This window comes from Heterodontus francisci, chromosome 5, assembly GCF_036365525.1.
Source record: "Heterodontus francisci isolate sHetFra1 chromosome 5, sHetFra1.hap1, whole genome shotgun sequence".
Lineage (NCBI taxonomy): Eukaryota > Metazoa > Chordata > Chondrichthyes > Heterodontiformes > Heterodontidae > Heterodontus > Heterodontus francisci.
Genome location: NC_090375.1, coordinates 76,445,867 through 76,517,955, shown reverse-complemented (window position 1 = coordinate 76,517,955; position 72,089 = coordinate 76,445,867). Strand labels below are relative to the sequence as shown.

Genomic DNA, 72,089 nt, shown 5'->3' with positions numbered 1-72,089 from the left:
TGAAGGTAGCAGTTCAGGTCGATAAGGTGGATAAGAAGGCATATAGAATCCTTTCTTTTATTAGCTGAGGAATAGAAAATAAGAGCAGGGAGGTTATGATGGAACTGTATAATGCATTGGTTGGGCCACAACTTGAGTACTGTGTGCAGTTCTGGTCACCTCATTACTGAAAGGATGTAATTGCACTAGAGAGGGTACAGAGGAGATTTACAAGGATGTTGCCAGGACTGGAACAATGCAGCTATGAGGAAAGATTGGTTAGGCTGGGGTTGTTCTCCTTGGAACAGTGAAGGATGAGGGGAGATCTGATTGAAATGTACAAAATTTTGAGGGGGCTGGATAGAGTGGAGGTGAAGGGTCTATTCACCTGAGCAGAGAGGGCAGTGATGAGGGGGCATAGATTTAAAGTGATTTGTAGAAAAATTAGAGGGGAGATGAGGAAAAACCTTTTTACCCAGAGGGTGGTTATGGTCTAGAACTCACTGACTGAAAGAGTAGTTGAGGCAAAGACCCTCAACTCATTCAAAAGGAGTCTCGAACTGCACCTCAAGTGCTGCAGGGCTAGGGACCAAATGCTGGAAGGTGGGATTAGAATAGGTGGATCTTTTTTGGCCAGCACAAACATGATGGGCCAAGTGGCCTCTCTGTGCCTTAAACTTTCTATTATTCTATATGTTTTTATATTTCTAGCTAGCTTTCTCTTATACTCTAATTCCTCACTCCTTTTATTTTAGTCATTCTTTTCTGGTTTCTAAAATCTGTCCAATCTTCTGACCTACCACGAATCTTTGGTGTACTGTACACTTTTTCAATTTGATACTATCCTTAATTTGCTTAGTTTTTTTTTATTCTTTCGTGTGATCCGCGCTTCGCTGACTAGGCCAGCATTTATTGCCCATTCCTAATTTCCCTTGAGAAGGTGGTGGTGAGCTGCCTTCTTGAACTGCTGCAGTCCATGTGGGGTAGGTACACCAAGTACTGTTAGGACAGGAGTCCAGGATTTTGACCCAGCAACAGTGAAGGAAGGGCAATATAGTTCCAAGTCAGGATGGTGTGTGGCTTGGAGAGGAAATTGCAGATGGTGATGTTCCCATGCATCTGCTGCCTTTGTCCTTCTAGGTGGTAGAGGTTGCGGGTTTGTAAGGTGCTGTCTAAGGAGCCTTGGTGCATTGCTGCTGTGCATCTTGTAGATGGTACACACTGCTGTCACTGTGCATCAGTGGTGGAGAGAGTGAATGTTTGTGGATGGAGTGTCAATCAAATGGGCTGCTTTGTTCTGGATGGTGTCGAGCTTCTTGAGTGTTATTGGAGCTGCACCCATCCAGGCAAGTGGAGAGTATCCCATCACACTCCTGACTTGTGCCTTGTAGATGGTGGACAGGCTTTGGGGAGTCAGGAGGTTAGTTATCTGCCACAGGATTCCTAGCCTCTGACCTGCTCTTGCAGCCACAGTATTTATATGGCTACTACAGTTCAGTTTCTGGCCAATGGTTACCCCCAGGATGTTGATAAGGAGGGATTCAGCAATCATAATGCCATTGAATGTCAAGGAGAGATGGTTAGATTCTCTCTTCTTGGAGATGGTTACTGCCTGGCACTTTTGTGGCACTAATGTTACTTGCCACTTATCAGCTCAAGCCTGGATATTGTCCAGGTCCTGCTGCATTTCTACACGGACTGCTTCAGTATCTGAGGAGTTGCGAATGGTGCTGAACATTGTGCAATCATCAACGAACCTTCCCACTTCTGACCTTATGGAAGGAAGGTCATTGATGAAGCAGCTGAAGATGGTTGGGCCGAGAACACTACCCTGAGGAACTCCTGCAGTTGAGATGATTGGTCTCCAACAACCACAACTGTCTTCCTTTGTGCTAGGTATGACTCCGACCAGCAGAGAGTTTTCCCCCTGATTCCCACTGACTCCAATTTTGCTAGGGCTCCTTGATGCCATACTCGGTCAAATGCTGCCTTGATGTCAAGAGCAGTCACTCTCACCTCACCTCTTGAGTTCAGCTCTTTTGTCCATGTTTGACCTAAGGCTGTAATGAGGTCAGGAGCTGAGTGGCCCCAAACTGACCGTCATTGAGCAGGTTATTGCTAAGCAAGTGCCGCTTGACAGCACTGTTAACGACAACTTACATCACTTTACTGATGATTGAGAGTAGACTGATGGAGTGGTAATTGGCCAGGTTGAACTTGTCCTGCTTTTTTGCAGCAGACATACCTGGGCAATTTTCCACATTGCCAAGGAGATGCCAGTGTTGTAGCTGTACTGGAACAGCTTGGCTAGGGGCTCGGCACATTCTGGAGCACAGGGCTTCAGTACTATTGCTGGAATATTGTCAGAAACTTTGCAGTATCCAGTGCCTTCAGTCGTTTCTTGACACCACCGGAGTAAATTGAATTGGCTGAAGACTGGCATCTGTGATGCTGGGGACTTCAGGAGGAGGCTGAGATGGATCATCCACTCAGCACTTCTGGCTGAAGATTGTTGCAAATGCTTCTGCCTTCTCTTTTGCACTGATGTGCTGGGCTCCTCTATTATTGAGATTGGGGATATTTGTGGAGCCACCTCCTCCAGTTTAATTGTCCACCACCGTTCATGACTGGATGTGGCAGGACTCAGATCTGATCTGTTGGTTATGGGATCGCTTAGCTCTGTCTATCTGCAAGTAGTCCTGGGTTGTTGCTTCACCAGGTTCATTTTGAGGTATGCCCTCCTGCAGTCTTCATTGAACCAGACGGGGTCCCCCCGTCTTGGTAGTAATGGTAGAGTGGGGGGGATGTACTGGGCCATGAGGTTACAGATTGTGATTGAGTAAAATTATGCTGCTGCTGATGGCCCACAGTGCCTCATGGATGCATTGCTAGATCTGTTCCAAGTCTATCCCATTTAACACAGTGGTAGTGCCACACAACAGAGGGTACCCGCAAAGTGAAGATGGGACTTTATCTCCACAAGGTGCATCTACCACAGGCAGATTGGTGAGGACAAGGTCAAGTATGTTCTTCCCTCACCACCTGTCACAGACCCAGGCTAGCAGACATGTCCTTTAGGACTCAGCCAGCTCGGTGCTGCCGAGCCACTCTTGGTGATGGACATTGTAGTCCCCCACCCAGAGTACGTTCTGCACCCTTGCTACCCTCAGTGCTTCCCAACATGGAGGGGTACTGATTCATCAGCTGGGGGGTGGGGGAATTGGTGGTCATCAGCAGGGGGTTTCCTTGCCTCTATTTGATCTGATGTCATGAGACTTATGGGGTCAGGAGTCAATGTTGAGGACTTCCAGGGTAACTCCCTCCCAACCATATATCACTGTGTCACCACCTCTGTTGGGTCTGTCCTGCCAGTGGGACAGGACATACCCGGGGATGGTGATGTCTGGGACATTATCTGTAAGATATAATTCCGTGAGCATGACTATATCAGGCTGTTGCTCGACTAGTCTGTCGGACGTCTCTCCCATCTTTGGCACAAGCCCCCAGATCTTAGTAAGGAGGACTTTGCAGGGTTTGCCGTTGTAGTTTCTAGTGCCTAGGTCAATGCGGGGTGGTCCGTCCACATTGTTGTGTGGCTGGAGTCACATGTAGGCCAGACCAGGTAAGGACAGCAGATTTCCTTCCCTAAAGGACATTAATGAGCCAGATGGATTTCTGCAATTGCTAATGGTTTCATAGCCATCATTAGACGAGCTTTTAATTCCAGATTTATTAACTGATTTCAAACTCTATCTTCTGCCATGGTAGGATTCAAACCCATGTCCCCAGAGAAATACCCTGTGTTTTCGGGTTATTAGTCCAGTGACAATACCACTACACCACCACCTCCCTCATGGATCATGCATCCTTCTCATAAGAGTCTTTCTTTCTCAATGGAACATATCTTTGCTGAGAGTTATGAAATACCTCCTTAAATGTCTGCCACTACTTCTCTACTCTTTTAATCTATTTTCCCAGTTCACTTAAGCCAACTCTGTCCTCATACCCTTGTTTTAAGTTTAAGCATTTATTTAAGTTAAGACACTAGTCTTAGGTCCACACTTCTCACCCTCAAACTGAATGTGTAATTCTATCATGTTATAATCACTGTTGCCTCAAGGCTCCTTTACTATCATGTCATTAATACATTACCAGGTCTAAAATAGCCTGCTCCCTGGTTGACACTAGAACGTTCTGCTCTAAGAAATTGTCCTGAACACACTCTATGAACTCTTCTTCCAGGCTACCTTTGCCAATCTGATTCATCCGATCTGTATGGAGATTAAAATCACCCATGATTATTGCTGTGCATTTCTTACAAGCTGCCATTATTTCTTCCTCTTTACTCTGTCCGACAGTATAGCTACTGTAAACTCCGACAAGTGACTTCTTATCTTTGCTATTTCTTATCTCTACTCAACTGATTCTACATCTTGATCTTCTGAACTAAGGTCATCTGTCACGACTTTACTAATATCATCCTTAATTAACAGAGCTATCCCACCACCTTTTCTTGCTTTCTGTCCTTCTGAAGTATTGAATATTTAGATCCCAGCCTTGGTCACCTTGAAACCACATCTCTGAAATGGCTATCAGGTCATGCATATTTATTTCTATTTGCGCTATCAATTCATCTGTTTCGTTGTGAATGCTGCGCACATTCAGATACAGAATCTTTAATTCTGTATTTTTATCAATCTTGCAAATTCTGGCCTTAACTGCTGGTGCACTCTTCAGTTTATACACTCTGTCCCTTTCTGCCACACTCTAGTTATTATTACCCATATCGCTACCTTGCTCTATTACCTTGTCCTTTCTCTTTAACTTACCACATCACCCCTCACATACCTCCCCACCCCCACCCCACTATTTAGTTTAAAGCTCTCATCGATATTACTCTGACTTTAGCTGAAACTTTCGCTGCAGAGAAAGATAAGATAATCAGGCTAATTTAAGTCCGGCTTCTAAATTTTAGATATTTTAAATTGCCTTCTCACCAGTGTAAATGAAGTATTAGAGGCAGCTTCCACCAATTGCTACTAATTTTGAGTGTTCATTGGATATCCAACATCACCAATCTCTCTTATGGGTGGATCCTGAATCCCTTATGATTAGAAGTCTAACTCTATTTTCAATATCTAGTCATCTGATTGTGTGACCTCAGGGCGTCCCAAACATTAACATTGTCATTTGGACTAGTTATATATATACTTTCTAAAAATATGTCCACAACTGTGATTCTCCCAAAAGGCAAACTTTTTTTAATGGCAACTGAGCAATTGTAAACCAATAGGGTGATTTACTTTATATAAATATGTGGACCGAGTAACAATTACAGTGATTTCCAAGTTATTTTGTAATGATCTTCCTAACATAGAAAATAACAAAGACTGACATTCTTCTGACCAGTAATCTGTTTGAAACTGGTCAGCACTAAGTTTAGGAGAAAGCTTTCCCTCTCTAGGTGTGACTTCCTTACCAGGTTTCACAGACCATGGTCAGGATTTTCTTTCCACTGTCGGGAAATCAATGTCAGGACCATTTCTGGGAACCAACCCCACCCCGGGGGAAATTGCAGCTCATAAGTTTTGCAGTGGTGGGCCGCTAATTGGCTGGAGGGCCAGTTTGGTGGCCAATTAGCAGCTGTGGGTGCGAGAACGGAGGTGTGTGTGTCCCATTTTAACTCAACACTGCAGCCATTACTGTGGCTGCCGTTTGCAGGAAAAAATGCAAGCACCAGGTATCAAGAGAGGCAGAGGGCTGGCACTCGGGACAGGGCTGCCTCTCAGCTCTGCGACGCCAACCACTAGGTCCTCCTGGAGATTGTGAAGGAGAGGAGGGAGGTCCTGTTTCCAGCGGATGGAAGGAGAAGGCCACTAACCCAAACCCAGCTGGTATAGCTGCAGGTGACTGAGACCGTCAAGCAGTAGAAGTGTAGTCTTTAGGAACTGGATATAGTGTCGGAAAAGGTTCAATGACCTCATTCGCTCTGGCATGGTCGGTGCAATGCCAGACCCCAATGACAAGCCTCTGGCTATTAAAACTCCTGCTGAGGAGCCTGAGTGTGCATGCTGCTCCTGAACATGAGAGTAATGTATGCCCAGAGTGCTTACTGACCCCCTCAGCAAGGCTCAGAGCCCTAGTGGTGTTGAGGACCTGTCAGCACTGACATAGGAAGCTGCATGCATCAATGAGCCACTGGCATTGAGCAGTGCCTTCTCTCTCTCTTTTGTCCTTGCAGGAGAAAAGGGGCACATAATGCAAGAGAAAGGGCTCTGACACGAGGAGGAATGCCCTGTCTCCACATCGTCACTGCCACGGAGGAAAGAGCCACAGAGATCACAAGGGCAGTCCCGCAGGAGCAAGTCAGGGAAGGAGAGATGGACATTCCTCATGGAGAGGGTGAAAAGATTTTGCAATCTGTAGATGAAGGGTATGGAGTGCACTCCTCCCCGTCCAGACTCCGCTGCATTGGGAAGCTTCAGCACTGCAAAGGCTTCTGCTCTGAAATGTTATTTCACATGATCCCTTCTTGTGTCTCCCACAGGTTCTGCTGTGGAGGGGGGAATGCATACAATGGCAACAGGGACTTGCAAGAAACAGAGGCAGCAGAGCCAGCAACATCACATCTAACAAGCACACCCTCCAACAGCTCTAATACAGTCACCTTGGTGGGTCCACACATGCGATTAGATAGGATGTCACTGGGTGATGAGCACATCACAAGTGAGCAGGAGGAGATAAGAGAAGGAGAGGCAGCTATGGCCATTCTCCACCTCCCCCCCCCCCCCCCTCCTCCACCATGCTGGAGGATGGAGGGCAGACACAGCCTTGCTCAGCTCTGTGGAGCTGCACAGCCTTGGGAGTCACAGGAAAGGAGGCTCTACTTAGACCAGCAGCAAAAGATCTGTTGCCACATGTCAGAGTTCCCTGGAGCAGTGCATGGTCATCGGCTGAGAATGAAGGAGTCCATTCAGCTCATGTATGCCACCATGGCTCAGGGCTCTGAATGCATCAGCTCCTCTGTTGAGAGAGTGGCCAACCTCATGGTGTACCGTACACAGCAACATTTGCAGCAGATGCAGGAGTAGCACACTGATGTTCACAGAATGCATACCACACTCTATAGCATTGACTAGTCAGTGGTGCTGATGGCACAAAGATATTTGGAGTGGATGCCAGTTGCACCCCAACTGGTTCTCCCATCCAGCCATCCAGAGCACCAGCCTAGGGCTGAGGCAGTCACTGAGGAGGATGAGAGTGCCAATCCTCACAGGGCTCCATCATCAGTACTGGCCTCCTTGACCTCTGACTGAGGGACCTTCTATGCAGCAGGGCCCAATAACTGAGGCTGTCCCTGCAATGATACCAGTGGAGCAGCCTCTGCATGTGTCCCCACTGGCACATTCACGATCAGGACAACTGCCATGTGCATTTCAGCTGCAAACAGAGACGAGCAGGCTGCCTCCACCACATCTGAGGCCAAAACAGAAGTACTGCATAGAAGTGGCCGTGAGCGGAGGCCACTAGGTCAGGCAGAAAACGGAGTGGTTCACAGGGGTTTACCTCATCTGTAAATGTGCACTTTTTCACTTGTATGAATACATGGCACCAGACTTTGCACGAGTACTTTGCATCGGTATTCACCGAGGAGAGGGACATGACGGATGTTGAGGTTAGGGACAGATGTTTGATTACTCTAGGTCAAGTCGGCATAAGGAGGGAGGAAGTGTTGGGTATTCTAAAAGGCATTAAGGTGGACAAGTCCCCAGGTCCGGATGGAATCTATCCCAGGTTCCTGTGGGAAGCGAGAGGAAATAGTTGGGGCCTTAACAGATATCTTTGCAACATCCTTAAACACGGGTGAGGTCCCGGAGGACTGGAGAATCGCTAATGTTGTCCCCTTGTTTAAGAAGGGTAGCAGGGATAATCCAGGTAATTATAGACCGGTAAGCCTGACGTCAGTGGTAGGGAAGCTGCTGGAGAAGATACTGAGGGATAGGATCTATTCCCATCTGGAAGAAAATGGGCTTATCAGTGATAGGCAACATGGTTTTGTGCAGGGAAGGTCATGTCTTACCAACTTAATGGAATTCTTTGAGGAAGTGACAAAGTTGATTGATGAGGGAAGGGCTGTAGATGTCATATACATGGACTTCAGTAAGGCGTTTGATAAGGTTCCCCATGGTAGGCTGATGAAGAAAGTGAAGGCGCATGGGATCCAAGGTGTACTAGCTAGATGGATAAAGAACTGGCTGGGCAACAGGAGACAGAGAGTAGCAGTGGAAGGGAGTTTCTCAAAATGGAGACGTGTGACCAGTGGTGTTCCACAGGGATCCGTGCTGGGACCACTGTTGTTTGTGATATACATAAATGATTTGGAGGAAAGTATAGGTGGTCTGATTAGCAAGTTTGCAGACGACACTAAGATTGGTGGAGTAGCAGATAGTGAAGGGGACTGTCAGAGAATACAGCAGAATATAGATAGACTGGAGAGTTGGGCAGAGAAATGGCAGATGGAGTTCAATCAGGGCAAATGCGAGGTGATGCATTTTGGAAGATTCAATTCAAGAGTGAACTATACAGTAAATGGAAAAATCCTGGGGAAAATTGATGTACAGAGAGATTTGGGTGTTCAGGTCCATTGTTCCCTGAAGGTGGCAACGCAGGTCAATAGAGTGGTCAAGAAGGCATACGGTATGCTTTCCTTCATCGGACGGGGTATTGAGTACAAGAGTTGGCAGGTCATGTTACAGTTGTATAGGACTTTGGTTCAGCCACATTTGGAATACTGCGTGCAGTTCTGGTCGCCACATTACCAAAAAGATGTGGATGCTTTGGAGAGGGTGCAGAGGAGATTCACCAGGATGTTGCCTGGTATGGAGGGCGCTAGCTATGAAGAGAGGTTGAGTAGATTAGGATTATTTTCATTAGAAAGACGGAGGTTGAGGGGGGGACCTGATTGAGGTGTACAAAATCATGAGAGGTATAGACAGAGTGGATAGCAAGAAGCTTTTTCCCCAGAGTGGGGGATTTAATTACAAGGGGACACGAGTTCAAAGTGAAAGGGGAAAAGTTTAGGGGGGATATGCGTAGAAATTTCTTTACGCAGAGGGTGGTGGGTGCATGGAACGCTTTGCCAGCGGAGGCAGTAGACGCGGGCACGATAGCGTCTTTTAAGATGTATCTAGACAGATACATGAATGGCAGGAAGTAAAGAGATACAGACCCTTAGAAAATAGGCGACAGGTTTAGATAGAGGATTTGGATCGGTGTAGGCTTGGAGGGCCGAAGGGCCTGTTCCTGTGCTGTAATTTTCTTTGTTCTTTTGTTCTTTGTTCAGACATGGGAGCTTCCATTCTTTAATGGCAAGACTGGAAAAGAGGGAAGAGGTGGTGAAGGGAAGCCAGTGTCATTGAATGGGGACCTCTGAACAGATCTGCATCATTCATTGGCCAAAAGAGTGAATCTATTCCAGGCTTCAATGGAAGTGTTCTCACAGGCAGCTCAAAGTGAGTTCCAGACCACATTGTCCTTCCTGGGTCAAAAGGGCTCAGCTGAAACATGCCTAGATCAGATGATCCCTGAAATTGGCGGCATCCTGATGAGACCGAGTGCTGCACGGGGCCCGGCCACCTCTGTCTTCTGCATCTTGCTCCTCCTCTTCCTTCTCCTCTTTAGTGTAGCCATTTGGTTTTCTACCAGACTGTTTGGATTTCAGCACATCTGTCCCCGTTCTGGTATTGGTAAATATTACTTACACTTAAGCAATAAAGTGATTGTGTGCAAAAAGTGCAATTGCACCCGTGCTCATTTTATTTAATTATAGTGGCAGACCATAAGCTCATAGCCATTTTTGCGTCTGCGCATGCACAGGGATTAGCAGGCCGGGAGGCGGGGTCTGTGTCTGGTATTCCTGCCTTCTGCCAGTGGCCACCCTCCTCCTCTTCCACCTCCTGCTCCTCCTCTTCTTCCGATGAGCTGTTCCATTCCAGTGCTTTCAAGGTCCACACCTCTCTGGAGGCCCACGGTATGGGGAGCGCAGCAGACTGCCACAATGCACGAGACCCTTGCAGGAGCATACTGCAGGGCACCACCCAACCGGTCCAGGCAATGGAACCACATCTTCAGAAGCCCGATGGCCTGCTCAATGATGGTCCTAGTGAGAAGATGGTTTTGGTTGTGGCTCTGTCTCGAGGTCAATAAAGGGATGAATAGCCATCTCTTCAAGGGATAACTGTTGTCCCCTAGAATCCATCCACAGAGCTTGGGGATGGAATGAAGAGCTGCAGCAGCCTGGACTGCTGGAATATGAAGGAGTCATGGCAGTTGCCAGAGAAGCAAGTGCACTCATGCAGGAAGCTCTTGTGATCACAGACCAGCTGACCGCTGAGGGAGTGGAAGCCCTTCCTGTTGATGAATTATACTGGCCAGTAAATCAGTGCCTTGATGACCACATGTGTGCAATTGATGATGCCCTACACCTGGGGGAATCCAGCAATGAAGGCAAAACCCACTGCCCTTCGTGCCTGTGAAGCCCCACCTGTTTGAAATTTGATGCAATCTCCAGCTCTCGTAAATAAGGCATCAGTGACCTCTGAAATGCAACAGCGTGCAGCCATTTGCAAGATACCAAGGTCCGCAGTTGAGCTTTGGAAGGAGCCAGTGGAGAAGCTCAAAGCCATAGTAACTTCGATGGCTACTGGCAGGGCATAGCAAGCAGTGCCATGAAGTGCGAGGTCTTCAGCCACAAAGGCACAAATTTCTGTGACCATCTGCCGAGAAAGGCGCAATCCCTTGGGGCACTGGCTCTCCAACATGTCCATGTAGCTGCATCTTCAGCGGTCGATCCTATGCTGAGGGTATGGCCTCTGTTGCTTTCCTGCCCCTCGTTCCTCTCCTCTGCTCTCTGCATGCCCAGGACTCTGCTTCAACTGCATAGGATGTTGATCCTCATCGCCACTAGACCAGGATCTGAGAATTATGCTTCCATTACCAGCTGCTGTCTTCCTTGTGCTCAGTTGGACTCACAGTAATGTCTAGAAGTCTAACCCCCTCCCATATGCCCACGATGGCAGGAAGGTCACATCACTCTGCACTGCCTGAGCATATAAAGACCACTCTCCCCGCAACCTGCACAAACTAGCTGGTACCTGTGTGTCAGCGGTTGAGTGCTCTTCTCAGCTGTACTCCCTTTTCTGGGGCCACCTAATATCGTGGTGCGGCCATGATTGGCTCCCCGCTGTGTTGCTGCCTCCATGCATCCAGTCTGTTGCGGATCCAGCATGCTACCCCAATGCCCCCACAACAGTCCCAAACTGGTCCTCAACAAGCTGACAATAAGCTTGTTAACATTAACTGGCCTCATTCCTAAATCAAGCATGTTGCTGGGTCCCACCTTCCTCAGTCCTGAGGAAAACCCCTGGAGGCAGGAACAGCAATATAAAACTGGTACTGTTTTTAGTGCCCGCCCACCTCCATTGAGATCTAAAAATCCTGCCCCATATTTCTTTCTCAGCTGATCAGGGAGGCAAAGTCTTTACCTCTGACAGTCCCTCATGTCTGTGTCTAAGGATTGGCCAGTTGAACTGCCAATCAATCTGGATACTGCCCAGGAAGAATCCTCTCTTAAACTCACATAGAAAGAAAATAAAGCTAGACTTGCATTTATGTAGCACTTTTCTCGACCACTGGTTATCTCAAAGTGCTTTACAGCCAATGAAGCCCTTTTGAAATGTAGTTACTGTTATGTAGGAAACATGGCAGATAACTTGTGCACAGCAAAGTCACACAAACAGCATGGTGATAATGACCAGATAGCTTTTTTTTTGAGATGTTGATTGAGGGATAAATATTGGCCAGGACACCAGGGATAACTCCCCTGCTCTTTAAAATGGGGCCATGGGATTTTTTACATGCACCAGAGAGGGCAGACAAGGCCTCAGTTTAAGGTCTCTAAGAGAAGACTGCACTTCTGATCATGCAGCACTCCCTCAGTATTGAATCAGAGTATCAGCCTTGATTTTTGTGCTCAAGTCCTGAAGTGGAATTTGAACCCAGAACCTTGTGACATAGAAGTAACAGTGCTACCAACTGAGCCACTGCTGATGCAAGAATGAAGCCATCCCAGTATATCATTCAATTTCCACTCAGATGTTTAGAGTATCTCCTTGTCTCAAACTGCTGTGGTAGGTGAGAAATATTCTCCCTAACAGACACTTCACTGGGTCTAATTCCTAATGTGCCACCTCCTGCTCTAAACATTGTGGATTTTCATTCATAACAAAACATTAAAAACTTACAATCATGTTAACACAAGTGCAGTAAATTGTGCTTCAGCTCTTTTTTTCTTAAAGATTGGTCAATGAATGGAATAGACTTCCATCAAAGTTAATGCTAAATCAATGATCTCCTTTAAAGCAGAGTTGGACAACAGTGTGACCAGAAATGGACTGCAAGTTCTAATGGTAACTTTAGGCATGCATAATTAAATAATTTGCAGGGCATCATGAGGGAAGTTATTTCTGAGATAGTGGCATTATCTGAATATTATTTTGGCCCTTGGAAATTCTAAAATAAAAGCAAAATACTGCAGATGCTGGAAATCTGAAATAAAAACAAGAAATGCTACTTGTGTTTAAATACCTCAAAGACTTTGAGCAGAATTTTCCCAGCCTTGGCTTTGGAGTCAGGGCGGTCGGGAAATTTAGAGAAAAAAAAACATCAGAGGATGGTTCCCCGATGTGTTGCCCCTTCCTCACTATTTTTCCAGTCAGATTCATGGAGATGATGGCTACCTGCCCGACAGCAACAAGAAGCCAACAAAAGGTCAAAGTGAGCCAATTAGCAGCCACCTTTAGAAGAGATTTGACTTTTGACAGTGGCGCACAGGACTCCCAGCTCTGGCTGCAGCTAATCTACTCAGGTGAGAGCACAGCAGGAGGTCAGAGCATCATGAGTAGGACCCCACCAAATTCACAGCCTTGAAACATGTGTCTCGAGTCCTCCAAGAAATCGGCCAGTTTGCAAACTTTGCCCATTTTATTCATTAACACAAGGCTCATCTCGCTGTTTGCTGTGAATGTTGCAAACATCACACATTTTAGTGATTGACACAAGGCTCGCCTTGCTGATTGGTAGATGAGGGAGGGCTTCCAGTGCAGTTTTGGGAGAAGCAGTCACAAGTATTAACACACAAGTGAGAATGCCAGAATGAGCAAATCAAAAATGACCACAGACATTACTGCAGCACATCGAGTGAAAGAATTTGGAAGCCAAATTCTGCATGCTGATGGTGGAATACTGTTTTGTACAAGCAGCAGAAAGAGAGCATCCGACACTGCACAGCTGGAAAACGAACACGCAAAAAAAAGCAATGATTTCATCTCTTTTTAAGAATTTGAAAATTGTCAGTTGCTTACAATGGAACTTGTGGATGCTTTTGCAAGGTCAACATACCAACGTAATATGCAAAATGGTGGTTGTTTGCCAAGTGCAAATAAATTACAACAGGACTACCTATCGAAGGGTTTTGCTACACATTGGGAGATGAAGTCTCAGATTAACGCACGAGTCCACCGATGAGCAAGATAACTGTGCTGTAAGCTTTGCTTGATTTCATGTCCGGTAATATCGAAGATGAATAGTCAGGAAAGCTAACAGTGCTCACAGACTGCATCCACTCAGAAGCCGTTAATTACACCACAGTTTCCCAAGCGATAATCAAAACCGCTTCAAAACAGTGCAGATTTCAATAAAGTGTCTGTTTTCATTAATAAAATCTTTCAATTCTGTGCTCCAAGGTATAATGGCTAATGCTGCCCATATTACATGTAATGCACATATAATTTATTTGGTCAGTGAGCCGTAGAAAAGTGAGTTTGGTAAAGCTGACAAACTGGTCAGCTACATTAAAAAGATCTTCAAACACTGCCCTAGCCACAAGCTTCAATACAGGCAACACATTGCAAATGCGGCTGAAATGGGGGAACAAAACATTGCCCTTCCTCCACAGCCAGTAATCACATGTTGAAATTCTTGGTTCCAGGCAGCACAGTAGGATGCAGCTCACCTGAAATACTACTCAGACTTCATCTCAGAAGAGTTCACACTGACACTGAAAACACAGGTTTTAACAGACATTATAACCCTTCTAAACAATGCTCAGCTTAATGAGGAGGTTCAGTTTGTTGCTAAGAATGCTACATGGCTGATGAATACAATCACTTGGTTTGAATCTCATGACATCACAATCCACAAAGTTTACAATAAAATAATGGATGTACTATTCTGGGCTGAAGCAGTCAAAAAAACATTCTGATGACACTGAATTAAATGCCTGTGCTCAACAGGTGTTTTCTTGCATGGCAAAGAAGCTCAAAACAATATTACTATGGGGGAAAGAGTCAAGTGGTGAAGAAAAAGCGGTTCAGAGGTTTCAACAACATTCTGTTGCATTCCTGAAAGTTATGTGTATCTAAACTTGCTTGATGAGATTCCTGGCTTTGACAAGAACTGTAGGCTAGAGATTCCTGTAAAAGAAGCACATTGTACTTTGCCTGTGCTGCAGTTTGGGAACTCCGTGGAATGCAGAAACCTCCACCTTGCATGGCGCTGTCTGACAATTCCAACAAACTCTGCGTATGTGGAGAGAGATCTATTGAAACACAGGCAGGTGCTCACAGCACAGAGACAGGGAGTGAAGAAAGAGACGGTTGCAGGTTGCTCTATGCTCACATTCAACTACCGACTTCAGTGAGTAAAGAATATGACCTGTTTATATTCAGCTTTTTACAATAGTTTTTGAGTATACAATAAATGCCATTTGAAACCCTTGTCTTTTTTTGTTTAAAAAAATCATTTTCATGGTTTGTTGCAACACTGTGAAATTTACAATTTAAATATATGAAATTGTGAAATTCACAATTCTTAAATTGCTATGACCATGAAATTTATAAAATTTGACCATGAATTTGGTAGGGCCCTAACCATGAGATTCACTTTGAAGAACTAAATTAGCAAGCCTCAGGCCATAACCTAACCACCAGGTGGCACTACTGAACTTAAAAGCTAAACCTGATATATGAAGATCTAAAGTCAACATTGTAAATTGATTTGTAGCCAATTAGCTCCTTTAAAAAAAAACTATAAGGAAATGGCCATTAAAAACATTTATGTATATCTGCTAATTATTTAAAATATGATGGTTGCATCGATCTAAAAAGAAACTTGTACCTGGCACTCTTATTTAGTAAGTTTAGAAATCTAACTTAAATAGGGAAGATCCAATTCATTAATGAAAAAGATCATAGGGCGGCACAGTGGTTAGCACTGCAGCCTCACAGCTCCAGGGACCCAGGTTCGATTCTGGGTACTGCCTGTGTGGAGTTTGCAAGTTCTCCCTGTGTCTGCGTGGGTTTTCTCCGGGTGCTCCGGTTTCCTCCCACAAGCCAAAAAAGACTTGCAGGTTGGTAGGTTGGCCATTATAAATTGTCACTAGTATAGGTAGGTGGTAGGGAAGTATAGGGACAGGTGGGGATGTTTGGTAGGAATATGGGATTAGTGTAGGATTAGTATAAATGGGGGGGTTGATGGTCGGCACAGACTCGGTGGGCCGAAGGGCTTGTTTCAGTGCTGTATCTCTAATCTAATCTAATCACAAAAAGGTTAGGGCAAAAATATTTTTTTATTAAGTCCCAACCATTTATCAATGCATAAAATGACATTATAATTTTAAAAATCTGGTTCTGTTGTGGCACTACATATTATTTATCAAGACATCTTCAAATGCATGTGTAAATCTAAAATATATTGGCCCAAAAGTTCTAATTTCTCCAAATTGTTAAAACAAATACAAACATGGCATATAAATGAGTAAAATATTTGGCTTTGCATTTCAAGGGTGTGGTTTTAAATGTTACACATACCAAATTATGTAATGTAGTGATAGTATTATCTTGTTTGAACTTTTAAGAGAATTGAGTCATACATGTTCTGAACAGATGCAAATACTCCCTTTTACAGAAGTTTTTTTTTCCCTTTTTCAAGCTGTTAACATACTTACTACAATTACATTCCTCTCCACCAGCTCAGCAACAATGGTGCCAAAAGAATTTTACCCACTGTTGGTTCAGAACTAGCATGACCACTGCGGTCATCTATATCCTTTTCTGTGACAAGTCACTCTTGATGTTGTCTATCCAGCACTTCCTTGGTCTTCCTCGGCTTCTTGTTCCACGTACTTCTGCATGCAGAGCCATGAAAACTGCTCCCATTCTTAACCAGTTTATTTTCATGAAGCATACATAGTTGTAACATTATGAAAGTTCAACAAAGCCATTTTCGATGTAGTTTAAGTGCCAAACTTAAAACACTAACTATGGCACGTTTAAAATAACACAAAGCAGAATAGGGTGCAGCTTAATCTTCAGACTGCCAGCTAGCTTCCAAGGCTCTGTGTCAGTTTGAGAATTCAACTCTCTCACCATGACATGAAAATAAACCCTAGAGCGACCTTATAGCAGTCACTTTATTACTAATGTAATAATCTTAGTAGTACTACTCAAATAAACAGAACCATTTTAAATAAAACAGTTATAAACACTTTACTACTGCTCTCAATCTACCTTTTATTCCTTGATTTTTAAAAAAATGCTGACTGTACTTTTATTTCTAAATACTCTATATTCTTATATAACTTGTTTTCCTGCATCTCCAGGGACTACTGTCCATTCTGATTGCCTAAAAGTGGCTACAAAGGCTTTTCCTCAGTAATTCAAGATGCAGCGTATTGATCTGTCATTGAAGCAACTAGATCAATGGTATGACAACTTTTCAGGATGAAATCAGCCAGTCTGCTCATTTATAGATGACTTTTCAATAACAATTTACATTTATGTGTTACCTTCAACTTTGCAAAATGTCCCAGTGCCAGGAAAACAGTTAAGGAAGGTGATCAAAGGCAGAAAAGTATAAGAGGAGAATTCCAGAGTTCAGGAGTATGATGATAGAAGAGTCTTTCACAATTTGGAAAAGCAGAATGCAGCATTTAACTTGATCTCTTAACAGGATGGAAAATTCCTTGGAGCTGCTCCCATCCCGCAAATAAGATATGTGCTGCACTTCAGGCGATATTACAGCAGTGGAGAGGGGGCAGCTCTGAGGAAATTCGCAGCCATACATTCCTCTATTGAGTAATCATAATCAGGAAGTCTGAAAAATACTCTCATTGCTATCATTTCCTATCCATTCCTGTTGCCTAGCTCTACCATAGTGTACTTCATCTGATTACACTTATTTAGATCAGCCTTACTGTTCACTTTTCTAAGTAGTTTCACTGTATTTTGTTCACTTCTATCACTTGAGCACTTTAACGGGAAAGTTGGAAAAGAGTAATAAATCTGGTTAACTGCATCCAACCTAATGCTTCTGAATATAAAATAGATGCTAAAACCAATTGAATCGTTGTGTATACAAAGTGACTCACCACTACAGAAGTCACAATAAAAACAAGTAAATGGATGGTTTAGTTTTTCCTAATTTATAAATAAAACATTCAGATTTGTCCCACCTTCTCCAACACTATCCAACAGATGTGCAACATATAATAATCATCAATTGTAAATTCCTAAATATCTGTTTGGGTCAGACATGACCATGGGCATCTCTCATGAATGATCTCTAAATTGTCTTTTGTAGAGGAAAGTAAATGCAGTTTATTGAGTCCCTCTGGTTAGATGACAAGATTCTTCATTCCATTTGATTTTTATGCTAAAGAAAACTGACCAAACATTGTGCATTTGAGGGGGGTGGGGGGGTGGGGGGGTGGGGGGGTGGGGGGGGGGGGGGAGGGGGCGGGGTTGCGGAGAGAGAGAGAGATTAAAGCATTAAAAGTCTCCTGGCTACTCCAACCTGCATTGTCCACAGTACATTTTTATGTACAAGTCCACCTAAAGCAATCTTTGAACTTCATAATTGAGAAAACAGTTGAGTTGTAGCATCCACATTCAGCAGTTCAACAGGTGGAGGTCTAGGAATCTGCAATATAAAGTAAATTATGATCATAAATTAATAGCAGCTTCAATAGCCACAATATATTACAATCAAATGTGTATTTATGCAGATTGTTACCATAACCCAGTGTATTCCTGACTTATGGGTCACATATTACTGAAAACCTTACAAGAAGCCTTAATCTTGTAGTTGCTAAAACTACTGATCCTGGAGGCAGCAGCTAAGAAATAATATGGCCCTCAGTTCCCTTGTCTGGCAAGTATATAGAGTGAGTAGCTGAACTGTACAGAACAGCAAGGTCCTATGTTCGATCCCCATCTGTCTCGAGTTAGCTGATCTCAGTAGGGCTGACAGTAAAGGTATGACAATACGTATCAGCATCAAGGAGCGTTTCCAGTCATCACTCATCAATGAGCCCTGCTGGAAGTGAAAGTGTGATGACCTCAGATTTAGCAAGATGTTGATCTATGTTCCAACAGATAAATGGCCATTTGTGTTAAGGTAAGAGGAAGTAGCTGGCACCCATGGAACTGTATCCCACCAAGGAGCCAACACCTTCAGGAGAGAAACGAATGCCCCCAGCGAATAGTCTGTATCCGTGCAATAATACTGCACAAGACAAGTTGCCATGGCAGTTCATCAGAAGCTGTGTGTATTGTAACAAGCAGACCTGGAAATTTCACAAATCTGATAATTTCACAGGAACAATTTAACTTACTGTGAAGATATCAAAAGGTCAACACACTGGGGGAGTTTGTCAAATTACTTCAAAAATGTCAGCACATGGAAATAGACAAACAGCTTACAAATAATCCATAAACTCAGCTAGACTGCAAACTAGTTACAGGGGTATCCTTAATCTCCAAAGCATTTAGAACATTATTTATGATCAAAAAAGCTGTTACCTGCAGTGATTTCTTTGAAGATGATGTGTCTTTGGATATGCTCTGGATCTCTTTTTGCACTTCTGTAAATGCTTTATTAACTTTATAGACCTTTTCATTGTTCATAATGTTAATCTGTTCAGAAAAAAATATAAAATTTAATTACTTGTAGGCAGAGAGCTGCATACACATTGCCTGACCAGTAATCTAATATGAACAGTGTAAGCACCAGATTCAGAAAATGCAAAGTTGGTGACTTCCAAAAATGAACAAAGGTGATAAGAAAACCAGCCTCATAACACTTTGATCGGTAGAGACAACTTACATACAAAAACAAAGAAAAACCATAGGACCCTTATATCCAACTAGAGTTGCGAAACCCGCCCAGATTGCCCGAGAATCTCCTGGATGGACGATTGAAATCCTGGGCGCTGCTGCTGGTGGCTTGGAAGAAAAGTACTCACATATTCCAGTTCATGCCTGCATGCCTCTCACTACCTTAATGTAAGCCATGTGTAAAAATATTCATGTGACTGCACTTTCAAAGTTATGGGGAAACAAGTACTCCTGGACTTAGTAATATAAATTTGATGCTGCTCATGCTTTTTTATACATATTTATTATTCTGGTTGAGTGTTATTTACCTTCTGAAATTTCCACCCATTTTAAAATCTAGTGGGTCTTATACATGGAAGAAAATTATAGCTTCTTTTATATTGACTACAGGCACATGAAGCCTCAGTCCCCTGCAGATGATGGTCGGATGGACTGTAAAGCTGTCAGATTTTGCTTTGACAGGTAGCCCTTGACCTTAGATCCGGTCAGTGGCAAACTAACTCCACCAGCAGCAGTAGATTTGAAATCCATCTCATATGCCCCCTGCAGATGCATTTTAAAATACATTAGTGCATGCCTGCCTGTTTCATGATGATGTTATGGCATAATGGACTGACTTCATGACATAATTACATTGTGCCTCAGCAGTGGCCAATTTGTCAAGGACTGTGCGTGTTCACTCCATGGTATACAATTTGCTACCTGTGACTTGTAGTGTAAATTTGAGAATGCAGTTATGAAGCCATTAAGTAAAAACAATTAACATTTGCAGACTGCAGCAAATGCTGTAGGACTAAACCTCCAGGAATAGGTCAACCCAAACAACAACAACTTGTATTTATATAGCACCTTTAACTTAATAAAACATCCTAAGGTGCTTCACAGGAGCATTATAAAGCAAAATATGACACTGAGCCACAAAAGGGAGGCATTAGGGTGGATGACCAAAATCTTGTCAAAGAGGTATGGTTTAAATATTGTCTTATAGGAGGAAAAAGAAAGGTAGCAAGGCAGAAAGGTTGAAGGAGGGAATTCCAGAGCTTAGGATCCAGGCAGTTGAAGGCATGGCCACCAATGGTGTAGTGATTAAAACAAAGCTTGGCAACCTTACTTATATCACCCATATCATGGCCAATCTAAGATGACAACTCTGGCTGAGTTTCCTGCAGAGTTCATCAAATTCATTTTTTTAAAAAACTAGAAGCAGCTTGATCTTTTGGGATAGCAGGACGTAATTTTCTACATTTACCAGTTTTAAATCACTTGAAATTTATGTCGATATAATAATGCCAAGTATAAAAATAGCAGGCTGCTTCGACTGAAAAGTCAAGCAAGCAAATTCACAAGTGCTGTATTTAAAAAAAAACTGAATGCAAGCACTAAATAAAATCATTCAATGTCTCAAATTATTGTTATTCACTCAATAAGATCATCTGTGAACAGAACACAAGCTGGGACAATACTGTATTAGCATTGCTTAGGAGGCATAAAATCCACTAAGTATACCATTAGCGTGGTTCCCACGTTCTTGCAATGCACATACAAAACGCTCTATTGGTTATCAAATGCCTGAGTGGCATTATTAAAAAGCAGTAATATGAAATTCAGCATTAGCATGCACTGTGCGGATGCACGTAAGAAAGGACAATGAAAACATTAGCATATGTGTAGTGAGGTCACTGGTCTAGTTCATTCAGGGCCAAAAAAGGAAGGAGGAATGAACGGTCATCAAAATCTCAGCACACTACAAGCTAATCTTGAGCTATTGTGGATACTACCCTGTCGACATAGATAGAGGATCTGGATCTGCGCAGGCTTGGAGGGCCGAAGGGCCTGTTCCTGAGCTGTAAATTTCTTTGTTCTTTGTTCTTTGACATATACCATATGATGGCTGCAACAGTTAATGACTAGTTCTGTGTTGGTGAAAATATTGAGCATTTCCTACCTAGGTGGCTAAATCTCTCAATGGCTGCTTTTGTGGTGTATTGGCTCCTACGTTAGAGGATCTTCCAGGAATGTGACAGAGAAAGCAGAAGCCAGCAGTTTTAATCCCATATAAAAACAAACAGCATGCCCACAGTGTCAAAGCAACAGACCAGTTCTGTGACCTAACTGGTCAAACACAAGCAAACAGGGTACCATGGAAACAGAATTTTTAAAGGAGCAACCTTAGCATTGCAGTTTATTTGATGCAATTTTCCTTTCTGGAAATGAGGAAAGCAGCTTTTTTATTTACAATAAAAGCAAAATACTGCGGATGCTGGAAATCTGAAATAAAAACAAGAAATGCTGGAATCACTCAGCAGGTCTGGCAGCATCTGTGGAAAGAGAAGCAGAGTTAACATTTCGGGTCAGTGACCCTTACAACATTGATAAATTCAAGGTAAAAGCAGAAGATTAACCATAAGAAGCAGATAAAGCTCATCTGAAAAGAGAACATTTACATTGGAATCAACACAAATAAAATCACCAGATTCTGATCAACATTAAACCCAACAGAGGGACCTATTAGCAGACAGCAATGCCAGTTAGTCGCCTTGCATCTTCACATCCCACCACAGCTGCAAACGTAGACCTACAATACACGTAGCCCAGAATAAATTGGACTGGCAATTGGGTCACCATCTTACAGCTCTGACTACTGAAGTTACCAAGAATGTTAAATTAAATCTGAGTTTAGAGAACATTGTGCAAAAAATAGACAATATGTACAGAAAACAGAAGGGAGAAAATTTAACTGCACACCCTCAGAAAGAAGGCCCTTGAGGACATCAGGACCAGTGATCAAAAATAAAGACGTGAGCCCCAAATTTGGAATAATGGCCTTTCCCATTTTCACTTGCAGCTATTGGGGAGGGTTGCATGAAGTTTATGATGCCCTAATTTGAATAGACTACGACAGATAAAAAACTGGCCCAGAGTTGCAATCTGTCATTGAGGGAGATGTTGCAGAAAACTGGATAAATTGCTTACATTTAAATCTTGCTAGTCAGGTTTCTGCCCTACCACAGCACTCAATGGACCTACTGAAAGTCACAAATAGATGACATCTTCTTGTAACCGTGTTGCATTTCCCTCCTCATTCCTCAATCCCTCTACAGCCTTTGAAATGGACAACCACACCAGTCTCCATCTCTTTTCAGTTGCATGCGTTTGGTTCCACTCGTACCTATCCAATCATATCCAGGGCATCTCAAATCATGGTTTCTCTTCCCACCCTTGCACTACTACTTCTGGAACCACAAGGACCTATACTTTCCCCACACCACTTCCTCATCTACATGCTGCTTCTGAGTGACATTATCCTTTGGCATGGGGCCAATTCCATAAGCTGGAAATTCCATAAGCTCCAGACGCCTCCACTGTTTCTGCTGCTGTCAGACTGTCTGTCTGAAATCCAGTCTTGGATGAGCTATTTTCCTCCAGTTAGACACTGGGAAAAGCAAAGCCACAGTACGCATACCATTGCTACCAATGCCATTCCCTCCCCAACCACTGTTTCAGGTTGACCCAGACAGTTCACAATTTCGGCATCCCAGTCAACTCTCAGCTGAGCTTCTGAACTCATATCCTCTCCATCACAAAAGGTCACCTACTTCTACCTGCGCAATATCACCGCCTCCACCTCTGCCCCAGCCTCAGCCCACCTGCTGCTGAAACTCTCAGCCGTGCTTGATACTTTCAGATTAGGCTATGTTCATAAATGTTCAATGCTGTCCTGGAACGTTTCCTTTTCTCAATGCTCTGTAAACGTCAAGGCCAACTGTGCTGATTCTGGTCAGAATTGGCTCTTCCTTCTTGCTTTAAACTTATCTTTAAATGTGCTACCCATGACTGCTTCATCATTTAAAATCACTCCCTAATAAAACCTCAAATGGCATCGATGTTGAAACTCCTAATTCTTTGATGTCCAGCCATGTGGAATATTCTTTTGTCAAAGAAACATTAGACTAGGGTTAGAAGCCAATCCCGCCAATCTAATCCCAAACAGGATGCCCAGCTGATGTTATGTTTCCCCAGGGTGAGGCTGCTCTGGATCAGCTCCTAGGTCCAATGTTTCAGCTACCACCAAAACAAATGGATCTATTGCAGGATTCAGGTAGCTTCTTCCCTTCAGTGATTTTACTGAAGTGACTCTAGAAACAAATGATGCTGACAATTTCTTTGATTGTGCTTTTCATCATAAATGCTAGGGAGAGTTCTTTAAACAGAAGTACACCCCTCAATTCTCCTTTCCCTTTGATGTCCACAACTAAGATCAGAACACTATGAAGAAACATGAAAAATATGCCACAACTATATCTTTCAGCATTCGCACTGATTATGAATATTGTAAATCTGCAAACTAGTGCCTACAGAAAGGACATGCATTTATTCCAACTGGTCTATGCTGGCATTTATGCTCCACACAAATCTCCTCGCACCGCTCTTCATCTAACTCCATTAACATAACTTTCTGCTCCTTTCTCCTTCATATGTTTATCTAGCTTCCCTTAAATGCATCTGTGCTATTCAGCTCAACTACTCATTGTAGTAGCGAGTTCCACATTCTTACCACTTTTTGGGCAAAGAAGTTTCTCCTGAATTTCCTATTAGATTTATTAACGACTACTTTATATTTATGACATCTAGTTTTGGACTCCCCCACAAGTGGGAACATTTTCTCTTTGTCTACACTATCAAACACTTCCATTATCTTAAAGACCTCGATCAATTCACTCCTCAGCCTTCTCTTTGCTAAAGGAAGGAGCCCCAGCTTGTTCAGTCTTTCCTGATAAGTATATCCTCTTAGTTCTGGTATCAATCTTATGAATCGTTTACACACCTTATCTAGTGCCTCTCTATCCCTTATATAAAATGGAGACCAGCACTAAGTCTGTGGTCTAACTAAGGTTCTATACAAGTTTAACATAACTTCTCTGCTTTTCAATTCAATCCCTTTTGAAATAAACCTCACTGCATGCTTCATTTTTTAAAAATAAAATGGCCTTATTAACCTGCGTTACTACTTTTAATGATTTCTGCATCTGTACCCCTAGATCCTTCTGTTCCTCTACATCATTTCAGACTTATTACCCAAGCAATATGTGACCTCCTTATTCTTCCTACCAAAATGTACTAGCTCACACTTACCTATATTTGAATTAATTTGCCAATTACACACCCAGCAATATTTTCTGTGCGCTATTGCATTCTTCCTCAATATGAACTATACCCCACCCCCATTTGTATGGCAGTCGTCATATCAGAGAACACCCTGGTGTGCTTTATAGACTGAAGAATGTGGAAGGGAAAAGAGATAATATGAAGTTATGAGCAGGACTGAAAGAGGTGAAAAGTCTTAAGCATGCTTTTGAAAACAGGAAAGGACGTGCTAATGAGAAGGAATGTTGAAAGGGTGTTCTAGAGGGAAGAGGCAATGGTAACTGAAAGATCAGCCAGTGGTGGAGCAAGCAGGATGGGGACAATGAGTGGACCTGTGTCAGAGCAGCAAAGATGATGAGCAGTGACATAGCACTGAAGAAGGTCAATGACACAGAATGAAGTGAGCCTGCAGAGGCATTCACAACTAAGAATAAGGATCTTGATCTTGTCACACAGGAGAATGGGAAGCCCACAGATCCTTCCAAGACAGCAAGCAGGTAAGGACAAGTAATGTGGCATTTTGGATAAGCTGCAATTTGTGCAAATGGAGGCTAGGAGACTGGCTAGGGGAGCATTAAAGAAGTCATGCCTTAAGGTAATAAAGACATAGATTAAAGTTTCCATCATAGGATTGAGCAGCACACCAAGATTCTGCACTAGACTGTGCTAGTTATAGCAGTCAGAGAAGTTGATGGAGCCAAGAGAAGTATGCAGAATCTGATGGAAGCCAATAAGGATAGCATCAGTTTTTTCTACACTAAATTGGAGGAAACTTTGTCTCTTCCTGGACTTAATGCTGGACAGGGAGCAGTAGAGTCAAGCCATGGTCATGCAATTAAAAAGGGAGGTAGCAGAAAGGCAAACTTGTGTCATTAGGATACATGAAACCTAATCCCGTGTTGCCGGGTGATCTATATAGCCAAAGAGAAGGAAGCGGCCAAAGCTAGAATCCTGATGCACACTAGCAATGACAATACAGGGAATGCTTGGTCAGGCCATGTATTGAATATTATGCCCATTTCTGGTCATCGAAGCACATGTGAAACATTCAACCACTGGATGTAGGCAAAGAGCTATGAGATAGATTCCCCCATTCTTAAAAATCCCAAATGAGTAATATGAGTAAAGACTGGGGAAACAAGTTTTTTTAGACTTGAAAGGAGACACAGAGTGGATTGTACAGCAGTATACAAGATTGTAAAATGTATGGAAAATGTAAATCTGGAAAATTACTTTAAATTAAACTGAGCATGGGAAAAAACAGTGCTCATTTAAAATGATAAAATGGAATTCCAAGACTAATACTAAGAAGTTTTCCTTCATACAAAAAGTGACCAACATTTGGAATGGACTCCCAGATAGAGTGCTGTTGGCAAAAAAGCAGGAATCAGAACAATTGGGGACTGCAATGGGGAGCCATAAGGGAATTCTGTATGTATGAGCGAAGATGGATTGTATGGTCTTTTCATCTATAATTATTTTATGAAGAGGAGGAAAAATTATTGGAGGATAGGTAGTGCCATTCTTAGGACAAATATGAATGAAGCCAAGAGACAGTGCCACAAGGATGGCCTACTGAGAAGAGACACTGTTGGGTTGATAGAATGATCCACAGTGTTAAAGGCAACAGAAATCGAGAAGAATGAGGAACAACTGCAAACCATGGTCACAATCACATGGTGTTACGGACCTTGATAAGAGCAATCTCGAAACTTTGTTGGGGGGTGGGGGGGGTGCAGGAAAGAGAGCTGGCGGTGGAGGTAGGTGGTGGAATATCAAACCTGGAGAAATGGGCTTTGGAAAGGACAGTAATTTTTTTTTAAATTCATTCATGGGATGTGTGCATCACTGGCTAGGACAGCATTTATTACCCATCCCTAATTGCCCTCGAGAAGGTGATGGTGAGCTACCTTCTTGAACTGCTGTAGCCCATGTGGGGTAGGTACACCCACAGTGTTGTTAGGAAGGCAGTTCCAGGATTTTGACCCAGTGAAGGAACGGCGATACAGTTCCAAGTTAGGATGGTGTGTGGCTTTGAGGGGAACTTGCAGGTGGTGGTGTTCCCATGCAACTGCTGCTCTTGTCCTTCTAGTTGGTAGAGGTCGTGGGTTTGGAAGGTGCTGTCTAAGGAGCCTTGGTGCGTTGCTGCAGTGCATCTTGGAGATGATACACACTGCTGCCACTGTGCATTGGTGGTGGAAGGAATGAATGTTTGTGGATGGGGTGCCAATCAAGCAGGCTGCTTTGTCCTGGATGGTGTCAAGCTTCTTGGGTATTGTTGGAGCTGCACCCATCCAAGCAAGTGGAGAATATTCCATCACACTCCTGACTTGTGCCTTGTAGATGATGCACATCTTTGGGGAGTCAGAAGGTGAGTTACTCACACAGGATTCCTAGCCTCTGACCTGCTCTTGTAGTCACTGCATTTATATGGCTACTCCAGTTCAGTTTCTGGTCGATGGTAAACCCCAGGATGTTGATAGTGGGGAATTCAGTGATGGTAATGCCATTGAATGTCAAGGGGAGATGGTTAGATTCTCTCTTGTTGGAGATGGTCATTGCCTGGCACTTGTGTGGCACGAATGTTACTTGCCACTTATCAGCCCAAGTCTGGATATTGTCCAGGTCTTGCTGCATTTCTACACTATATCTGAGGAGTCGCAAATGGTCACAGAGACAAAGTTATACAGCACAGAAACAGGCCCTTCGTTCCACACCAACGATCAAGCCTATCTATTCTAATCCCATTTTCCAGCACTTGGCCTGTAGCCTTGTTTGCTATAGCTTTTCAAGTGCTCATCTAAATACTTCTTAAATGCTGTGAGCGTTTCTGCCACTACCACTCCTTCAGGCAGTGTGTTCCAGATTCCAACCATCCTATGGGTGAAAGAAAATTTCCTCAAATCCCCTTTAAACCACCTGCACCTTACCTTAAATCTATGCCCCCTGGTTATTGACACCTCCGCTAAGGGAAAAGGTTTCTTCCTAGCTAACCTATCTATGCCCCTCATAATTCTGTATACCTCAATCAGGACCCCCCTCAGCCTTCTCTGTTCTAAGGAAAGCAACCCTAGCCTATCCAGTTTCTCTTCATAGCTGAAATTCTCCAGCCCAGGCAACATCCTGGTGAATCTCCTCTGCAACCGCTCCAGTGCAATCACATCCTTCCCAAAGTGTGACGACCAGAACTGTACACAGTACTCCAGATGTGGCCTAACTAGCATTTTATACGGTTCTATCATAACCTCCCTGCTCTTATATTCTTTGCCTTGGCTAATATAGGCAAGTATCCCATATGCCTTCCTAACCACGCTACTGCCTTCACTGATCTATGGACACGTTCACCAAGGTCCCACTGACCCTCTGTACTACCTATGATCCTAACATCCATTGTACATTCCCTTGCCTTGTTAGTCCTCCCAAAATGCATCACCGCACACTTCTCAGGATTAAATTCCATTTGCCACTGCCCTGCCCATCTTACCAGCCCATCTATATCGTCCTGTAATCTAAGGCACGCCTCCTCACGATTTACGACACCAATTTTCATGTCATCTGCGAACTTACTGATCATACCTCCTATATTCACGTCTAAATCATTAATGTACACTACAAACAGCAAGGGTCCCAGCACTGATCCCTGCACTGAACACTGTGCAATCATCAGCAAACATCCACACTTCTGACCTTATGACTGAAGGAAGGTCATTGATGAAGCAGCTAAAGATGGTTGGGCCTAGGACACTACCCCGAGGAACACCGGCAGTGATGTCCTGGGACTGAAATGTTTGACCTCCAACAACCACAACCATCTTTCTTTGTGCTAGGTATGACTCCAACCAGAGGAGAGCTTCCCCCCCCCGATTCCCATTGACTCAGCTTTGCTAGGGCTCCTTGATGCCATACTCGTTCAAATGCTGCCTTGATGTCAACGGCAGTCACTCTCACCTCACCTCAAGTTCAGCTCTTTTGTCCATGTTTGCACCAAGGCTGTAATGAGGTCAGGAGCTGAGTGGCCATGGCGGAACCCAAACTGAGCGTCACTGAGCAGGTTATCACGAAGCAAGTGCCACTTGATAGCACTGTCTACGACACCTTCCATCACTTTACTGATTGATAGAGCGTAGACTGATAGGGCAATAATTGGCCAAGTTGGATTTGTCCTACTTTTTGTGTACAGGATATACCTGGGCAATTTTCCACATTGCCGGGTAGATGTTGTAGCTGTACTGGAACAGCTTTGCTAGGGGCGCGGCAAGTTCTGGAGCACAGTCTTCAGTACTATTGCCAGAATGTTGTCAGGGCCCATAGCCTTTGCGGTATCCATTGCCTTCAGTCGTTACTTGATACCACATGGAGTGAACTGAATTGGCTGAAGACTGGCATCTATGATGCTGGGAACTTCAGGAGGAGGCCGAGATGCATCATCCACTCGGCAATTGTGGCTGAAGACTGTTGCAAATGCTTCAGCCTTATCTTTCTCACTGATGTGCTGGGCTCCCCCATCATTGAGGGGATATTTGTGGAGCCACCTCCTCCAGTTAATTGTTTAAGTGTCCACCACCATTCACGACTGGATGCGGCAGGACTGCTGAGCCTAGATCCTATCCATTGGTTGTGGGATCGCTTAGCTCTATCGCATGCTGTTATGATGTTTGGCACGCAAGCAGTCCTTGGTTGTAGCTTCAACAGGTTGACACTTCATTTTGAGGTATGCCTGGTGCTGTTCCTGGCATGCCCTCCTGCACTCTTCAATGAACCAGCGTTGATCCCCCAGCTTGATGGTAATGGTAGAGTGGGGGATATGCCAGGCCATGAGGTTGCAGATTGTGGTCGAGTACAATTCTGCTGCTGCTGATGGCCCGCAGCACCTCATGGATGTCGTTTTGAGTTGCTAGATCTGTTCAACGTCTATCCCATTTAGCACGGTGGTAGTGCCACACAACACCATTGAGGGTATCCTCAATGTGAAGACGGGACTTTGTCTCCACAAGGACTATGCGGTGGTCACACCTACCAATACTGTCACGGACAGACGCACCTTCAACAGACAGATTGGTGAGGACGAGGTCAAGCATGTTTTTCTCTCTTGTTGGTTCGCTCACCACCTGCCACAGACCCAGTCTAGCAGCTATGTCCTTTAGGACTCGGCCAGTAGTAGTGCTAGCGAGCCACTCTTGGTGATGGGGATTGAAGTCTCTCACCTAGAGTACATTCTGTGCCCTTGCGACCCTCAGTACTTCTTCCATGTGGTATTCAACATGGAAGAGCACTGATTCATCAGCTGAGGGGCAGCGATAGGTAGTAATCAGCAGGAGGTTTCCTTGCCTATGTTTGACCTGATGCCATGAGACTTCATGGGGTTTGGAGTCGATGTTGAGGACTCCCAGGGCAACCCCCTCCCGACTACCACTGTGCCGCCACCTCTGCTGGGTCTGTCCTGCTGGTGGGACAGGACAAACCCAGGCATGGTGATGGCAGTATCTGGGACACAATTCTGTGAGTATGACTATGTCAGGCTGCTGCTTGACTAGTCTGTGGGACAGCCCTTCCAATTATGGCACAAGCCCCCAGATGTTAGTAAGCTGGACTTTGTAGGGTCCACAGAGTTGAGTTTGCTGTTGTCGTTCCTGGTGCCTAGGTCGATGCCGGGTGGTCTGTCCGGTTTCATTCCTTATAGACTTCGTAGCGGTTAGATACAACTGAGTGGCTTGCTCAGCCATCTCAGAGGGAATTAAGAATCAACCATATTGCTTGTGTCACATGTAGGCCAGACCAGGTAAGGACAGCATATTTCCGGCCCTAAAGGGCATTAGTGAACCAGATGGGTTTTTACAACAATGAACACTGGCTTCATGGCCATCACTGAACTAGCTTTTATTAATTGAAATGAATTGATTAATTAATTGAATTCAAATTCCACCTTCTGCTGTGGTGGGATGCGAACCCACGCCCCCAGAGCAATACTCTGGGTTACTAGACCAGTTACAATGCCACTATGCCATCGCCTCCCTCAATTAGACAAAGTGAAGGGCTTAGAGCTAGACACTTTGAAAAGGGAGTGATAATTGTTTTGAAGAATGTAGGGTCAGTGCCAAAAAATAATGCCAGCAAACAAAGACATAAGGGGGATATGCCAGACTGGGTAAAGACAACAGCTTTCCTTCCCTAAAGATGAACCAGTTGGGCTTTTACAACAATCGGATAGCTTCATGGTCACTTTACTGATACCAGCTTTTAAAGCGTATTCAAATTCTCCAACTTCTATGGCAGATATGAACTAATTCTCTGGATCATTAATCCAAGCCGCTGGCTTACTAGTCCAGTAACATAACACTACACTGCTGCACTCCAACCTCCGCCACCTCTTCATCTATTATAATTCCTGTCAGCACCTGGTTCTATGGAAACTCATTTCTGCAAAAGAAACATCTCTGCAAACAGCACATGTACTCAAACCCATCTGTCAGCTCGCACAGCTTGTCACAAAGTATTTTGCTAGCCTTCAAGGACACACGATTTAAGGAGCAACGTACTATACTTACTCTCATGGAATACATGCATTCATATGGAGGAAACATTCAAGCCTCTCACAATTAAAATTATGTTTCCCTCCACGCCCAAAACCATCACACAACATGTCACCATGGAAGGAGAAACAGGACTAAAAATAAGTTTGATGCACATGAAGGAGAGGTACTACACATCATAGAATGCCAAATGTTTCAGATGAGCTGGCAAGAGAAGGTTGGAAAAGGCTGGGAACTGCTCAGAGGTAGCCTTAGCTTCACATGCTTTCGCAAAGTATTGCAATGCCCTTATACTCAGCTGCTATTTCAAGAAGGGCGATCACTGTTCGTGCACCTAAACAAGTTCGACGGTTTTATAAATCAAAATTGCAGGAAGAGGCAATGACTACCAAGGCACTTCCAGATCCGAATCTGGCGCCATGTTCAGAAGAATGACTGCTGCCCCGTCCTCACCAACTGCAATACTCATCATGGATAACTAGTCAGGAGCAAGCAAAAACAGGAGTGAGCATGAGAATGAGGGAGTAGAAGAGAGGAAGAGCGCCTTTCCTTCATGGAAGGGAGAAATGACTGCTGAAGAGCCTCAGGACCCAGATCTCAGGGGCCCAGTCTTCAAAAGAACTATAATTAGCATCAATCTCATATGCAGGTAATGGAGACAGTTCCTACATATGTGACTGAGGTAATTAGCAGGTACAGCAAACACATCTGCAACATATTACAGGAAGTTTTTTCAACCTGCAGAACTCAGAATGTGACAGCCCAGAAGAGCTCTCCAGCATTGAGATGTCTGTAAAAGCATCAAAGAAGTGGAAAGAAGTAGTACTTTTGACAGGGCACATTCAAAGGACTTTCTAAACCTCACTGGCACTATTCAGTCTATGGCGTTATTAACTTGCGGCCCCTCTGAGACTGTGCTTAGCACCAAGGGTCGTAAGGCATGGTTGCAGATGTCACTATGTCTTCGGAGTGTTAATGAGCCTGCTTACTCAAGCGTTCCCTCCAATGCCACCATATGAAAGAGCATCAGACACGAGCCTAGCACCCTTTGCTACCAGGGGAGAAAGGCTGGCCCCTCTGGGACCCCAGCTTCCCTGAGACCAGAGAATCCTCAGATCACTAAGGTTTCAGGGAACTTTCCTAGCGACAGTGATTCTGGAGACTCGCGCTGAACTGTCTTGCAAGGTTCCATTAGATTTATCCAGAAGCCTAACGTGAGACTTTGGAATGCCTACTCTGCTCTAACACACTTGTTGTAGATACATGGACCTTATTATATCTGTTGTTTCCCTTTGGCTGTGGAAGCCTTATTGAAGTTATGAACCATAAAGTCATAACTCCAAGGGATAGCCCGGATCACCAATCAACCATCCTAATTCCAAGGATTTGAGTCATTAGGCTTGGTAAGGTGGAGTGGTGTTATAATGCAAGTGTCACTGACAAGTTTCAGGGTAGCAAGGATTCATGTCCAGGAAAAGCTAGTTGGCACCATATTTAATATTAGCTTAAAATTAATATTAAGTTAAACATGCTGCGCGTTAATTTAATAAAAGCCTTTATTTTTGATGAATTGAGGGGATTCCTGAATTCAGTGCTACATGCAATCTATCAGTTGCTCATGGCACCTGACAGTCTGAAAACTGAATCATTCTGTGTTTCTGATTCTATTGAGAAGTGAACTGAACTGTGTGGCCTCATTGAAGAGATCAGTCATATTCTTCATACAGTGATGAGTTGCTACCTCTCTAATGTGCAAAAGGTCTCCTCTCAATGCCACTGATATAGTGGATAATTTGATGATATCAGTATTTACTTCCTAGAGCACAGCTTAATAATCAGACATAATTACTTCAGATCAGAGGTAAACAGATACACAGTAATTAATAACTTTCAATCAAGCAAAATCACTTCAGCAGAAATACCGTGAAAAATGCTTGAAAGATCATTCAGACAAAAAGTGTTTTCGCAAATAGCTAGTAGTAGAAAAGTTGTTTTATTTCAGGAACCCTTTACAAACATCAACCTGCTCCCAGAGATACACGCAAATATTACCACGTGCCCAGAGCCCCACTGAGATGACATATTCCTGACACTCCACGCCCCCACCATAATTTCTGAAAGATAGTACCAGATGCCCAAAAGAATTAGTCTACATACAGCAACAAAATAAGCTGGCAAACCAAATAAAAGCCAACGGTATAAGGACATAAATCACATAACCTAGAGGACCCCAAGCGACAGCAGTTTAAAAATGTATCGTCATTTCTTTCACAATATATTGAAGTACTTACGAACCTTCTTGAGACTTGTAGTTACGGGTTTGGTTTTGCTTTTGACCTTGAGGCTTCTACTGTTGGCAACTTTGAAGACATCTTTGTGTTTCTGTGCCTTCGATTTCTTCTTTGCCATTCTTTCTGATAGCTTGCTAGAAAATAAACAAATGTTCACAGAATCAATAATGGTTTATATTTATCTATGGACCATAACTCACCTTCCAGCCATGTCTTTGGAAATCCAGAAGAATTCTCCTCCTCACTCACTTAATAAAGACTGGCACAGTTACTTCCCTTTTTTTGATCAGCTGGTTCCTTGACACAAGTAGAAATCTACCCCCATCTTTAAGTGTCCAAAACAAACCTACTGAGAAATCCATACAGGAACATCTCTTTGTCCAATATACTGTGCATAGTCTCACCAATTAGGGGTACAAGATGGTTGAAATAAGGCTTAAAGGCTCTGAAATGCATGGAGGGCTAGTGCTGGCACTTAACCAGCTGACTCGTTCTCACTGCTCATCCAGCTAGACAAACCTATCTTGTGGTATTGCTTGCTGAGTTAACAGAAGCCGAATGAGAAGAATCCAAGCCCTAATGACAGGTCTACCTCAGCAGGTTCCAGTAGTGAATTAGGTCAACCCTAGAGTGTGCATGTTACGGGTTATAAGTCCAGATAAATTGGCGTAGAAACTGGGCGCCACGGGTTGCCTTTGTCGGTGGGAGAGGTCATTGCACCTCACTGGACAGCTACCGCCCGCCTCAAACCGGGCAGCCCCCGGTCAATAAGGTTCTGTCCCGCCACAGTCTGCCTGCTTCAATGGGTGCTTGGAGCTCAGGGTCATTGCCCGAAAGGTGGACTGATACACCGCACCAAACAACATGAAAAAAGGAAAGAAGGTACCAGCCCTTCGCTTTGCAAGCTGGAACGTCAGAACTATGTGTCCTGGCCTGTCGGAAGACCTTACACAAATCAACGATTCTCGGAAGACCGCCATCATTAACAACGAGCTCAGTAGACTCAATGTGGACATTGCAGCACTTCAGGAGACTCGCCTCCCCGCGAGTGGCTCTCTAGCAGAGCAAGACTACACCTTCTTCTGGCAGGGCAGGGATCCTGAAGAACCAAGACAGCATGGAGTGGGCTTCGCCATCAGAAACTCCTTGCTCAGCATGATAGAGCCTCCCTCAAATGGCTCGGAACGCATACTGTCCATCCGACTGCTCACCACCTCTGGTCCAGTACACCTACTCAGCATCTATGCTCCAACACTCTGTTCCGCACCTGAAGCTAAAGACCAGTTCTATGAACAACTCCATAACATCATTAGCAGCATCCCCAACACCGAACACCTATTCCTGCTGGGGGACTTTAATGCCAGGGTTGGGGCCGACCATGACTCATGGCCCTCCTGCCTTGGGCGCTATGGCGTTGGAAGGATGAATGAGAACGGGCAGAGACTGCTTGAGTTGTGTACCTATCATAACCTCTGCATCACCAACTCGTTCTTTCACACTAAACCCTGTCACCAGGTTTCATGGAGGCACCCAAGATCACGTCGTTGGCACCAGCTAGACCTCATTGTCACAAGGCGAGCCGCCTTAAACAGTGTTCAAATCACACGCAGCTTCCACAGTGCGGACTGCGACACCGACCACTCCCTGGTGTGCAGCAAGGTTAGACTCAAACCAAAGAAGTTGCATCATTCCAAGCAGAAGGGCCACCCGCGCATCAACACGAGCAGAATTTCTCACCCACAGCTGTTACAAAAATTTCTAAATTCACTTGTAACAGCCCTTCAAAACACTCCCACAGGGGATGCTGAGACCAAGTGGGCCCACATCAGAGACGCCATCTATGAGTCAGCTTTGACCACCTACGGCAAAAGTGCGAAGAGAAATGCAGACTGGTTTCAATCTCATAATGAAGAGCTGGAACCTGTCATAGCCGCTAAGCGCATTGCACTTTTGAACTACAAGAAAGCCCCCAGCGATTTAACATCCGCAGCACTTAAAGCAGCCAGAAGTACTGCACAAAGAACAGCTAGGCGTTGCGCAAACGACTACTGGCAACACCTATGCAGTCATATTCAGCTGGCCTCAGACACCGGAAACATCAGAGGAATGTATGATGGCATGAAGAGAGCTCTTGGGCCAACCATCAAGAAGATCACCCCCCTCAAATCTAAATCGGGGGACATAATCACTGACCAACGCAAACAGATGGACCGCTGGGTTGAGCACTACCTAGAACTGTACTCCAGGGAGAATGCTGTCACTGAGACTGCCCTCAATGCAGCCCAGCCTCTACCAGTCATGGATGAGCTGGACATACAGCCAACCAAATCGGAACTCAGTGATGCCATTGATTCCCTAGCCAGCGGAAAAGCCCCTGGGAAGGACAGCATTACCCCTGAAATAATCAAGAGTGCCAAGCCTGCTATACTCTCAGCACTACATGAACTGCTATGCCTGTGCTGGGACGAGGGAGCAGTACCCCAGGACATGCGCGATGCCAACATCATCACCCTCTATAAAAACAAAGGTGACCGCGGTGACTGCAACAACTACCGTGGAATCTCCCTGCTCAGCATAGTGGGGAAAGTCTTTGCTCGAGTCGCTCTGAACAGGCTCCAGAAGCTGGCCGAGCGCGTCTACCCTGAGGCACAGTGTGGCTTTCGTGCAGAGAGATCGACTATTGACATGCTGTTCTCCCTTCGTCAGATACAGGAGAAATGCCGTGAACAACAGATGCCCCTCTACATTGCTTTCATTGATCTCACCAAAGCCTTTGACCTCGTCAGCAGACGTGGTCTCTTCAGACTACTAGAAAAGATCGGATGTCCACCAAAGCTACTAAGTATCATCACCTCATTCCATGACAATATGAAAGGCACAATTCAACATGGTGGCTCCTCATCAGAGCCCTTTCCTATCCTGAGTGGTGTGAAACAGGGCTGTGTTCTCGCACCCACACTTTTTGGGATTTTCTTCTCCCTGCTGCTTTCACATGCGTTCAAATCCTCTGAAGAAGGAATTTTCCTCCACACAAGATCAGGGGGCAGGTTGTTCAACCTTGCCCGTCTAAGAGCGAAGTCCAAAGTACGGAAAGTCCTCATCAGAGAACTCCTCTTTGCTGACGATGCTGCTTTAACATCTCACACTGAAGAATGCCTGCAGAGTCTCATCGACAGGTTTGCGTCTGCCTGCAATGAATTTGGCCTAACCATCAGCCTCAAGAAAACGAACATCATGGGGCAGGATGTCAGAAATGCTCCATCCATCAATATTGGCGACCACACTCTGGAAGTGGTTCAAGAGTTCACCTACCTAGGCTCAACTATCACCAGTAACCTGTCTCTAGATGCAGAAATCAACAAGCGCATGGGTAAGGCTTCCACTGCTATGTCCAGACTGGCCAAGAGAGTGTGGGAAAATGGCGCACTGACACGGAACACAAAAGTCCGAGTGTATCAGGCCTGTGTCCTCAGCACCTTGCTCTACGGCAGCGAGGCCTGGACAACGTATGCCAGCCAAGAGCGACGTCTCAATTCATTCCATCTTCGCTGCCTTCGGAGAATACTTGGCATCAGGTGGCAGGACTATATCTCCAACACAGAAGTCCTTGAAGCGGCCAACATCCCCAGCTTATACACACTACTGAGTCAGCGGCGCTTGAGATGGCTTGGCCATGTGAGCCGCATGGAAGATGGCAGGATCCCCAAAGACACATTGTACAGCGAGCTCGCCACTGGTATCAGACCCACCGGCCGTCCATGTCTCCGTTATAAGGACGTCTGCAAACGCGACATGAAATCGTGTGACATTGATCACAAGTCGTGGGAGTCAGTTGCCAGCATTCGCCAGAGCTGGCGGGCAGCCATAAAGACAGGGCTAAATTGTGGCGAGTCGAAGAGACTTAGTAGTTGGCAGGAAAAAAGACAGAGGCGCAAGGGGAGAGCCAACTGTGCAACAGCCCCAACAAACAAATTTCTCTGCAGCACCTGTGGAAGAGCCTGTTACTCCAGAATTGGCCTTTATAGCCACTCCAGGCGCTGCTTCACAAACCACTGACCACCTCCAGGCGCGTATCCATTGTCTCTCGAGATAAGGAGGCCCAAAAGAAGAGTGTGCATAGCTGCCTGGCTCAGGTTTCACATTGCTATATCATCCAACTATAATGCCAGCATCCTGTCTGGGCTTAGCCTCATTCAATTGGAGGTACAGTATTTCAGCCAGACCTGCTCACCTCTCTGAAACTGAATCACAATAAGAACTAGGCCCTTTTTATACATATTTTAATACCTGGCCTCCAGGAAATGTTTTAAAGCAGCTGGCATATGCCTTCCAAGCGTTTGTACTTTACACATACAGTGACGCAGAGCTGCTCCTGGTCAAACGGAAACCCTGTTAATGTAATTAGCTTAGAATTGACAAGAGGCCTCATGTTTCCTCGTCTTTGTATAGTGGGACAATAGATAGCTCTATCAGAACCATTCAATTTAAGCTATAAACTATAAAACAGATCTATTAATAGTAATGAGTAACAGAAACTCAATATAAAACATCGAAGATTGTACACCATTTAACTTAGACCCCCTTGGTTATACAAAGACAACAAATGCAACACTTAAATGCAACACAGCAGGTTAAAAAGAACAGTGGCGACCCAAGAGCATAACCAGAGCGGTGGGCGACCCAAGAGCAACAGGAAGAAAAACATTTTTATGCAGCGAGTGGTTTGGATCTGAAATGCTCTGCCTGAGAGTGTGCTGGAGGCAGATTCAATTGAAGCCTTCAAAAGAGAACTGGATAATTATCTGAAGAGAAAAAATTTGCAGGGCTACAGGGAAAAGGCAGGGGAGTGAGACGAGGTGAGTTGCTCTTGCAGAGAACTGGCATAGAAACAATGAGCCGTATGGCCTCCTTCTGTGTTGTAACCATTCTATGATTCTATGAGAGCAGCGGGTGACCCGAGAGCACAGAGGGGATTAAAAAGGAGCAGCGGCGTCACAAGAGCACAGAGGGGATAGAAAAGGAGCAGCGGCGTCACAAGAGCACAGAGGGGATAAAAAAGGAGCAGCGGCGTCACAAGAGCACAGAGGGGATAAAAAAGGAGCAGCGGCGTCACAAGAGCACAGAGGGGATAAAAAAGGAGCAGCGGCGTCACAAGAGCACAGAGGGGATAAAAAAGGAGCAGCGGCGTCACAAGAGCACAGAGGGGATAAAAAAGGATCAGCGGCGTCACGAAAGCACAGAGGGGATAAAAAAGGAGCAGCAGCGTCACGAGAGCACAGAGGGGATATAAAAGGAGCAGCAGCATCACTAGAGCAGAGGGGATAAAAAAGGATCAGCGGTGTCACGAGAGCACAGAGGGGATAAAAAAAGAGCAGCAGCATCACGAGAGCACAGAGCGGATAAAAAAGGATCAGTGGCGCCACGAGAGCACAGAGGGGATATAAAAGGAGAAGCAGCATCACTAGAGCAGAGGGGATTAAAAAGGAGCAGCTGCGTCACGAGAGCACAGAGGGGATAAAAAAGGAGCAGCAGCGTCACGAGAGCAGAGGGGATAAAAAAGGAGCAGCAGCATCACTAGAGCAGAGGGGATTAAAAAGGAGCAGCGGCATCACGAGAGCAGAGGGGATAAAAAAGGAGCAGCGGCGTCACAAGAGCACAGAGGGGATATAAAGGAGCAGCCACGTCACGAGAGCACAGAGGGGATAAAAAAGGATCAGCAGCGTCACGAGAGCACAGAGGGGATAAAAAAGGATCAGCGACGTCACGAGAGCACAGAGGGGATAAAAAAGGAGCAGCGGCATCACGAGAGCAGAGGGGATAAAAAAGGAGCAGCGGCATCACTAGAGCAGAGGGGATTAAAAAGGAGCAGCCGCGTCACGAAAGCACAGACGGGATATAAAGTAACAGCGGCGTCACGAGAGCACAGAGGGGATTAAAAAGGAGCAGCTGCGTCACGAGAGCACAGAGGGGATTAAAAAGGAGCAGCTGCGTCACGAGAGCACAGAGGGGATTAAAAAGGAGCAGCTGCGTCACGAGAGCAAAGAGGGGATTAAAAAGGAGCAGCGGCGTCCCGAGAGCACAGAGGGGATAAAAAAGGATCAGCGGCGTCACGAGAGCAGAGGGGATTAAAAAGGATCAGCTGCGTCACGAGAGCACAGAGGGGATTAAAAAGGATCAGCGGTGTCACGAGAGCAGAGGGGATTAAAAAGGATCAGCGGCGTCACGAGAGCAGAGGGGATTAAAAAGGATCAGCGGCGTCACGAGAGCACAGAGGGAATTAAAAAGGAGCAGCCGCGTCACGAGAGCACAGAGGGGATTAAAAAGGAGCAGCCGCGTCACGAGAGCACAGAGGGGATAAAAAAGGATCAGCGATGTCACGAGAGCAGAGGGGATTAAAAAGGATCAGCGGCGTCACGAGAGCACAGAGGGATTAAAAAGGAGCAGCGGCGTCGCGAGAGCACAGAGGGGATTAAAAAGGAGCCGCCGCGTCACGAGAGCACAGAGGGGATAAAAAAGGATCAGCGATGTCACGAGAGCAGAGGGGATTAAAAAGGATCAGCGGCGTCACGAGAGCACAGAGGGGATAAAAAAGGAGCAGCCGCGTCACGAGAGCACAGAAGGGATTAAAAAGGAGCAGCCGCGTCACGAGAGCACAGAAAGGATTAAAAAGGAGCAGCGGCGTCATGAGAGCACAAAGGGATTAAAAAGGAGCAGCCGCGTCACGAGAGCACAAAGGGATTAAAAAGGAGCAGCCGCGTCACGAGAGCACAGAAGGGATAAAAAAGGATCAGCGGCATCACGAGAGAACAGAGGGGATATAAAGGAGCAGCGGCGTCACGAGAGCACAGAGGGGTATAAAGTATCAGCGGCGTGACGAGAGCACAGAGGGGATTAAAAAGGTGCAGCGGCGTCCCGAGAGCACAGAATGATTAAAAAGGAGCAGCGGCGTCACGAGAGCACAGAGGGGATAAAAAAGGAGCAGCGGCGTCACGAGAGCACAGAGGGGATAAAAAAAGGAGCAGCGGCGTCACGAGAGCACAGAGGGGATTAAAAAGGAGCAGCGGCGTCACGAGAGCACAGAGGGGATTAAAAAGGTGCAGCGGCGTCCCGAGAGCACAGAGGGGATATAAAGGAGCAGCGGCATCACGAGAGCAAAGAGGGGATTAAAAAGGAGCAGCGGCGTCACGAGAGCACAGAGGGGATAAAAAAGGAGCAGCTGCGTCACGACAGCACAGAGGGGATAAAAAAGGAGCAGCGGCGTCACGCGAGCACAGAGGGGATTAAAAAGGAGCAGCCGCGTCACGAGAGCAGAGGGGATTAAAAAGGAGCAGCGGCGTCACGAGAGCACAGAGGGGATAAAAAAGGATCAGCGGCGTCACGAGAGCACAGAGGGATTAAAAAGGAGCAGCCGCGTCACGAGAGCACAAAGGGATTAAAAAGGATCAGCGGCGTCACGAGAGCACAGAGGGATTAAAAAGGAGCAGCCGCGTCACAAGAGCACAGAGGGGATATAAAACGATCAGCGGCGTCACGAGAGCACAGAGGGGATAAAAAAGGAGCAGCTGCGTCACGACAGCACAGAGGGGACTAAAAAGGAGCAGCTGCATCACGAGAGCACAGAGGGGATTAAAAAGGAGCAGCTGCATCACGAGAGCACAGAGGGGATTAAAAAGGAGCAGCTGCATCACGAGAGCACAGAGGGGATTAAAAAGGAGCAGCTGCATCACGAGAGCACAGAGGGGATTAAAAAGGAGCAGCTGCGTCACGAGAGCACAGAGGGGATTAAAAAGGAGCAGCTGCGTCACGACAGCACAGAGGGGATTAAAAAGGAGCAGCAGCGTCACTAGAGCAGAGGGGATTAAAAAGGAGCAGCTGCATCACGAGAGCACAGAGGGGATTAAAAAGGAGCAGCTGCGTCACGAGAGCACAGAGGGGATTAAAAAGGATCAGCAGCATCACTAGAGCAGAGGGGATTAAAAAGGAGCAGCTGCGTCACGAGAGCACAGAGGGGATTAAAAAGGATCAGCAGCATCACTAGAGCAGAGGGGATTAAAAAGGAGCAGCTGCGTCACGAGAGCACAGAGGGGATTAAAAAGGAGCAGCTGCGTCACGAGAGCACAGAGGGGATTAAAAAGGATCAGCAGCATCACTAGAGCAGAGGGGATTAAAAAGGAGCAGCTGCGTCACGAGAGCACAGAGGGGATTAAAAAGGAGCAGCGGCGTCACGAGAGCACAGAGGGGATAAAAAAGGTGCAGCGGCGTCCCGAGAGCACAGAGGGGAAATAAAGGAGCAGCGGCATCACGAGAGCAAAGAGGGGATTAAAAAGGAGCAGCGGCGTCACGAGAGCACAGAGGGGATAAAAAAGGAGCAGCTGCGTCACGACAGCACAGAGGGGATAAAAAAGGAGCAGCGGCGTCACGCGAGCACAGAGGGGATTAAAAAGGAGCAGCCGCGTCACGAGAGCAGAGGGGATTAAAAAGGAGCAGCGGCGTCACGAGAGCACAGAGGGGATAAAAAAGGATCAGCGGCGTCACGAGAGCACAGAGGGATTAAAAAGGAGCAGCCGCGTCACGAGAGCACAAAGGGATTAAAAAGGATCAGCGGCGTCACGAGAGCACAGAGGGATTAAAAAGGAGCAGCCGCGTCACAAGAGCACAGAGGGGATATAAAACGATCAGCGGCGTCACGAGAGCACAGAGGGGATAAAAAAGGAGCAGCTGCGTCACGACAGCACAGAGGGGACTAAAAAGGAGCAGCTGCATCACGAGAGCACAGAGGGGATTAAAAAGGAGCAGCTGCATCACGAGAGCACAGAGGGGATTAAAAAGGAGCAGCTGCATCACGAGAGCACAGAGGGGATTAAAAAGGAGCAGCTGCGTCACTAGAGCAGAGGGGATTAAAAAGGAGCAGCTGCGTCACGAGAGCACAGAGGGGATTAAAAAGGAGCAGCTGCGTCACGACAGCACAGAGGGGATTAAAAAGGAGCAGCAGCGTCACTAGAGCAGAGGGGATTAAAAAGGAGCAGCTGCATCACGAGAGCACAGAGGGGATTAAAAAGGAGCAGCTGCGTCACGAGAGCACAGAGGGGATTAAAAAGGATCAGCAGCATCACTAGAGCAGAGGGGATTAAAAAGGAGCAGCTGCGTCACGAGAGCACAGAGGGGATTAAAAAGGAGCAGCTGCGTCACGAGAGCACAGAAGGGATTAAAAAGGAGCAGCTGCGTCACGAGAGCACAGAGGGGATTAAAAAGGATCAGCAGCATCACTAGAGCAGAGGGGATTAAAAAGGAGCAGCTGCGTCACGAGAGCACAGAGGGGATTAAAAAGGAGCAGCTGCGTCACGACAGCACAGAGGGGATAAAAAAGGTGCAGCTGCATCACGACAGCACAGAGGGGATTAAAAAAGGAGCAGCGGCGTCACGAGAGCACAGAGGAGATAAAAAAGGATCAGCAGCGTTAGGAGAGCACAGAGGGGATAAAAGCAGCGGCGTCACAAGAGCACAGGGGGGGATAAAAAGGAGCAGCTGCATCACGAGAGCACAGAGGGGATTAAAAAGGTGCAGCGGCGTCACGAGAGCACAGAGGGGATAAAAAGGAGCAGCCGCGTCACGAGAGCACAGAGGGGATAAAAAAGCATCAGCAGCGTTAGGAGAGCACAGAGGGGATAAAAAGCAGCGGCGTCACAAGAGCACGGGGGGCATAAAAAGGAGCAGCGGCGTCCCGAGAGTACAGAGGGGATAAAAAGGAGCAGCGGCGTCCCGAGAGTACAGCAGGGATAAAAAGGAGCAGCTGCATCACGAGAACACAGAGGGGATAAAAAGGATCAGCGGTGTCCCGAGAGCACAGGGGGGATTAAAAAGGAACAGCGGCGTCACGGCAGCACAGAGGGGATTAAAAAGGAACAGCGGCGTCACGAGAGCACAGAGGGGATTAAAAAGGAGCAGCTGCGTCCCGAGAGCACAGAGGGGATTAAAAAGGAGCAGCGGCGTCACGAGAGCACAGAGGGGATAAAAAGGAGCAGCAGCATCACAAAAGCACAGGGGGGATTAAAAAGGAACAGCGGCGTCACGAAAGCACAGGGGGGATTAAAAAGGAACAGCGGCGTCACAAAAGCACAGGGGGGATTAAAAAGGAGCAGCAGCATCACAAAAGCACAGGGGGGATTAAAAAGGAACAGCGGCGTCACGGCAGCACAGAGGGGATAAAAAGGAGCAGCAGAGTCCCGAGAGCACAGCGGCGATAAAAGTGAGCAGCTGCGTCCCGAGAGCACAGAGGGGATAAAAAGGATCAGCGGCGTCCCAAGAGCACAGTGGCGCAGTGGTTAGCACCACAGCCTCACAGCTCCAGCGACCTGGGTTCAATTCTGGGTACTGCCTGTGTGGAGTTTGGAAGTTCTCCCTGTGTCTGCGTGGGTTTCCTCCGGGTGCTCCGGTTTCCTCCCACAAGCCAAAAGACTTGCAGGTTGGTAGGTAAATTGGCCTTTATAAATTGCCCCTAGTATCGGTAGGTGGCAGGGAAATATAGGGACAGGTGGGGATGTGGTAGGAATATGGGACTAGTGTAGGATTAGTATAAATGGGTGGTTGATGGTCGGCACAGACTCGGTGGGCCGAAGGGCCTGTTTCAGTGCTGTATCTCTAAACTAAGCACAGAGGGGATAAAAAGGAGCAGCGGAGCCCTGATAACACAGCTGGGATAAAAGGGGCAGCAGCAGTCCATAACAGAGCGGGGATAAAATTATTTAGTTTAAAAACTGCCTATTTGATAATTTATCATATTATTACAATCATTCAATTAATCAATCAGATCTGGGGGATAAAGTAACAAGGGATATGAATACTAAAAGGTTCTGAATTTTCCAGTAAATTAAAATCTGAAATATATATAGTTAAGTAAAACTATTTAACAACTTCTCTATAAAATAAATTGACATCAGCACAAGGGAAGCAGCTGATTGGGGAGTAGCTGGTGAGTCTTCATTTATTTAAGTCTTAAGTTTATTTCTGTTAAGTCAGCGAATAGTCGAATAAACAGCGATAGAACAGGGCATCTAAGTCCCATGGAATGGCACATCCTGCTCCGTGTGGGAATTCCAGGAGGCTTCTCGTGTCCTTGGCAACCACACGTGCTGGAACTGTCATCAGTTGGAGCAGCTTGTGCTACAGGTCTCAGAGCTTGAGCAGCAGCTGGAGTCACTGCGGTGCATCTGAGGTGCTGAGTGTTTCATGGATAGCATATTTCCGGATGTGGTCACCCCACAACTTAAGACAGTGCAAGCAGAGGAGGAATGGATGACTGCCAGACAGTTGAGGGGGACCAGGCAGGTAGTGCAGGAGTGCCCCGAGTGCATTTCGCTCTCTAACCAATATTAAGTTCTGAATACTGGTGAGTGTGATGGTTCCTTTGGGGACTTCAGGCAGAACCAAGTCCACAACTGACTCAGCTGTACAGGGGGACAGCAGGAAGAATGGGAAAATTGTTAAATCATGTTTAACTAACTTACTTGAGTTTATTGATGAGGTAACAGAGAGGGGTGATGAGCATAAAGCAGTTGATGTGGTGTACACGACTTCCAAAAGGCATTTGTCAACAAAGTCGAAGCCAATGGAATAAAAGGGACAGTGGTAGCATGAATACAAAGTTGGCTGAGTGACAGGAAACAAGACAGTAGTGGTGAACAGTTATTTTTCAGACTGGAGGAAGGTATGTTGTGGGGTTCCCAGGGGTCAGTGTTAGGATCCCTGCTTTTCTTGATGTATATTAATGATCTAGATTTGGGTGTACAGGGCACAATTTCAAAATTTGCAGATGACAGGAAACTTGGAAGTATTGTGAACTGTGAGGAGGAAAGTGCTTAACCTCAAGAGGACACAGACTGGAGGAATGGGCGGACAAGCGGCAGTTGAAATTTAAGGCAGGAGAGTGTGAAGTGATTCATTTTGGTAGGGAAAACGAAGAGAGGCAATATAAATTAAGGAGTACAATTCTAAAGTGGATGCATGAACAGAGGGACCTGGGGGTGTATATGCACAAATCATTGAAGTTTGCAGGGCAGATAGAGAAAGCAGCTCATAAAGCATATAGGATCCTGGATTTTATAAATAGCGGCATAGAGTACAAGAACCAGAAAGTAATAATAAACCTGTATAAAACACTGGTTCGGCCTTAACTGGTGTATTGTGTCCAGTTCTGTGCACCACATTTTAGGAAGGATGTGAAGGCATTAGAGAGGGTGCAGAAAAGATTCACAAGAATGGTTCCAAAAATAAGGAACTTCAGTTACATGGATAGATTGGAGAAGCTGGGCTGTTCTCCTTGGAGAAGAGAAGGTTGAGAGGAGATCTGTTCAAAACGATGAGGGGTCTGGAGAGTGCATAGGGAGAAACTGTTCCCATTGGCGGAAGAATCGAGAACCAGAGGGCACTGATTTAAGGTGATTGGTAAAAGAAGCAAAGACAGCGTGAGGAAAAACTTTTTTATGCAATGAGTGGTTGGATCTGGAATGCACTGTCTGAGTGTGTGGCGGAAGCAGATTCAATTGAAGCTTTAAAAAGAGAATTGGATAATAACCTGAAGGGAAAAATTTTTCAGGGCGTCCGGAAAAGGTGGGGGAATGGGACTAGGGAGTGATTTGCTTTTGCAGAGAGCTGGCACATACACAACAGGCCTAATGGCCTCCTTTCTCCAAGTTTCAACTTTCTCAAAGGAGAATTTCGTATCCATGCTGCCATGGTCCCTTTTATTCCTTCGGCTCTAATTTTACTGACAAGCCTGTTATGGGACACTTAATCAAATGCTATTTGGAAGTCCATGTACACCACATCAACCCTCTCGGTTACCTCATTAAACATTGAAGCAAGTTAGATGAACACAATTTGCCCTTAACAAATCTGTGCTGGCTTTCCTTAATTAATTCACATTTGTCCAAGAGACTATTAATTTTCTCCCAAATTAGCATTTCTTAAAGCTTTCCCACCACCAAGGTTAAACTGACTTGCCTGTAGTTGCTGGGCTTGTCCATACACCCTTTTTTAAACAAGGGTATAAACATTTGCAATTCTCTACTCCTCTGGCACCAGCCCATATCGAAGGAGGATTGGAAGATAATAGCTAGTGCCTCTACAATTTCCTCCCTTACTTCCCTCGGTATCCTTGGATGCATCTCATGCGGTCCTGGTGACTTAGCAACTTTAAGTACAGCCAGCCTAATAACTCCTCTTTATCAATGTTTAGCCCATCCAGTGTCTCAACTACCACCTCCTTCACCATGACTTGGGAAGCATCTTTTTCCTTGGCAAAGACAGATGCAAAGTACTCATAGTATTTCAGCCATGCCCCCGCCTCAATGCATAAATCCCCTAATCATCCCCACTCCTCCTTTTATCACTTTTACTATTTACGTGCCTATAGAAGACTTTCAGTTTCCCTTTTATGTTAGCTACCAGTCTCTTTTGCTTCTCTTATTTGTTTTTGCACTTCTATAGGCAACCTGGTTCTCAGTTGTATTATCCACCAGACATTTATCATTTTTCTGCTTCATCTTATTCTCTTTCATCATCCAGTGAGTTCTAGATTTGTTTACCCTACCTTCCCCACCCCACACAGAATGTACCTTGACTATACCTGAACTACCGCCTCTTTAAAGCCAGCCCATTGTTCAGTTACAGTTTTGCCTGACAATTTTGAAGTGAAATGGATCTGGTAAATGTTCTAACAAAGGGCCCACACCCGGCACATTCGTCTCCCTTTTGCAGATGCTGAGTGCTCTACTGTAAAGTTCCAGCAGTTCCTCAACTTCGGTACTGAACCTTAGCTTCGCGCTAGGGACTCCCAAATAAATAATAACCTACCAGCCGAAAGGAACGGGTAGCCGCAACTCTTAGGGACTTATATCAACACGTTGCCTGGATTCTCCCTCACCACCGACACAGGCGCTCCCTGACGTCACAAGCAGCGCGCCACTCGCTTGAGAAAGCCCAAAAGCAGGGCTGCCCAACACGTTGCCGGCTTTAGATATTGTGGAGAAGCAACTGAGAGCCGATTAGCAGTCTAGCAGGAAGGGATGGGATTTGAGGCTGGTCTGATTCTGCGGGAGTATGGGCGGATGATCAACAGTTCACTGCATTTAAGCTGTAGTAAAGTGGAAGATATTTTTATTACTTAAAGCGAAATATGTTATCAGAAATGTCACTCTTTTCATTTATGTCTAACCTTTGCCTTTCAGAGATACCTGGCGAGTTGTATCTCGTCGTCATTGGTCTGGAGGTGATCAGAGTGGGTCTTGTAAAAATAGTGGGGGTACCCAGAGCGGCAGCCTCAGGAAAGCTGCTGACTAAGTGGACTTTCTGAATATACACTTTTTGAATGTAAAATGCTGGAGTACTTGGAAGCACAGCTTCTCCCATTAGACTTCTCCTTTTAATCTGATAAGTGTCAATCATCAAGGTCTTGGCTCACTGGTATCACTCTGAGCTAGTAGGTCATAGGCTCAAACCATATTGAGACTTGAGCACATAATACAGAGGGACTGCTGCGCTGCCAGGTGCAACGTTTCGGATGCAACATTAAATTGTGACCCCCATCTGTTCTCTGAGGTGAACGTAAAAGATCCCATGGCACTATTTGAACACCAAAACAATTTATTAGGACATTTATCTCATTGATATTTCAGGGACCTTGCTATGCTCAGTTTTGGCTGCAGAGTTTCCCTACATTACGATAACGCTTCAGAAGTACTGCATTAATTGTGAAGTCCTTTGGGACATGCTGAGGTCATGAAAGCTGCTATATAAATGCATTTCTTTTTTTCTCTGTCTTTCTACTTCCTTATCTCTTTCTTTGCAGTCCATGTGGTGAAGGTGCTCCCACAATGCTGTTAATCTGGAATTAAAAGCTAGTCTAATGATGGCCATGAAACCGTTGTCGATTGTTGTAAAAACCCATCTGGTTCACTAATATCCTTTAGGGAAGGAAATCTGCTGTCCTTACCTGGTCTGGCCTACATGTGACTCCAGACCCACAGCAATGTGGTTGACTCTTAAATGCCCTCTGAAATGGCATAGCAAGCCACTCAGTTGTATTAAATGCGACAAAGTCAATAAGGAATAAAACCGGACAGACCACCTAGCATTGACCAAGGCACTGGAAACGACAACGGCAAACCCAGCCCTATCGACCCTTCAATGTCCTCCTTACTAACATCTGGGGACTTGTGCCCAAATTGGGAGAGCTGTCCCACAGACTAGTCAAGCAGCAGCCTGACATAGTCATACGGAATCAAACCTTACAGACAATGTCCCAGACACCGCCATCACCATCCCCGGATATGTTCTGTCCCACCAGCAGGACAGATCCAGCAGAGGTGGCAGCACAGTGGTATACAGTCGGGAGGGAGTTGCCCTGAGAGTCTGCGACATTGACACTGAACCCCATGAAGTCTCATGGCATCAAGTTGAACGTGGGCAAGGAAACCTCCTGCTGATTACCACTTACCACCCTCAGCTGATGAATCAGTACTCCTCCATGTTGAACACCACTTGGAGGAAGCACTGAGAGTGGCAAGAGCACAGAAGGTACTCTAGGTGGGGGACTTCAGTACCCATCTCCAAGAGTGGCTTGGTAGCACCATTACTGAGGGAACCAACAAGAGGGAAAAACATACTTGACCTCGTCCTCACCAATCTGCCTGTGGCAGATGCATCTGCCCATGACAGTATTGGTAGGAGTGACCACCACACAGTCCTTGTGGAGACCAAGTCACGTCTTCACATTGAGGATAACCTCCATTGTGTTGTGTGGCACTAACACTGTGCTAAATGAGATAGATTTCGAACAGATCTAGCAATGCAAAACTGGGCATACATGGGAGCTGTGGGCCATCAGCAGCAGCAGAATTGTACTCAACCACAATGTGTAACTTCATGACTCTACCATTACTATCAACGCTGGTTCGATGAAGTGCTGGAGGGCATGCCAAGAGTAACACCAGGCATCCCTCAAAATGAGGTGTCAACCTGGTGAAGCTATAACCCAGGACTACTTGCATGCCAAACTGCATAAACAGCATGCGATAGACAGAGCTAAGTGATCCGACAACCAATGGATCAGATCTAAGATCTGCAGTCCTGCCACATCCAGTTGTGAATGGTGGTGGACATTAAACAACTAATTGGAAGAGGTGGCTCCACAAATATCGCCATTCTCAATGATGGGGGAGCCCAGCACATCAGTGCAAAAGGTAAGGCTGAAGCATTTGCAACAATCTTCAGCCAGAAGTGCTGAGTGAATGATGCATCTCGGCTTCCTCCTGAAGTCCCCAGCATCACAGATGCCAGTCTTCAGCCAATTCGATTCACTCCACGTGATATCAGGGACGACTGAAGGCACTGGATACTGCAAAGGCTATGGGCTCTGACAACATTCAAGCAATAGTACTGAAGACCTATGCTCCAGAACTTGCAGCGCCCCTAGCCAAGCTGTTCCAGTATAGCTACAACATTGGCAACTATCCGGCAATGTGGAAAATTGCCCAGGTATGTCGTGTACATAAAAAGACAAATCCAACCCAGCTGTTATGACCCAGTAAGAAAGTGGTCTAGGGTTCCCTCTCAGCCTTCACCTGGTCTTACCGTAACAGGGTTTAATTTTAAACACACCTTGTTTTTAACTCCCTTGGTGAATCCTTGTTCACTGCTTTCCAATTATAAGGCAAAGAAACCAGCCCAAACAGATTTTCTTAGGTTTAAAGAAGAAAGATTGATATTTATTAAACTTAAACACTAATTCGGTTAATGCCTACAGATACACGACGCGCCCACGCGCGCGTGCATACATGATACACAGATGCAGATAGAGACAGAACAGAGCAGAAGAAATAAAGTGGAAAAGTTTGAGGCAATCTCTGAAGAAGGTTTTTCTTACAGATCTTGAAGCTCACTGTAGAGTCCTTTATTGTAGGTAAATCTTGCTTTTCGTTGGGCCCAGTATTCTTCTGAAACATTGTTCGCTGTAGGAGACTTTTCTCTCTTGGGGTTCATGGGTCTTCATTGGATTTGGAGTTCCATGAGAAAAAGATGGGAGCAGACAGGAGAGGCTGTGGCGAGCCAGCCAGGAGAGGTCTTTTTAGTCCAGGAGCAAACAGACACTCTCCGTTCAAACTGTTTGTGCAATTCAGAAAAAAACAGGTTCCCAAGCAGTTTAGTCATGTGACTAGCTGGTCTGACCACATCTGTTTGTGGATTCTCTGGTCTTAGCTGACCCTGGAATGTCTCTTACACACAATACCTCGTGTTCAAAGTCCATTGTGGGTTAAATTGGAGCAGGGAATAGCCCCTTTGTCCTTCCAAGCACTGGCTTTTAATATGCAAATATCTTTCCAGCCAAGGGCCTGGTGATTTCTTAAACAAGTCCTTTCTTCACTTCAGCAACAGTTCTCAAATCAGTGTTCAAATGACAAAATTAATATGCCTCATCCTTGGCAGGTGGGTGTTGTGCATGACACCGGCCAATTACCGCCCCATCATTCTACTCTCGATCATCAGTAAAGTGATGGAAGGTGTCATCAACAGTGCTATCAAATGGCACTTGCTTAGCGATAACCTCCTCAGTTTGGGTTCCGCCAGGGCCACTCAGCTCCTGACCTCATTACAGCCTTGGTGCATGCATGAACAAAAGAGCTGAACTCAAGAGGTGAGGTGAGAGTGACTGCCCTTGACATCAAGGCAGCATTTGACAGAGTATGGCATCAAGGAGCCCTACCAAAACTGGAGTCAATGGGAATTGGGGGAAAACTCTCCGCTGGTTGGAGTCATACCTAGCACAAAGGAGGATGGTTGTGGTTGTTGGAGATCAATCATCTCAGCTCCAGGACAACACAGCAGGAGTTCCTTAGGGTAGTATCCTAGGCCCAACCACCTTCAGCTGCTTCATCAATGTCCTTACTTCAATCATAAGGTCAGAAGTGGGGATGTTTGCTGATGATTGCACAATGTTGAACATCGTTCGTGACTCCTCAAATACTGAAGCAGTCCGTGTAGAAATTCAGTGAGACCTGGACAATATCCAGGCTTCGGTTGATAAGTGGCAAGTAACATTAGCGCCACACAAGTTCCATGCAATTACTATCTCCAACAAGAGAGAATCAAACCATCTCCCCTTGACATTCAATGGGATTGCAATCACTGAATCCCCCACTATCAACATCCTGGGGGTTACTACTGACCAAAAACTGAACTGGAGTAGCCATAGAAGAGCAGGTCAGAGGCTAGGAATCCTGCGGCATGTATCTCACCTTCTGACTCCCCAAAGCCACCATCTACAAGGCACAAGTCAGGAGCATGATGGAATACTCTCCACTTGCCTGGATGGGTACAGCTCCAACAACACTCAAGAAGCTCGACACCATCCAGGAGAAAGCAGTCCACTTGATTAGCACCCCATCCACAAACATTCACTTCCTCCATCACCGACACACAGTGACAGCAGTGTGTAGCATCTACAAGATGCAATGCACCAAGGCTCCTTTGACAACACCTTCCAAACCCACGCCCTCTACCACCTAGAAGGACAAGGGCAGCAGATGCCTGGGAGCACCATCACCTGCAAGTTCCCTCCAAGTCACACACCATCCTGACTTTGAACTATATTGCTGTTCCTCCACTGTCGCTGGGTCAAAATTCTGGAACTCCCTTCCTAACAGCAATATGGGTGTACCTACCCCATGTGGACTGTAGCGGTTCAAGAAGGCAGCTCACCACCAGCTTCTCAAGGGCAATTAGGGATGGGCAATAAATGCTGTCCTAGCCAGTGATGCCCACATCCCATGAATGAATTTGAAAAAAGTCGGCGTTCCAGGATTTTGACCTGCAACAATGAAGGAATGGCAATACATTTCCAAGTCAGGATTGTGTGACTTGGAGGGGACTTTGCAGATGGTGCTGTTTCCATGCGCCTGCACCTTTGTCCTTCTTGGCGCTAGAGGTTGTGGCTTTGGAAGGTGCTGTCAGAGAAACTTTGGCAAGTTGCTGCCGTGCATCTTGTAAATGGTACACACTGCAGTTACGATGTACCAGTGGTGGAGGACGTAAATGTTTAAGGTGGTGGATGGGATGTCAAGCAAGTGGGCTGCTTTGTTCTGGATGGTGTTGAGGTTCTTGAGTGTTGGAGCTACACTCATCCAGGCAAGTGGGAGTATTCCATCACAACCCTGACTTGCACCTTGTAGATGGTGGAAAGGTTTTGGGAGTGAGGAGGTGAGTTACATGCCATCGAATGCCCAGACTCTGACCTGCCCTTGTAGCATCAGAATTTATTTGGCGCATCCAGTTAAGTTTCTGGTCAATAGTGACTCCCAAGATGTTGATGTTGGGAGATTGGAGATGGTCATTGCCAGGCACTTCTTCCTTCCCACTGACCAGCCCCAACCTGGTGTTGTCCAGTTCTTGCTGCATGCAAGCATGAACTGCTTCATTTCTGAGTAATTGCAAATGGAACTGTACACTACAGTCATCAGCGAACAGCCTCACTTCTGCCCTTATGATGGAGAGAAGCTCATTGGTGAAGTAGCTGAAGATGTTTCGACCTAGGACACTGCCCTGAGGAACACCTAGGGCCTCCAACAACTACAACCGTTTTCCTTTGAGCTTGGTATGAGCTTTCCCCTGGTTCGCATTGACTTTAGGTTAAGAATAGCTTTTTGGTGCCACAATCGATTTGAAGGTTGCCTTGCTCTCCAGGGCCGACATCTTCACCTGATTTTTTGAATTCAGCTCTTTTGTCCATGTTTGGACCAAGGCTGTAATGAGGTCTGGAGCCAGGTTGTTCTGGCAGAACCCAAACTGAGCTTCGGTGAGCAGGTTGTTGCTAAGTTCTGAAGGAGGGTCACTGACCTGAAACTGAGAGAGGAGAATATGCAGCGAGACCTGGGTGTTCTCGTACACCAGTTGCTGAAGGTAAGCATGCAGGTCCAACAGGTGGTAAAAAAGGCATATGGTATGTTGGCCTTCATAGCGAGAGGATTCGAGTACAGAAGCAGGGATGTCTTGTTGCAATTATACAGGGCCTTGCTGAGGTCACACCTGGAATATTGTGTGCTGTTTTGGTCTGCTTATCTGAGGAAGGATGTTCTTGCTATAGAGGGAGTGCAGCGAAGGTTTACCAGACTGATTCCTTGGATGGTGGGACTGACGTATGAGGAGAGATTGAGTTGGTTAGGATTATATTCGCTGGAGTGCAGAAGCATCAGGGGGGATCTCATAGAAACCTATAAAATTCTAACAGGACTTGACAGGGTAGATGCAGGAAGGATGTTCCCGCTGGTGGGGGAGTCCAGAACCGGGGATCATAATCTAAGGATACGGGGTAAACCTTTCAAGACTGAGATGAGGAGAAATGTCTTCACCCAGAGAGTGGTGAGCCTGTGGAATTCGCTACCACAGAAAGCAGTTGAGGCCAAAACATTGTATGTTTTCAAGAAGGAGTTAGATATAGCTCTTGGGTCTAAAGGGATCAAACGGTATGGGACGAAAGCAGGAACAGGCTACTGAGTTGGATGATCAGCCATGATCATAATGAATGGCGAAGCAGGCTCGAAGGGCCAAATGGCCTACTCCTGCTCCTATTTTCTATGTTTCAGTCAGTGACTCTTCTTCAGAACTGGCAGATATAAGAAATGTAAAAGAATTTAAGCAAGTAAAGCGGGGGTGGGGCAAGAGATAACAAAAGAGAAGGTATTGATAGGACAAGGTCACAGAATAGCTGGCCAGAATATCATAGAGCAAAGGCAAACAATATGTTAATGGTGTGCTGAAAGACAAAGCATTAGTATAGATAGGGTGTTAATGGACTGAAAATTGAACAGACACAAGCACTAACATGAAAAAAACAGTGGGTAGGCACAGTAGAAACAAACTGAACAAACTAAAATAAAGTAAACACGTAAAAAAAGAAAAAATAACTAAAGAGAAAACTAAAAAGGGGGGTGGGGGGGGGGGGGGTGCGGTGGTGGCGGTGGGGTGGTGCCATCATGCTCTGAAATTATTGAATTCAGTGTTCAGTCCGGCAGGCTATAGCGTGCCTAATCAGTAAATGAGATGCTGTTCCTCAAGCTACCTGGCTGTTGTTGAGAAATTCCTGGAGCATCATCAGCTGTCTTCTGTACACTGCCATTTCCAATTGCTTTTTCTCATTTGTACATCTTCTGATATGTATGAAAATGCAGCAGTTATGGACAGATGTCAGCAGAGTTAAATCAAGCACAGTTAATGCCAGACACAAAAACAGAAAATGCTAGAAATACTCAGACAGTTCATGCCAGCTTGGTACCAGGCAATCTCAGTGTCTGACAGGATAAATACTGGCTTTAACCCAAGATGTTATTTACAACAAGACATTTCTGCAGTTTTACTGTGACAAAAGCTACCTTGCGGAGTTGGGTTTATGTGACAGAAGCATCCATTAAGAAGTTGAATCTTTGCTATATTTGTTTTGGCATGTATATGTAGCTAGGCTTATGAGAGATATGTAGTCTAAATGCAGTGTTTATTCACAAGGGATTTCACTGCAACAATGAAACTCAGGTTTAAAATTCAACTTTGTTATTGGTAATATCAGTGTATGATACTATATGCAAACACACAAACAAACAATCTGCAATTGCAACTATTTGAAAATACTGATTCTATTATGCATGGGCTACAATAACCAACTGTGCAACAGCCCCAACAAACAAATTTCTCTGCAGCACCTGTGGAAGAGCCTGTCACTCCAGAATTGGCCTTTATAGCCACTCCAGGCGCTGCTTCACAAACCACTGACCACCTCCAGGCGCGTATCCATTGTCTCTCGAGATAAGGAGGCCCAAAAGAACAATAACCAGTATCTTAATCTTGTACTTTAACAGTTACAATAATTTTATTTCTTAAACTTAATTCGTAGTTTGGAGTTATATCAGTCAGATAGATCAGAATTGTATGGTGAGGTTCCATTATTTCCAATGCATGTATTAGCAATAAAATGGGTGAACTGTTCATCCTGCTATCCCAAAAAACTTTGTACATAAAGGCATGTACTGATTCATTGAAAGTGAAAGCTAGCTTATGAAAACAGATTTTGTGTTGTATGTAACAATATGTAGCAAGAGAGTACCTAAATCATAACATCAGCATCTTTGTGAAGATACAGTAAATCTTTGGTATCCAGCACTTTACCTACTGGCAAGCTCTATTATCTGGAATTTCCAAAATCTCCCAAAGCTCTCCCGGCCGAGTTTTCCCATGTGCACTCCCATGAGTACTAAGGGTATATTGGTGCACCGAACCCGAAGGATTAAGGAAAAATTAAAAATCAGCTTTCCCAATGCCGGGCCTTGGGTCCCCTTCAGTCCTCCGGCAATAATTTGGAAGGTCTAATCTCCATGCAGACAATGGCAGGTGATATGGCTTGGTGCGGTGTGATGGGCAATACTAGTGCCCCGTAGCTGCACCTCTGCCCAGCTGAGTGACAACAGGAAAGGCGGAAACCACTTTCCCTCTCTTGAATCTGCAAGGCCGAGGCCAAACTTGTCCTTGCATAGGTTGATGGTAGCGGGCCTCAATGGGGTATCCAACAGTACCAGAACCAACCTGACTGGACACCGGGAAACCAATTGGGAGACTTCTCAACCTATCGGGTTAGACCACCAAACTCTACGGGAATTAAGGTTGCCATCTGCGGGTGAAAATGCTACCTTCCTTCGGTGACTGGTTCCCTACTCACTATAATGGGATTCTTGGTCCCTGCAGTCAGACATGTTTTGCTCCAGTGTTCAACATACAACTCTTGATTAACCAGAATTTTTGATTATCCAGCACCTCTCAGGTCTGGCACATTCCGGATAACACATCTTTTACTGTATATTGATAATTGTACTCAAACCTCACTGGTGGGAAAACAAATAATTGTGCATGCATGTAAAGAGTGGGGGCAGGAGGGGTTGGCAGCAGTAAGGAGTAAAGGCCGGCTCGGGTCTGCAAATGAAACCCGACCCAAGCCTGACAGAACCACATCTGACCTAAGCCCGACCTGGCCCGAGCCCTTTCATTTTTTCCCGCGCCTGACCCAACCCGACCCGACCCGACCTGACCCCTGGAAGAAAGTTGGTTATATTAAAGAGGTTGTGCCCTACCTTCGGTGAAATCTGACTAGTCCCGTTGGGTTTGGGTCGGGTAGCCAGGCTTTAGTAAGGAAGCAATGTCTCAGCTCTTCCAAGCATTGGATGTAGATTGTTGTACACTTTGATATTGATGTAACTAAGGTAAAAAAAAATGAAGAGGTATTTCTTGTCAGGCTTTTTCTAAAGATCTTCATTTTCATTTTCACTTGACTTCCTTCAATAAAGCAAATTTTACAACTTCTTTATCAATGTTACTACCTTTGGAAATATATGGACAAAAACTTCTTCCGACCGAAACGAGTGTGAAGTCAGCAGGATGCCAGCTGCACCCATCTATTGATACAGGCACGAGGCACTAACCAATTTTGGATGTGTGTGTTTCATTTCTATATGATGGGCAGCTGTCAGCGCTACTTGTGATGCAGCTTGCTCATTTGGGAGGGTGAGGGAGTGTGTGCAGGAATTTAGGTAGCAGTGATCCCAATTAAAAGGGACCCTGCATCTCAAAGGTTAGGTGCACAGTGACTGTTTAGCAAGGTTTAGATTCGAAACTTTGTACAGGGAAGATCCACTGTGAGTTACGCAAAGGCTCCTCAATGTTTGCACAACACCATGGAAGCCCTTGTAGAGGAGGTCATCATGAGGTAGGAGGTCCTGTTTCTGGCTCACAGAAGTGGATATCCAGACTAATCACAGCAGTAGTGGTCAGAGGTGCTAAGCAGGTGAATCCAAGTAGCATAGCATCCAGCACCTGGCAGCATTGTCAAAAAAGATTCAATAATCTGACTAGAGCTACGAAGATAAGACTGCTATTCATGTTGTTCTTAGTTTCTGTTTAGCCCTGCACACTCTGCAGTTGTTACTGTCCTCACAATTACCCACCTCACTTCCCCAAGCATTGCATCTTCACGGACAGGCTGCACTTTTTCCCTGCTGTGCAGGTCTTCACCTCCCTTCAGCATGCCACACTACCACACTCCATTGCTTCTTGCAGTGCAAGATGGCACAAGAGTGTGCAGATGCACAAAGGAGGAGAGCCAGCATCATTTCAGGTGCTGTCTGCAATGGAGAGGCCATTATTGATTTTGTGAGCAGAGGGTGAGTCAGAAGTGTCACATCAGGTGAGGCTGGAGGATACAATTCCCAAGAGTTTTTGGCTTTCCACCTCCTTTTCTCTTGTGTAGTGACAACCTGATACTGTTTTGAAGTGCCATTCATCTGTTTCTGCTAATCTTTGCCACTAACTGCTAAACCTTGTCACTCGCTTCTCTTTCCAAGATCCAATGCAAATTTGAGTCTAGTTGATTCAGAGGAAGAGGAGGACAGTCAAATTGGAGATACACAATCTCTCAAGCTTACTGTTGTATACACCCTGTTAGAAACTAACACTTGGCATACCTTAGAGGGTCAGTTAGAGGAGTCTGCACTGGGCGATTCAAAAAGCACAAGAGTAATGGCAAGGGAATAGAGTGCTCAGGAACCAGTTCACCAGACAGTGAGTTCATGTTCAAACTCTGCTGCAGAGGACACAGATGAAAATCTGCAGGGCCCAGCCTATAAAAGAAAGCTGTGCATCACCAATTGCTTGATGCAGTGGATTGCCTGCATGCAATGTTGGGAAATTACTGCTCCAATGCCGTCTTACTTTCCAGATCTCTTTGCAGACTGTAGGCACAGTTTTAATTCTGTACTTTTATGAATGGTGTTCAAGGTGGGCAGCAAACAGTGCTGACCTCAGCAACATGAGGCCTGGGAGTTTTAAACTCAGGCTTCAACTGCATGGGACCCACCTGAAACCTGTGGCTGGCACCAGGGACTGAAGGAAGGATTCCCAGTGCTTGGGAAATTGGCTGAGAGGGGCTTTGGGAGGGTCCTGTTTTTGGAGTTGAGGTGAAAGCCAGGGGAGGGGTAACCTTAATTTTCCTTCTTAGCTTCTCCTGCTTCTCAGCCCCACAAAGTAACCTCTTTTTAAAAAAAAACTGTAAAACCATTTACCTTTTCGGACCTCTTCTGACCCAGGGTCCTCTTCCGGCTAGATTGACCTGGTGGGAAATACACAATATCAAACCTGCACAAGCATCTGGTTAAAATAGCAGTCAGGCTCAATATGTGTATTCAATGAAGGAGCCTGCCAGTTGCCATGGAGTGACCTTCTCATCTACTCAAGAGCTGGTTAAAATAGTAACCTATTGGAAGAAAGCATGACCTTGATGGTTAAGTCCCATGGGTGACTTTTACTGTCCATCCACCTGGTTTCTGCATTTGGACACAGTTGAATCCATTGGGTAACATTTTTATATATGATTTATGTACTTAGGTTATTGCATTGCATGCAAACTTGTCTTCCTAACATTGTAAAACATAATGATTACAAAGAATTTGGATTATAGATTACAAATGCAGTAAACTCTTTATGGAGCCTTTGCAAAACTCACAAATGGTACAGCTCAAGGATTTATTTCTGTAATTACCGACTATTCATTCTGCCAGTACATATAGTACTGGCATTGACCTTGTGGATAGCTTTATGCATTTATTATAAATACTGGGGTATTGCTGAAATGCTTCAGTCTTTCATTCCCAAAATATTGGATACTTACAAATTACTGAAGCTGCTGTCTAAAAGATTTATCAAATTGACATTCATATGCCCTATTCAGCATAACAAGATTCTGTTAAAAGTTCACATGAACATACAAACCTAACCTCTAATGATTGGTTTAAATTATACAGTAGTGTAGTAACTCACTGTCTGTATTTTCAGAACAGTGGCCAGAATTTTACATTGGGTGGGAGGCCCCGCCCACTGACCAAAAATTCAGGGGTGAGCCCGCTTCCGCTGGGCCTGGGGAGCCAAGCCAGGATTTTTCGATCCCCAGGCTCTTAATTGGTATTGGGCGGGACTTCCACCTCCTTGAGACAGGATGTCCCGCCTAATGGAGCTGCCACCCAATCAGCGAGCCGGCAGCTCTTAGTCCCAGCAGTGCCACTGGGAGCGGTGACCACTGCTTGGACTACACCTAGTCATCAGAGGCAAGAGAAAGGATGGCCCCGGAACTCAGTTATGTGTCCCCGGTGAGGCCGTAAGAAATTGGTTGGGCCCCGGCGAGGCAAGGGGGGTCGTTTGGAGGAGGGGAATGTTGTGAGTTGGGGCGGTTGGGGCTTCAGGGGCGTCCCTCCATGGGGCACAGGTTGTCCGATCAGGAAGAACCCTCCCATCCCGCAAGAAGGCCACCAGGTTTTACCTGACGCTGTTCTTGGGGCCTTTGCCGTCCGGCCGCCAAGGGTAAAATACCTGCGGCGGCGGGAGGAGGCCCTTAAGTGCCAGTTAATTGGCCTAAGGCGGGCGGGTAGTATCTCACTGCCACCGCCCTGCATAAAATTGCAGTGGGGGCGGGAGGGAGTCGGGAACGGCCACCCTGCCTCCCACTCAATTTTACAGCCCCCCACGACCACCACCCCACCACCCCACCCCGACCCCTACCAGCCCACTCAGTAGCTCTGATTGCAATAACTGAGTTAAGTTGATTATCTCTTTTTTTTGCACAGTTAACCCACCTATATGGATTGTTTGTTGTGTGTCCATCATCTTTTAGTAGATGGAAGATGCCAACCCTGCACAGTTATTGCTGGTTTTCTATTTTACATAAAAAATTTGTGTACAGGGAACAAATTAAGCAATACAGGCAGAGTGGGTTGACCATTCTGATACATTAAGTGTAACAACAGTCACTAAACTTTTCAATGTACATAAGGACAAAAGAAATAGGAGCAGTAGACCATACAGCCTCTCTAGCCTACTCTGCCATTCAATACGATTATGGTGATCTTCTGCCTCAACTCCACTTTCCTGTCACTCCTTGATTCCCTGAGTGACCAAAGAACTGTCTAGCTCAGCCTTAAATATATTCAATGATGGAGCATCCATAACCCTCTGGGGCAGAGAATTCCAAAGACTTGCAACTATGTGAAGAAATTTCTTCTCATTTCAGTCCTAAATGATCAGCCCCTTATCCTGAAACTGTGCCCCAGCACAGTCTAAATTCCACAGCCAGGAGAAACAACCTCTCATTATTTACCCTATCAAGCCCCCTTCAGAATCTTGTATGTTTCAATGTAATCACATCTCATTCTTCTAAACTCCAGCGAATATAGACCCAATTTACTCAGCCTCTCATCGTAGGACAACCCTCTCATCCCAGGCACCAATCGCTGTGCTGCCTTCAATGCAAGTTTATTCTGCCTTAAATATGGAGACCAAAACTGCACACAGTACTTCAGGTGGGGTCTCACCAAAGTCTAGTACAACTGTAGCAAGACCTCTATATTCTTGTACTCCCCTTGAAATAAAGGACAACGTGCCATTTGCCTTCCTAATTGTTGACTGTACCTACATGCTAACTTTCTGTGTTTATTGTACAAGTACACACACATCTCTCTGAACATCAATATTTATAAGTTTCACCCCTTTTAAAAATATTTTGCTTTTCTATTCTTACTACCAAAGTGAATAATCTCACACTTCCCCTCATTATACTCCGTTTGCCATCTTGTTTCCCACTCATTTAACTTGTCTATATCTCTTTGTAGCCTCTTTGTGTCCTCCTCAGAGCTTGCATTCCCAGCTAGCTTTGTATAATCAGCAAACATAGATACATTACTCTCTGTCTCTTCGTCTAAGTCATTAATATAGATTGTAAATAACTGAGGCCCCAGGACCGATCCTTGCGGCACTCCACTAGTTACAGCCTGCCAACGTGAAAATGCCCCATAAATAAAGAAAAGAAATAAAGAACTTGTATTTATTTGTAGAGCATTTCATGAACTTAGGACATCTCAAAGTAGTTAACAGCAAATAAAATATTCTTTTGAAGTGTAGTTACTGTTGTAGGAAAATGTGGCAGTCAATTTACACACAAGGTCCCACAAACCACAATGAAATTAATAACCAATTTTTTTTTAAACTGGTGTTGGATGGGAGATTTTGGGATAGCTCTGCTTCGAGTAGCACATTCTTTTGGGCCTCCTTATCTCGAGAGACAATGGATACGCGCCTGGAGGTGGTCAGTGGTTTGTGAAGCAGCGCCTGGAGTGGCTATAAAGGCCAATTCTGGAGTGACAGGCTCTTCCACAGGTGCTGCAGAGAAATTTGTTTGTTGGGGCTGTTGCACAGTTGGCTCTCCCCTTGCGCCTCTGTCTTTTTTCCTGCCAACTACTAAGTCTCTTCGACTCGCCACAATTTAGCCCTGTCTTTATGGCTGCCCGCCAGCTCTGGCGAATGCTGGCAACTGACTCCCACGACTTGTGATCAATGTCACACGATTTCATGTCGCGTTTGCAGACGTCTTTATAACGGAGATATGGACGGCCGGTGGGTCTGATACCAGTGGCGAGCTCGCTGTACAATGTGTCTTTGGGGATCCTGCCATCTTCCATGCGGCTCACATGGCCAAGCCATCTCAAGCGCCGCTGACTCAGTAGTGTGTATAAGCTGGGGATGTTGGCCGCTTCAAGGACTTCTGTGTTGGAGATATAGTCCTGCCACCTGATGCCAAGTATTCTCCGAAGGCAGCGAAGATGGAATGAATTGAGACGTCGCTCTTGGCTGGCATACGTTGTCCAGGCCTCGCTGCAGTAGAGCAAGGTACTGAGGACACAGGCCTGATACACTCGGACTTTTGTGTTCATTAGGATCATTTAAATCCATCTAATAGGGCAGATGTCCCGGTGTAACGTTTTATCCAAAGCACGGTAACTCTGATAGTGCAGCATTCCCTCGGTACTGCTCTAAAGTGCCAGCCTAGATTATGTGCTCAAGTCTCGAGAGTAGGGGTTAAACCCATGATTTTCTGACTCAGTTGTGAGATTGCTATCACTAAGCCAATGCTGACACTGTAGGAATCATGTGATGCCCAGTTCTCTCCTATCATTAGTTGTTTTGAGGTCTCAAGGTTTGGTTTTTCTCTCCAACAACAGATTCACTGGGAAGGCTGCAAAGTATTTCAGAGGCAAAGAAATATATTATTTTACCTATTTGAGTTAGGAACAAATTTCCCAGATTTTTTGTGTGTGATAGAATCGGAGCTCCATCCTACTTCATGATTTTTGTTCTCCCCTTGAAAACATTATCTAGAAATAGGGGTACTAGTTGATCTCCCATCATGTTGCTCATGGGCATGCTTCAAATAAAGGATGTAAAGTTAGAAATTAATAAACTGAGTTGGAATTTTGTTAGTGAGGAAATCATTGATGAACATGTGCCTTGCCTATGTATAAATGTGGTAATTATATATATAGTAAGTAAACAAATAATGATATTTGGTGAGAAAGTTCAAAAGATGAGTACTTTATTCATTTAGTAAATTAATGAATGTTAAGGGTGAATGACTACATTAGGCAAGTTTAAAATATAGCAACTATAATATGATGAAGGAGTATCTCACCACACTGGATAGGTAGATGCAAAAGTCTGGATATTAAAGCAGACTGTGAATAATTTAGGTGATTGTGAAAAATCAAGCACAAGCTAGCAACAATCATGGAGTCTGAGGATGGTGGAGGGGGGTAAAGGAATGGCACAGATGCTGGTACACAGACATTGAATAGCCATTCAGTATGAGCAATGCACTGGGGTCTGTGTGGATGTGCGAGTGGGGAAAGGGAATATATGTTTCTCTACTGTTGCAACTTTCTAGTCAAGTTGTTCAGTTTTTGACTATTGATTAATTACTTATTGAAACTACTGGAAGTATATAATTAATTACTGCTGTTAACAAAGTGCAAGCTAATGTATAAAAGTACAAGATGACCTGACCTAAGAATTGCCTGACAACATACAAGGGGTGAGAGCTTGTGATTGTTTGTGCCTATTTTTTGGGCACAACAAGTGCCCTTAGGGCTGCAAATTGGCTTGTGCGGAGTACACACACTTTTGGCAAATAGCACCAAAGGCCATACTGGTGAGGATGTTACTGCATCGTAGAGGATGTCTGCTGGAAATATGCAGATCAGGCAGATCATGATATCAATCAGCATCCAACTCTGATTTGATGCCAGTGGTGCTATTTTGGAGTTGAACACTCCATTTAATGCCCTTTCTTAACTTCACACAGCTGAACAACATGTTCAGTAACAGGAAGGACCCCCACCAGTGCTATTTAAAGGAATCATCAACTATTTACAGGTTAATTACAGGTTGATTTCTTCTGGCTGTTGCTTCAATTCTACAAGTGTTTGGTACTTTATGTATTGTTTAAAGTTGCAACAGTCTACAGGCAATGATGTGGCAGTTGCTGAAGGAGATTTTTTTGACTTCAAGGCTTCTGCACAAGCCAGATGCCCCCAGACTTGGATGCACCAGTAGGCATTCCCCTTGGAATGCAGCATGAGTTGAAGAATGAACAGAGAACACACAGAGCAGGACAAGCTGCTGGAAGAGGGAGGAGGAGGAAGAGGGAGAAGGAGCGGCCAGATGGCTATATTTGCCCAGGTTGTTCAGGCAACAATTCTCCTACCCGAACCTTAGCGAGGAACAATGTGTGAGACGTCTGCACTTCAATAAGGATGGCCTTACTGAAATCTGCCACCTGCTACAGCCACAACTGTAATCTCAAGGACCACATGGCCAGTGGCTGTGAAGGTAATCATGGTGATAAACCTTTATATGTCTGGCTCCTTCAAGGCTGGAAACGGAGATATTTACAACATCTCACAGTTTGCCATTCACTGTTGTATAAGGGAGGTCATTGAGGCCCTCAATGAGAGGTAACTACATTTCCTTCTCCCTTCCCAGAGAAAAGCACTCAGAGCACATAGCTTCACTATCATTGCAGGGTAGCATAGATTACACGCACAACACTTTGCAGATGCTGCATGTTAACTTTGCCCTATACTGAAACTGAAAGTATTCCACAGCCTCAACGTCCAGCTGGTGATTAACCATAGGCAGTAATTCACACAGCTCAATGCCCAGCATCCTAGCAGCAGTTATAATGCCTTTATTCTGTGGCTGTCTGCTGTCCTGGCAAACCAAAGGGTGGCTACTGGGTGACAAGGGCTATCTGCTGACGACATGGCTGATGACTCCAATATGTAACCCATGCACACGGGCGCAGCATGCCTACGATGAAAGCCAAGCTGCTGCATAAAATGTGATAGATTATGAGGAAAAGGAAGAGGAAGGGAGGAGACAACCTAATCGTCCCCTTTCTGGCTGGGCCGTCTATGAAGAACTCATCCAAGTGAGATACTGGTAAATGCAACCCCAGTTCTCAATTAACCAACAGTCTCACATCGTATCTTCCCTTTCACTGACCATCCAGGCCACAAAGCAAAAATAATATAAACATTCCAAACAAGATTTCTAAATGAAATAATGCCATATTGCACACAAAACCCAACTAATCACCCTTGTACATTCCCTTAATGAGTGTCTTTTGCACCTTTGCCTGTCTGCATGCTCCTATGCAGTGCTATCCCAGTGGCTGCAGCACAGCTGGTGAAAGGCTGGAGACTTTCAGTGGAGGAGACTGCAGAAGGCCTTATAGGATGACCTCGAGTAGCTCTGGACCTTGAGGACTTGGCTACATACAGCACCATCTCAGCATGGGTGGCAGCAGTCTGGGCTGGCAGACATTGGCAGAGTAGGAGGGGTGAAAGGATGAATGCTGTCTTCCTGAGAGAGGCCAGCAGGTTTGTGCTCTGTGTAGTCACTGCCACTCCTCTGGGACGATGCCTCAGCAAACCTAGTAATCTATTGGAAGACAGATTGCTGGACTACTGTGACACCCTGCAAGCCCCTTTGCACACTGCAATCCACAGCCATGATGGCAGCAGTCTGAGATTGCACAGCAGTAAGCTGACCTTGCATGTCCACTGCAGCACTCAGATGTTGTGTGGCTACTGCTTGTGCTGCAACGGAAGCTAAGACATCAGCCATCAGATGCTGCATCATGGTTCCAGCTGAAATTGTGCTAATGGAGTTAGCCACTACTTCAATATTGGAAAGAATGGACTCCGTGATCTGCGCAAAGCCCTCTGTCAGGTTGGTGCCAGACTACTCTATGTTCCTTGACATTGACTACAGGTTTTCTGGCTGACTTCTCAATGCACCAAACAGTTAATTGTGCATATTCATCTGACTTCTTCTGTAGGTTTCCCCATTGAAGTGCTCATCTGGGTCCTCTGCAGCAGAACAAGTGTGTGACTTAGCCCTCCGATGAGTTGGTACGTGCTCCATCTTTGTCCCCGTCCTGGCTGCAGGTCACTCGTGCCGGTGTCTTACCCCTCTGAATTACATGCAGTGTCAGTAACTGAGCTGGTGGCTGCGAGTGTGAAATCGAGTGTCAGTGCGTCTTCATTATCACTGTCTTCTTGCCGTTCCTCCACTGCTTAGCCAGATTGTACCTCTTGGATATCCGAAAGGAGAAAGGCACAAGAGTAAGATTGTGGTGCAGGGATGAGGGGAAGGTGAGAAGTGAGCAGGAGTATTAGGTCTGAAAATACTATCATCTTCCATGGTTTCGGGCTGCAGCTGTCCGTAGTGTCATGCTTATGCAAGGAGAAATTATGAACTATAAAATGAACTGATGAACTCAAAATGGACACCTTTTGCTGCAAAACAAGATGGAGTAAGAGGTCAGGTGACCTCTCCTGTACTGTGAATACACATGGTAACTGCTGGAACCCTGAACATATTGTGATGTCTGGTCAAGTGTTAAAGAAAACATTAGAAATGTAAATGACCCATTCAATGTTAATGGCTACCCATCTTCAACAAGTTAGGTTACCAATGACTTTGCAGACATAGAGTCTTCAGGCTTCAATTCAGAATAATGGGTTTGAAAAAGCACCACTTTATCAAGATGACATAGAGATGAGCAACATCCAAACCCATTGTCTAACAATGGCCACACCATCAAACACCATTTATGAAAACACAATGGGAGAGAAACTTGGTGACCTGACAGAAGCCAAGTCTCTGATAAGGAGTTTTTAATAAGAGACATTTTCTGTGGAGAGCCAGAAGGAAGAGGGAAACTTCCCAGCAAGAAGAAGGCACCTGCCAGAATACATAGAAACATAGAAAAATAGGAGCAGGAGTAGGCCATTTGGCCCTTCGAGCCTGCTCCACCATTCAATACGATCATGGCTGATCATCCAAACTCAGTACCCTGTTCCTGCTTTCTCCCGTATCCCTGGATCCCATTAGCCCTAAGAACTATATCTAACTCTTTTTTGAATATATTTAATGATTTGGCTTCAACCGCTTTCCGTAGAACAACAAAGAGCAAAGAACAGTACAGCACAGGAACAGGCCATTCGGCCCTCCAAGCCTGCGCCGATATTGATGCCTGCCTGAACTAAAACCTTCTGCACTTCTGGGGTCCGTATCCCTCTATTCCCATCCTATTCATGTATTTGTCAAGATGTCTCTTAAACGTCTCTATGGTACCTGCTTCCACCACTTCCCCCGGCAACAAGTTCCAGGCACTCACCACCCTCTGTGTAAAGAACTTGCCTCGCACATCCCCTCTAAACTTTGCCCCTCTCACCTTAAACCTTTGTCCCCTAGTAACTGACTCTTCCACCCTGGGAAAAAGCTTCTGATTATCCACTCTGTCCATGCCGCTTATAACTTTGTAAACCTCTATCATGTCGCCCCTCCACCTCCGTCGTTCCAGTGAAAACTATCTGAGTTTATCCAACCTCTCCTCATAGCTAATGCCCTCCAGACCAGGCAACATCCTGGTAAACCTCTTCTGTACCCTCTCCAAAGCCTCCACGTCCTTCTGGTAGTGTGGCGAGCAGAATTGCACACAATATTCTAAGTGTGGCCTAACTAAAGTTCTGTACAGCTGCAGCATGACTTGCCAATTTTTATACTCTGTGCCCCGATCGATGAAGGCAAGCATGCCGTATGCCTTCTTGACTACCTTATCCACTTGCGTTGCCACTTTCAGTGATCTGTGGACCTGTACGCCCAGATCTCTCTACCTGTCAATACTCCTAAGGGTTCTGCCATTTACTGTATACTTCCCACCTGCATTAGACCTTCCAAAATGCATTACCTAACATTTGTCCGAATTAAACTCCATCTGCCATTTCTCCGCCCAAGTCTCCAACCGATCTATATCCTGCTGCATCGTCTGACAATCCTCATCACTGTTCGCAACTCCACCAACCTTTGTGTCGTCCGCAAACTTATTAATCAGACCAGCTACATTTTTCTCCAAATCATTTATATATACTACAAAGAGCAAAGGTCCCAGCACTGATCCCTGCGGAACACCACTAGTCACATCCCTCCATTCAGAAAAGCACCCTTCCACTGCTACCCTCTGTCTTCTATGACCGAGCCAGTTTTGTATCCATCTTGCCAGCTCCCCTCTGATCCCGTGTGACTTCACCTTTTGTACCAGTCTGCCATGAGGGACCTTGTCAAAGGCTTTACTGAAGTCCATATAGATAACATCCACTGCCCTTCCTTCATCAATCATCTTTGTCACTTCCTCAAAAAACTCAATCAAATTAGTGAGACACGACCTCCCCTTCACAGTAGTAGAGAATTCCACAGGTTCACCACTCTCTGGGTGAAGAAATCTTTCCTCATCTCAGTCCTAAATGGCTGATCTCTTATCCTTAGATTGTGACCCCTGGTCCTGGACTCCCCTGCCATCGGGAACATCCTTCCTGCATCTAGTCTGTCCAGTAAATAAAAAATAAATAAAATAAAAAAAATTAATTTTGTCGGTTTCTGTGAGATCCCCTCTCATTCTTCTAAACTCTAGTGAATACAAGCCTAATCGACCTAGTCTCTCTTCATGCATCAGTCCTGCCATCCCAGGAATCAGTCTGGTGAACCTTCGCTGCACTCCCTCCATAGCAAGAATATCCTTTCTGAGATAAGGGGACCATCTTTAAACTACCTGGAAGGAGAGATGAAAGGTGACCTTGAATCTCACTACTTAAGAAATTGTAACAGGACTTTGCCATTGAACTGTGACTGAGATTTACCCAAAGAAGTCTGCAGCAAAGCATCCATCCACCTGAAACTTTCCAAAATCTGACTTCGGTGAACTAGGAAAAAGGAAAAACAGGCCTGTACCACTTTTAAATTTTCCTCCTGGGGAAACAAGCAAGAACTCTGATGAAAGGTCACTGACCTGAAATGTTAACTTTACTTCTCTCTACATAGATGCTGCCATACCTGCTGAGTTTTTCCAGCACTTTCTGTTTTTAGACCTAAATGCATGCTATCTTTTAATCTCTATCTTTTTTTGTGTGTGTGCATGAGTGTGTATATGAGAGGGTGAAGCTGCGAATATTTTTGGTATTGTTTAATAAATATTTATCATTCTTTAAACCTACGAGAAAACCTGTCATTGTTCTGTTTATTGCCCATTAAAATGCTCAAGATTTAAAACACAATTCTAATAAAACACACTGGAGGGAATTTTAAACTACCAGCAGGTTTGGAAGCAGGGAGAGCATAAAATCAGATGGGATGGTGGCGCTAGATTCAGTGGGCCTTCTGGAATAAATCCTGGCCACTGTCTTTGGTCAGTTGAGAAGTGGAAAGTGGAAACCATCCCTATCATTTCCCACTTGTCTGTAACAAAGGCTTCAGCAAAGGGACTCTCAATAATAGCCAGCACCATCTCCTCAATATGTCTGGCAGCATCTGTGGAGAGAAAAGCAGAGTTAATGTTTCAGGTCAGTGACCCTTCTTCAGAACTAGCAGATATTAGAAATGTGAAAGGTTTTAAGCAAGTAAAGCGGGGGTGAGGCAAGAGATAACAAAGGAGAAGGTGTAGATAGGACAAGGTCACAGAGAATAACCGACCAGAAGGTCATGGAGCAAAGGCAAACAATATGTTAATGGTGTGTTGAAAGACAAAGCATTAGTACAGATAGGGCGTTAATGGACTGAAAAGTGAACAGCCACAAGCACAAACATGGAAAATACAGTGGGTAGGCAAACTGAACAAACTAAGATAAAATAAAATAAAATAAAATAAACACAGAATTTTTTTAAAAAAGAAACAATAACTAAAAATAAAAGTAAAATGGGGGACTTGTCATGCTCTGAAATTATTGAACTCGATGTTCAGTCCGACAGGCTGTAGTGTGCCCAATTGGTAAATGAGATGCTGTTCCTCGAGCTTGCGTTGATGTTCACTGGAACACTGCAGCAATCCCAGGACCGAGATGTGAGCATGAGAGCAGGGGGGAGTGTTGAAATGGCCAGCAACCGGAAGCTCAGGATCATGTTTTCGGACTGAGCGGAGGTGTTCCGCAAAGCGGTCACCCAGTCTGCGTTTGGTCTCCCCAATGTAGAAAGAAGTACAAGTAAATCACTGCTTCACCTGAAAGGAGTGTTTGGGGCCTGGGATAGTGAGGAGAGAGGTGGTAAATGGGCAGGTATTACACCTCCTGCGATTGCTGGGGAAGGTGCTGTGGGAAGGGGACGAGGTAGTGGGAGTAATGGAGGAGTGGATCAGGGTGTCGCGGAGGGAATGATCCCTTCGGACTGCTGACAGGGGAAGGGAGAGGAAGATGCGTTTGGTAGTGGCATCACGCTGGAGGTGGCGGAAATGGCGGAGGATGATCCTTTAAGGTGCTGGGGCTGGGCACAGAATGGAATGAGGGGTTATTTAATAAAAGACACGATTTGTTATCCTTGATTGTTTTTAGCTCCAAATCTTTAGTTAAGATTATTGTCTTTGGGTTGGTTATTTAGTAATTTTTTGTAAAATAACAAACCATTCTTTACTAACAATTGAATAAACATTATTACCGTATGAATGAAACTCCTGCCACTTTCAAAACAAAGTGATGCCCACCGCCTGGAAGATCATTTAAGAAATGAACATTGCTAATTGCACCAATTCATAGTTAAATAACCACTGCCAGTTCGAACATTTGTTTCCTGAAGCTCAGTAGGATGCTTCTAATTTGGGATTTAGATACCTGAATGAATTTTAGAAACTTTCTACAATATGACAGTAGTTGTCCACGATCAATATGCTATATTGTAGCAATTCTAGTCATATATCTGTCTGTAATTATGACTCGGAGGCACTGCCTCCAGCCATTGCTAATAAACTTGAAAAAAGTTAAAAAGTACTACAAAAGTCCTGCTGTTTCTGCAGTCCTCTATATTGTGTCTATTAATTCAGCATATCTTCCATCTGCTGATTCATATTCATGTGGTAGTTCTAGCCAAACTTAGGGAAAGAGCTCCAGGAAACACATCTTTGACTGATTAAGATTGGAATTTTATGATTTTTTGTTGTGTTAACTGTGTGCTTTGTTTTGCGATGACCTCTAATTTTATGCATTTTGTTTTTATGCTTTTACTCTAACTTATAATATCACTTTGGAACTGTACATTTGTGTTAAATTGCTTATTCATTAACAAAAAAAAAACACTAACCTGCATTTTATAAATGCATAAATTGGGACCTGTGTGCATAGGGTTGACTCCTGAACTGTGTTTGCTCCCTAGCTATAAATCATTGCCATTTATAATCCACGCTTAGCACAAAACAAATGTGAAGCAAATACTTAATTGAGGTTTAAGCTTTCAATGAAGTTCCCAGAGGGCTGGAGATTGGTAGGTCTACAATGGAGAGAAAACATCCAGTATTTCCCAGGCAGGCTGCAGAATAATTAGGTAATAAATGTACTGTTATTTATGCAATGTGTGATGGTGGAGAGGAAATACAGGAAGTAACAGCAGAGATGTTGTGCAGCAGAGGGTGGAACAGAGAAGAAAAATGGGTTGAAATTCTTAACAGCTAAAAATAAAATCAGGAATGAAATATTCAGTGAATGAATCTATGTTTTATCTCGAAAGTAGTCAGAATGTAGTCTGGGTGGGGGACTTCAATGCTCATCACCAAGAGTGATTCAGTAACACCACTACTGGCTGAGTACTAAAGGACATAGCTGCTAAACTGCAATTGCAGCAGGTAGTGTGGGAACCAACAAGAGGGAAAAACTTACTTGACCTCGTCCTCACCAATCTGCCTGCCGCAGGTGCATCTGTCCATGACAGTATTGGTAGGAGTGACCACCACACAGTCCTTGTGGAGATGAAGTCCCGCCTTCATATCGAGGATACTCTCCATCGTGTTGTGTGGCACTACCACCGTGCTAAATGGGATAGATTTCGAACAGATCTAGCAACTTAAATCTGGGCATTCATGAGGCACTGTGGACCATCAGCAGCAGCAGCAGATTTGTACTCTACCACAATCTGCAATCTCATGGTCTGGCATATTCCCCCACTCTACCATTACCATTAAGCCAGGAGATCAACCTTAGTTCAACGAACAGTGCAGGAGGGCATGACAGGAGCAGCACCAGGCGTACCTCAAAATGAGGTGTCAGACTGGTGAAGCTATAACCCAGGACTATTGCGTGCCAAACTGCGTAAGTGATCCTATAACCATCAGATCTAAGCTCTGCAGTCCGGCCACATCCAGCTGTGAAGTAGAGTTGATGAGGGGGAACCAGTGGATGTGGTTTATTTGGACTTTCAGAAGGCTTTCGACAAAGTCCCACATAAGAGATTAGTGCGTAAAATTAAAGCGCATTGATTGGTGGTAGTGTATTGCGATGGATAGACAATTGGTTGGCAGACAGGAAACAAAGAGTAGGGATAAATGGGTCTTTTTCCGAATGGCAGGCAGTGACCAGTGGGGTACCGCAGGGATCGGTGCTAAGACCCCAGCTATTCACAATATACATTAGTGA

At 45.1% G+C, this 72,089-nt stretch overlaps 1 protein-coding gene across 1 annotated transcript; it reads right to left on the bottom strand.

Annotated features, from left to right (window-relative positions):
• Positions 1-13,375: 13,375 nt before the first annotated feature.
• rbis (ribosomal biogenesis factor) lies at positions 13,376-47,140 on the bottom strand. Its single transcript, XM_068031662.1, has 4 exons — positions 47,029-47,140; positions 33,182-33,311; positions 18,897-19,010; positions 13,376-18,015 (listed from the first exon to the last, which is right to left on the bottom strand). Exons 2-4 carry the CDS (start codon positions 33,293-33,295, stop codon positions 17,947-17,949), a joined length of 297 nt encoding a protein of 98 aa, XP_067887763.1. The 5' UTR covers positions 33,296-33,311; positions 47,029-47,140; the 3' UTR covers positions 13,376-17,946.
• Between the last annotated feature and the right edge of the window lie 24,949 nt (positions 47,141-72,089).

Excerpts from the sequence above, each read along its gene's own strand:
- rbis (XM_068031662.1), bottom strand. The coding sequence starts at position 33,295 with ATGGCAAAGAAGAAATCGAAGGCACAGAAACACAAAGATGTCTTCAAA. Across the intron at positions 19,011-33,181 it reads TAACTACAAGTCTCAAGAAG|ATTAACATTATGAACAATGA; the intron begins GTTCGTAAGTAC and ends TTTTCTGAACAG. Across the intron at positions 18,016-18,896 it reads CTTCAAAGAAATCACTGCAG|ATTCCTAGACCTCCACCTGT; the intron begins GTAACAGCTTTT and ends TTTATATTGCAG.